Source organism: Ranitomeya imitator, chromosome 6 (assembly GCF_032444005.1).
Source record: "Ranitomeya imitator isolate aRanImi1 chromosome 6, aRanImi1.pri, whole genome shotgun sequence".
Classification (NCBI taxonomy): domain Eukaryota; kingdom Metazoa; phylum Chordata; class Amphibia; order Anura; family Dendrobatidae; genus Ranitomeya; species Ranitomeya imitator.
Genome location: NC_091287.1, coordinates 498,162,239 through 498,234,327, shown reverse-complemented (window position 1 = coordinate 498,234,327; position 72,089 = coordinate 498,162,239).

Genomic DNA, 72,089 nt, shown 5'->3' with positions numbered 1-72,089 from the left:
CTTTAGCATGAACTTATAATGGATGAAATCTTCGGGTAGATTAGATTTTCCCCACAGACGTTCTGCGCACCTGGAGCACCGCTGCAGGAAACGTGTGGAAAGTGGGGGTGACCTGAGCGGGATGGCAGTTTTTGATAGAGAATGAAAGAAGGTTGTGGTCAGAGAGTGGGAGAGGGGAGTTTGTGAAATCATCCACTGAGCAAAGCCGGGAGAAGACCAAATCAAGGGAGTTTCCATCTTCATGTGTTGGAGAGTTAGTATGCTGCGAGAGGCCGAAAGAGGAGGATAGAGATAAAAGGTGAGAAGCAGATGGGGAGAGGGGAGAGGCAAAGGGGATGTTGAAATCACCCATGATAAGGGTGGGGGTGTCACAGGAGAGAAAGTGTGGAAGCCAGGTGGCTTCCACACTTCCATCCAGGAACAGATGAGAGGGACCGGGAGGACGATACACCACCGCCACTCGCATGGAGAAGGGGACGTAGAGTCTGACCACATGGACCTCAAAAGAAGGGAAGACAAGTGAGGGTACTTGGGGGATAACTTGGAAAGTACATTTGGGTGAAAGGAGCAGACCAACGCCTCCACCTGCTCTGTTGTCTGATCTTGGGGTATGAGAAAAGTGTAGTCCGCCATATGAAAGAGCAGCAGCAGCGGTGGTGTCTGACTGCTGGATCCAGGTTTCAGTAAGAGCCAGGAGATTAAGGGAATTAGAAAGGAAGAAGTCATGAATGAAGGAGAGTTTATTACACACAGAGCGAGAATTCCAAAGGGCACAATTCAAAGAGACAGAAGACATGCAGGGAATATTAATAAGTCTAGAGGGGTTTCTGAGTGTAGCAGTTGGGAGGTTTGACTGGCTATAATATGGGGGGCCGGGGTTTGGAGAGATGTCTCCAGCGACTAGGAGAAGGAGGATCGAAAGAGTGAGCAGATGGTTAAGTGATTTGTGAGAGCGTCTCTTGTGTTGGATGGTGGGACTGAATTGACATAGGGTATACGTGATTTCCGTGACCTGGAAAAATTACCCCAACCCCCTTAAACAGGCCTCTTAACAATCTAAAGAATAAACTTCTAACGTACTCAAAACAGCAGACGGAGACATATGTTGGATTTAATTGGCCACAGCAGCCATTTTATTAAATAAAAAATAACAGAACTTTTATGACAACCCAGAATAGGAGGGGCGGTCCTCGAAGCCCCAAAGTTATAAAACTCAGTATCCCAAAAACTCCACAATGTTCAGCCCAGGATGAGTCTTACCCCCAGCCGTAAAGCACCAGCTCAGGGATAGATAACAACCAATCCTGGTCCACCGAACCCACCCCCATGCCAGGGGCCCATAAATCCACCTCACGCGGGATAACCGTACCGCGCCTTGTTAAATTCTCTCATGGGGTGTCCAGGACCTCTCAAGATCCCCACCCCATTGAACCACGATTTACCATTTCCACCGACTTCGAGGACCTCCACCCCCGCCACGAACACGAATGGCCTGACACCTTAGCCATTCATGTCCCTCCACACCTTCAAGCTTAATTCAATGCCACTATGGATAGCCAAACACCACATATCATTTCCCACCGCGTTCAGGTGCACGCCATCAGCTCTCCAGTAAGCTCCTTGACCCGATTCCAAGTCCACATGTCTCACGGCCAACGCGCCATTCCTCACCATAAACCGAGATATGGCCCTGTTTATTTTGATCCGGGCCCTGTTCACCCCCTCGTGTGATCTAGCACCTCTCCATCTTTTACGGGGAATGATGTCGGACCACACCAACAACACTTTTGGAAACATGACCCAGAACCTCAAGACATCGAATTTAATATCCTTAATTAGCTCCCTACAAGACCGTTTAGCCAAATCATTCCCCCCTAAATGTATCACCACGATCTCCGGCACTCTATCCAGTCTAACAAAACGATGAAATTCAGGTAACCATTCCTTCCACACCATCCCCCTTTTACCGATCCATCGTAAAGTCACTGTCTCTCGAGAAAGACCCAACTGACGACCGTCCGGACGAACCGCAGCACGCAACGCAGCCCATACAACATACGAATGCCCCATGATCCAGACGAGCATCGGATCAGGCCCTGCAACACAGAAAGAAAGGCAACAAACAATTAACTTAACACAGCTTCTAACTCACAATAGGTTTGGGCGAACATACGACTGGAATCTTGAAGATTCCCACCTCCCAATTCTCCGAACCACATCCTCACCAAGGCCCCACCTAGCGGCCTCAGTCGCTGCCCCGATCCTGAAGGAGTGACCACTATATTGTGTTGCAGGTAAGCCCGCTGCCGCCAAACATTTCCTAAAAACAGAAATAAACTGAAAACGGGACAAGAGAGACCCATTTTCGTGCACCAGGAATGGCTCGTCCAACACCCCGCCCTGTGCCATGTACTTCTTCACGGATGCCACCGGGCACACCGGGGATCCTTCAACATTGAACACCACTTTGCACCCTTTCCCATAAACGTCCATTTTTGAAGCCTTAATAAACACCACCACCTTATTCCCTTCGACATCCACGTTTTCTCTTAACAAAATACCTTTTTTACTAACGGACAGGCTAACCAACTCACCTAACCGAAATGCCCCAAAGAAGGCCAAAGAAAAGGCTGCACGGAACAGAACCACTTCCCATTCGGAAAAACACACCTCTTGCAACTTCCGCTCAATGGCTGAGAGCACCTCATAAGATACGGGTCGCCGACCGTCCGAAGCCTTCCAGCCTTTCTTCCAACCCCGAACGACTTGCCGAACCAAGAAGGATTTCGTTATATCCTTACCCCCCCTCCATTTAAGGTTGAAGGCTAGCCCCGCCAGAAACTTATTCAAACGTGTCACAGACCAACCTGCCTCCCAATGATGACCTAAGAACCACAACAAACCATACTCCTCCTCCATATCCTGGTCCATACTTGACATCCAGGATTCCCACAAGCTCCAAGCCTGATTATAATGAGACCAAGATGAATCCGCGAGCGATTTGGTAAATAACTCTGTTACGGCCCTCGCGGCAGGTTCCACAACTCCACTGGACAATCCCGGCCCGTGCTCTCCGCCTGTGGTGCCAAATCCCGGAAAAGCTGCCACTGAAATTGAGAAAGAGCAACAACTATTGGATCAGGCGCTGACAAGCTAACTTCAGATACAATCCATAAGTTAAACTTAAGACCCAGGAAAACCAAGTGCTGCAGGACCTTCACTATTGCAGGCGTAGCCGCTGACAACAAGTTTACCGCCGTCACCGTTCCAACATGCTCACAATGAAAAGAAATCTTCAAATTCCTCAATTTGTCACCCCACAGGGCCAACGCAACTACCCTGGGGAACAAATGCAACAGTAGCCGTTTGTTTGTTAACCCCTCCTCCTTCCATTCTTCTGGCCAAGCCGCTGCTGACCAGCTACCATGAAAGAAAAGACCAAAGCCACTCATTTCAACGACATGCACCAAAATGCCCAAGGAGGTAGCATCTGCCACCGGCTGAATCCACAGAGATCTGCCATTGTACTCGTCAAGAAAATCCGCCCACATCTTCAAATCGTCCCGAAACTCTTTCTTTATCCTGATGAAATGCAAAGGGGACTTTACCCCTACTGTTGCCAAGGATAGGCGGCGGCAAGAACGCTCGACCCATCGGCATGATCCTACATGCAAAGTTCAATTTCCCTAACAACGATTGCAAACTGCGCAAATTTATCTTCTTCAAACCAATCATATTAACCACATCTTGGCGCAACGCGGTAACCTTGTCTGCAGGTAGCCTACATTCCATTGCTACCGTGTCGATTTCAATACCTAGGAAGCTCAACACTGTCACCGGACCAACTGTTTTATCCTCCGCCAAAGGCACCCCGAAGTTTTTTGTCACACTCTCCATTGTATGCAACAAAATCGAACAATCTGCTGATTCCGCTGGCCCTATAAACAGAAAGTCATCCAGATAGTGCGAACATGAGCGTATCCCAGACACATCTTTCACCACCCATTCTAGGAACGTGCTGAAGGCCTCAAAGTAAGCACATGAAATCGAGCAACCCATGGGAAGACAACGATCAACAAAGAAGCCGCCATCCCAAAAACAACCCAATAAATGCAAACTGTCAGGATGAACTGGCAACAAACGAAAGGCCGCTTCGATGTCGGTTTTTGCCAACTTAGCCCCCTTTCCACATGCTCGAACCCACTCCATCGCTGAATCGAATGATAAGTATGACACCGAACTCAACTCGGGATCAATACCATCATTAACCGAAGATCCCTTCGGAAACGACAGGTGATGGATTAACCTAAATTTATTAGGTTCTTTCTTAGGGACCACGCCAAGAGGTGACACCCTCAGATTTGCAATCGGAGGGGCGACAAACGGACCTGCCATTCTTCCCAGAGCAACTTCCTTATTCAACTTCTCCGACACAACCTCCGGGAATTGTAACGCCGATTTCAAATTTTTTTTTTTTAAAACTAACATCCTGCTCAACAAAAGGGATTTTGAAACCCTCCTTAAAACCGTCGCGCAATAAAACTGCAGCTGACCTATCAGGGTATCTACTTAGAAAGGCCTCCATCACGACCCACTGCACCGGAGTCACCCCTTTTGTCAGCTGAATCTCCAACTTTTTGCCTGTTACCCCTGAAACATTTTGAAGCGCTATGCACCCCCCCGCAGGTTGAACACTCGTGCCTATATTTACACTTGCTCCCGAATCTGCATACGCCATCATTGAAGGCGAAACACAGTCCCTTCTGCAAAGCCGCCGAGTGTCCTGACTGCCCTGAACTCCCGGCGCCCCCGTGAAAAGGCTGGCTGGTCTGACCTAAACGGGACGGGACCATAACTCTCATCCACAACGCTATGTCCTTGTGATCCCACCTGATACTTGGCCTAAAAGCCTTACGCTGATGAAACTGTTCGTCATAGCGTAACCAACCCTGTCCCCCGTAGGTCCTGTAAGCCTCCCCTATGGCATCTAAGTAACAGAATAACGCCGAGCAATTTTCCGGGGCCTTCTCCCCGATTACGCTAGCCATAATAGCGAAAGCTTGCAGCCAATTTGAAAATGATCTGGAAATCAGCCTATATCTCCATTTCTCCTCATCTTCTTTTTTAGAGTCCTCCCTTCTAGGTCTATCCAAGTTAAATCTCTCTAGGGGTAAAAGAGAAAATATTTCTATGTACTCCCCTTTCCAGATTTTTTCCCTAACCTCCTGTTTTAAATGTGCCCCTAACGGGCCCTCGAAGCAGACATAGACCTCCCCCCTAGCCGCATCGTCTAGTTGCGGTACATCCTCCTTTTCCTTATCCTGCAAAGCTCCTTCACCTGATGCATCAATTCCTGACCCAGGCCCTATGGATAGCGCTGGTGCTGTTCCGTCCTTCTCCCTTGATGAGCTCCCCGTGTCTGCCGCAGGACCCGCACTGCTGGATGTACCCGTAACTTCAGACAACTGTCTAGACCCCTCAAACGACCCCGTATTTCCCAACCAAGCAGCTGACGGCAAAGACCCCCTGCTAAGACCGGACCCCCACAAGCCCGCTAGCTCCCCTAAACCTCTAAGGATTAAACCCATACCCCCGCTAGCAACTCCCGAAGTAATGTCACTATTCCTAGCTTCAGGGGAAACTATGCCTGGCATATTAAAGATAGGGAAAATGTTCTCACCTAGCTGCCTGGGTGCTGTGAGCCCAGCAGCCGAAGATCCAGCTCCCAGCCGAAGGTGTCCTGCATCCCGACCGGCTTGATCCGCGATGTAGCCCGCCAAACTCCTGGCGGCCGTATCCGTGTCCTGGCGACCCGGTGATGCCGTCGACTGCCCTGGTGCTGCGGAAGGGGAAAAGGCCGAGCCAGCATCCTGCCGCCCGATCGAAGATGTGCGGCTCCTTGCCACGGATACGTCCCCGGCACTGTGTCCCGAAGCGACGGAATGTCGCCTGCCGGAATCCGGAAAATTTCCGCCACCACCAGCAGAGGACGCAGATCCAGGAAAGTTACGGCCATCACCAGCAGAGGGCCCAGATCCAGGAAAATCCCGGCCATCACCAGCAGAGGGCGCTGCTGCAGGAAAATCCCGGCCAACACCAGCAGAGGGCGCTGAAGCTGTAATATCCAGGCCACCACCAGCAGAGGGCGCAGAACTTGCAATATCCAGGCCACCACCAGCAGAGGGCGCTGCTGCGTTGAAGACTCCGGAGCTGTGCGCTGCAGAAGGTCGCACGCTGATGCCAGGGCCAGCCGACTGCCGCCCGCATGATCCCCGGCGCTGAGGGGCCAACGCACCTGACCCCCGTCTCCTCGGCTGTCGCTGCCTCCCACGCTGAGCGGCGCCAGCGGGAATGCTGGCGGCCGCCGTACCGGCTCCTGCTCCTGCCGCCCCACGTCGCCCGGACACTGAAGGAGGGGAGGAAGGATCCGCCCCCCGTTGTAGGCCCCGCCGCACTGGAGGATTCCTCCCGGCACCGCGCTGTGAGGAGGAGGGAACAGCGCTGCTTACCGGAGGGTCCGCAGAGGGGCTCCTATTTCGGCGCCGGGCCCTGGGGATGATGTCCGGGCTTAGGCGCGCCGGAGGCCTAGTCCTCTGCGGCCGGCGCCCGTCCTGCTGTGCCTGCGATGGTGCTCCCGTTGTCCCCTGGAGAAGGCTGTTAACGGATGCATTCAGCCAATCTGTCCCCTGGGAGCTGGTTGCCGTCCGGAGACGCTGGAGGATCGCTTCAACGTCCATTCTGGTAAGTGTGACAGAGATTCCTCACTTGTCACGCAGGCACCTAAAATGGATGCCTGCGTGAGGAGCGTGCCCCTTTTTATGTGCCCCCTCCCCGTAGTTCCCTAGTTCCACCCCTTATTTTCAAAAAATGCCCGTAAAGCCACCCCTCGAGTTCCCAGTTAACCCCTTACAACCGTATCCCTTCTAACTGCTCCAGCTCCCCAGGTCCCACGTAACCCCGTCATGGCGGCCTCCCCTTAAGTGCCGTGGGCCCCCAGTACGGCCTTTCTGGATCTGTGCTGTTAAGCAATGTGAATAGAGCATGAGTGCTATACATAGGAGAGGAGAGGACAGAGGGGCCGATATGGATGGAGTATAGAGAGTTAATGCAAGGGCGGTGAATGTGAGTGAATGCAGCAGCCAGGATATAGATTATACAAATAAATATGGTGATTATTTGTGCTATTTCAAGTGAATATGGATTAGATTTAGATTGTCTTACCTGTCTCCTGCCCTGTCTAACTGCCGAGTACTTAGAAAAAAAAGTACTTTGAATAAAAAATACACGAATACTAGTGCACGAATGCATCCCTGCACGAATGCATCCCCAAGCTAAGTCTACATTTATAGAAGGCTAGCCCTTAGATCTCACTTTTTTTTTTTTTTTTGTGTTAAAGCTCGTTAGCAATCAATCTGACTCACTCAACTCAGTTGAGACAACAGGACACAATAAATGTAGTGACCAGATAAACAAATGTCCAGGTCTACATGGATCATAAACCGCTTTGAAACAGTTATGTGATCTCCATTATTATATCTATATCTATATATTATATCTATTATCTCTATTATTACAACGCATCCGCTGCCCCATTGTGAGTTGCGGGGAGGAGGGGGCGGAGTTCTGGCCGCGCATGTGCGGTCAGAAATGGCGGACACGCAGCACCAAAAAATGTTACAAGCAACGTTTTTTGGTGCCGACGGTCCGACGCAACACGACGCAACCGTCGCACGACGGTTGCGACGTGTGGCAATGCGTCGCAATGCATCGCTAATACAAGCCTATGGAGAAAAAACGCATCCTGTGGACAACTTTGCAGGATGCGTTTTTTCTGCAAAACGACGCATTGCGACGGAGGCCAAATGACGCTAGTGTGAAAGTAGCCTTAGGAAGAGAGAGGCAGCGGGGGATGCATTCCGTGGCCCCTCAGCTTCTGGAGGAGAGCCAGATTATGACTGCGCCAACATTGAGCTCACCTGTTATCCACGGGCAACAGTCGGCTGGCCCTGCCCCCACCACGCATGTACTCCCATTGAGCCCTCCTCCTGTGTCGGGGGCTCTGCTAGAGCTGAAGAGGATTCTTCATCTAGAACTGGCGATGGACAGCAGCTGCGGAGTTCCGACAAGCAGCTGCTGGGAGCACCGCACCCAGGCAGACAGATGAGACATCAATTTTCTCATTATAGACCTTGGCTACATACCCCTGAAAATATTGGGCTGGTGGGTTTTCCCTTCGGCGACGGCGTTGGCATGTTATTACAGGTGTTATGGGACTTAGCGGTGGTGTTGAGGTCCGGGGGTACGCAGGCTGGGGTATCCCCTACTACTGCATTGATGAGAGATTTGAGTTCTGGTTTGGGGGTTGTATGGTGCAGTAATATCACTGGTGAAGAGGGGTTCCAACAGTTAGTAATTCAAGATTGAGGTCAGGGGTTCCGATGTCCGCAGTTTCGCGTGTTGGCGGGTCAGTACAGTTTCAAAATGTGGAAGGGGAAAAAAGAAAAGAAAAGGAGGAGTCTGTGAGACTGGACGATTCAGCAAGAGGAAAGGTGTATGTGTGTTTTGAGGGGCTGCTGGGTGCTCATTTGAAGCATTTAAAGCCGGAAGTAAGGGAAAAATATGTAAAAATGAATACGTTCAGATTTTTTTATTGTTACCTTTAGAGCATTTTAATCTGGACAGGTTAAAGAAAGATAAATAAAAAAAGGATGAGAAAAAGAGGACGTACCGCCTAATTCCAAGTACTCTTTATAATTAGCTGCAAGCGTTTGACATTAGTAAAGGAGAAGGCTCCAGAAAATTGTTCCCCCTTTTTTGCTACATGGATGCAACTGGGGAAACCTGCATGGTGTATGGGGGTCAGGGTTGGGTGCGCTATGACAAATAATTTTTTCAGCGAAAGACGGTGTGGTCTAACATTCGTTGAGATGATAAGGATATCGCCTTATGGATGAGGGTGGCGGCTTTTAATAGGAGAGGGCAAGGTCGACAGTCCTTTACAGGGAGCACCGGAATCCCGGCCAGTAGAAACACCCAGTGGTAATGCAAAAAGAGCTGTGCTTTTTATTTAACGCAGGGGCTTGTATGTTTGAGGCAAAATACAAATTTAAGGATGCTTGCTCCTCTTATGGGAGCAGTCAAAGTGCAGCAAAATGAGATGTAACATTTTCTAAGTAGATACCCAGACAGAATTGCAGCAGTTTTATTGGAAATGGGTTGGTAAATGACTGTATTGATCCGAATTTATGTACCGTGGTTTATACGTTGTTTGACACGGCAATCCAATGGGTTAGGTTTTTTGGAAAAGGATCTGTATTAGCAAAAAATGATATTGAAGTGGCCTTCAGACTGTTACCTGTGCATCCATACAGTACGCACCTGTTGGGTTGTTTTTGGGGCAGGGTTTCTTTAATGGATTGTTGTATTTTTATGGGTTGCTCACTATCTTGCACTTAGTTTGAAACCTTTAGCACATTTTAAGAGCGGACAATAAAGGATGTTTCTGGCTTGAAATATGCATCCACTTCTTGGATGATTTTTTGTTTATAAGAGCTGGAAAGTCAGCCATTGACTAATTAAACTTGCATTGTCTCTCATCAAAGGAAACCAGTCGAATTATACTAATCGCACTCTGATCAAACTCTGATCAGAGTATGATCATAGTGTGATCCAATTTTCTTGGGTGAAAAGAGATGGGAAAAAATTCTCCATCTTCTCCATTCAGTACGCCCATGAAAATTAGATTTTTTTCTATGGAGTCATTGTCTTGCATGGCCAAATGTGATCCCATTTATGAATTCTCAGCCCGAGGAAAAAAAATCGGACATGTGTACAACCCCATAGAATAACACTGGACCAAGTGCGATCCGATGTTTCGTCTGCACAAGCCCTGAGGCAGGGCCGGCTCCAGGTTTTTGAGGGCCCCAGACGAAAGAGTCTCAGTGGGCCCCCCTTTAACACATACCACTATTCATGATCGCATATAAACACAGCCATATAGTATATAACACAGCTACGTAGCATATAACAGCCCATATAGTATATAGCACAGCCACATATTATATAACACAGCCCACGTAGTATATTGAACAGCCATGTAGTATAAAGCACAGCCCACGTAGCATATAACAGCCCATATGGTATATAGCACAGCCACATATTATATAACACAGCCCACGTAGTATATAGAACAGCCATGTAGTATAAAGCACAGCCCACGTAGCATATAACAGCCCATATAGTATATAGCACAGCCACATATTATATAACACAGCCCACGTAGTATATAGAACAGCCATGTAGTATATAGCACAGCCCACGTAGTATATAACAGCCCACGTAGTATAACACGGCCCACGTAGTATATAGAACAGCCATGTATGTTATGACCTGGTGGTAAGGACAATAATGGACCTAGTGGGTAAGAGCACACGAAATGACCTGATAGTTACTAATAATACAGGACGAGCTCTGAGACGTGGGAACTCTGCTGACCGCAATCCCTAATCCTATCACACACACTAGAAATAGCCGTGGATTGCTCCTAACGCTCCCTATGCAACTCGACACAGCCTAAGAAACTAGCTAGCCCTAGAGATAGAAAAATAAAGCCTACCTTGCCTCAGAGAAATTCCCCAAAGGAAAAGGCAGCCCCCCACATATAATGACTGTGAGTAAAGATGAAAATTACAAACACAGAGATGAAATAGATTTAGCACAGTGAGGCCCGACTTACTGAACAGACAGAGGATAGGAAAGGTAAATTTGCGGTCAGCACAAAAACCTACAAAAAGACCACGCAGAGGGCGCAAAAAGACCCTCCGCACCGACTCACGGTGCGGAGGCACTCCCTCTGCGTCTCAGAGCTTCCAGCAAGCAAGAAAAAATCAAAATAGCAAGCTGGACAGAAAAATAGCAAACCAGAGAAAAACAAGCGGTAACTTAGCTTCAGCTGGGAAGACAGGTCACAAGAACGATCCAGGAGAGAGCTAGACCAATACTGGAACATTGACAGGTGGACTGGAGCAAAGATCTAAGTGGAGTTAAATAGAGCAGCCAGCTAACGAATTAACCTTGTCACCTGTAGAAGGAAACTCAGAAGCCGCAGCTCCACTCACAACCACCAGAGGAAGCCCATGGACAGAACCAGCCGAAGTACCATTCATGACCACAGGAGGGAGCTTGACAACAGAATTCACAACACATGTAGTATATAGCAGAGCCCACATAGCATATAACAGCCCATATAGTATATAGCACAGCCACATAGTATATAACATGGCCCACATAGTTTATAGAACAGCCATGTAGTATATAGCACAGCCCACGTAGCATATAACACAGCCCACGTAGTATATAGAACAGCCATGTAGTATATACAGTCATGGCCAAAAGTATTAACACCCCTGCAATTCTGTCAGATAATACTCATTTTCTTCCTGAAAATGATTGCAAACACAAATTATTTGGTATTATTATCTTCATTTAATTTGTCTTAAATGAAAAAACACAAAAAGTATTGTCCTAAAGCCAAATTGGATATAATTCCACACCAAACATAAAAAAGGGGGTGGACAAAAGTATTGGCACTGTTTGAAAAATCATGTGATGCTTCTTTAATTTGTGTAATTAACAGCACCTGTAACTTACCTGTGGCACCTAACAGGTGTCAGCAATAAGTAAATCACACTTGCAGCCAGTTGACATGGATTAAAGTTGACTCAACCTCTGTCCTGTGTCCTTGTGTGTACCACATTGAGCATGGAGAAAAGAAAAAAGACCAAAGAACTGTCTGAGGACTTGAGAAACCAAACTGTGAAGAAGCATGAGCAATCTCAAGGCTACAAGTCCATCTCCAAAGATCTGAATGTTCCTGTGTCTACCGTGCGCAGTGTCATTAAGAAGTTTAAAGCCCATGGCACTGTGGCTAACCTCCCTAGATGTGGACGGAAAAGAAAAATTGACAAGAGATTTCAACGCAAGATTGTGCTGATGTTGGATAAAGAACCTCGACTAACATCCAAACAAGTTCAAGCTGCCCTGCAGTCCGAGGGTACAACAGTGTCAACCCGTACTATCCATCGGCATCTGAATGAAAAGGGACTGTATGGTAGGAGACCCAGGAAGACCCCACTTCTTACCCCGAGACATAAAAAAGCCAGGCTGGAGTTTGCCAAAACTTACCTGAAAAAGCCTAAAACGTTTTGGAAGAATGTTCTCTGGTCAGATGAGACAACAGTAGAGCTTTTTGGGCAAAGGCATCAACATAGAGTTTACAGAAGATAAAAAGAGGCATTCAAAGAAAAGAACACGGTCCCTACACTCAAACATGGCAGAGGTTCCCTGATGTTTTGGGGTTGTTTTGCTGCTTCTGGCACTGGACTGCTTGACCGTGTGCATGGCATTATTAAGTCTTAAGACTACCAACAAATTTTGCAGCATAATGTAGGGCCCAGTGTGAGAAAGCTGGGTCTCCCTCAGAGGTCATGGATCTTCCAGCAGGACAATGACCCAAAACACACTTCAAAAAGCACTAGAAAATGGTTTGAGAGAAAGCACTGGAGACTTCAAAGGTGGCCAGCAATGAGTCCAGACCTGAATCCCATAGAACACCTGTGGAGAGATCTAAAAATGGCAGTTTGGAGAAGGCACTCTTCAAATATCAGGGACCTGGAGCAGTTTGCCAAGGAAGAATGGTCTAAAATTCTAGCAAAGCATTGTAAGAAACTCATTGATGGTTACCGGAAGCGGTTGGTCGCAGTTATTTTGGCTAAAGATTGTGCAACCAAGTATTAGGCTGAGGGTGCCAATACTTTTGTCTGGCCCTTTTTTGGAGTTTTGTAAGAAATGATCAATGTTTTGCTTTTTGCTTCATTCTATTTTGGGTTTTTTCATTTAAGACAAATTAAATGAAGATAATAATACCAAATAATTTGTGTTTGCAATCATTTTCCGGAAGAAAATTAGTATTATCTGACAGAATTGCAGGGGTGTCAATACTTTTGGCCATGACTGTAGCACAGCCCAAGTAGCAACCCACATAGTATATAACACGGCCCACGTAGTTTATAGAACAGCCATGTAGTATATAGCACAGCCCACGTAGCATATAACAGCCCACGTAGTATATAGAACAGCCATGTAGTATATATAGAACAGCCATGTAGTATATAGCACAGACATGCAGTATATAGCACAGACATGTAGTATACATCACAGCCCCCCTCCCCCCAAGAATGGCCCCATAGTCCAGTACTCACTGTTAGTTACAAAAAAAAACACTCCTCACCTCTCAACGTTCCCGCGCCGCGCTGCTCCCTCCCTGCTCCGGTCTCGGCGGCTGCCGCTGCACTTCCTGACACACAGCGAGTGCGCGATGACGTCATCGCGAACCCGCAGCGGCAGTGTCAGAGGCAGAGTGGGGAATGATGGGAGAGGGAGCGTCAGGTGACGCGCTCTCCTCCATCATTTGCTTTGAACTTTACCGGCAGACGCCGGTAAAGTTCAAAGCGGCGGCGGAGGAGTTGGCGCTTGCGACAGGCGGCCCCCCCTGAGTCACAGGGGCCCCATAGCAGCTGCGTGATGTGCCGCTAGCTGAGGGCCCCTGGAGGAGCAGGGGCCCTAGGCACTGGCAGCTGCCTGCCCCTAACGCCGGCCCTGAATGGGCCCCCCTGTCTCGCCAGGGCGCCAGCCCTGTCCTGAGGCACAGAGCAATCCCATTTTGTTTTTTGTTTTTTTTGTGCTATAGGGCCTCAAAATTGAAGAGGAGCCTAGAATTGTTGACAGAAGCTACAGTACAAAGAATCGATGGTGGCAGGCAAATAAATGAATTACTGACTAATAGGTCTCATACTGATGACAAAAGCAGATGAAAGTAAAGATCTGTCAGATGACCTTATGCCACCAGTACTATAATGATCTCCTTTTCTTATGTATTACTATGATAATTTCATGTTTTGCAGCATTTGATTTAAAGCCATGGCATCAAAATCCTCTCCAGGCTTTTTATCTCTTGTATATATTGTGTATGACAAAATCAATACACATTGGTTTTTAAAAAAAAGGAGCAGAAGGTTTTTTTAATGAAGCAATGAACATTAACAGAATAAAAATGTGGATTAAAAAAGTCCTGAGGGGAGCAAGAGGGCAACGCGTTTCATGTGCCGTCAAAGCCTATGCTTCCCTATACTCTTCAGTTTGTTCTTTCTGCCGGGTATACATTACAGTGGCTGCAATGGCAATAGTTGCCGTATAACATAATAATGACATGTTTCACAGTCAATGTTGAACTGTCATGATCCCTGGTATAGTGTAATATTATCCATAAATTGCCTCCATAGGGATGGGGAAATTACCAGCTCTAGAAAAAGTTGTCCCCCAACAATTATCTCAAGTTGCTTAAAAGCAGGGCAAGGAGAGGTGAACCTTATTATAGCGGCGGCAAGAAAACTGCGAGGTCTAAATAGAAGGAATATATATATATATATATATATCTAATATATAAAGCTGAATGTGTGTGTGTGTGTGTGTGTGTGTATGTCCGGGATTGGCATCTGCACCGTCGCAGGTACAGCCACAAAATTTTGCACAGCCACACGTCTGGACCCCGAGAGCGTCATAGGCTATGTTGTGAGGCGAAATTTTAACCCCGCGCTTTCCAATTCACCAAACAATTTTGCCCCTATCTACATAATGGGGAAAAAGTGAAATGAAAAGTGTTGGAGGCGTCGCAGCTACAGCCACAAAATTTTGCACAGTCACACGTCTGGACCCCGAGAGCATCATAGGCTATGTTGTGAGGTGAAATTTTAACTCCGCGCTTTCCAATTCACCAAACTATTTTTCCCCTATCTACATAATGGGGAAAAGTGAAAGGAAAAGTGTTGGAGGCAAATTGACAGCTGCCAGATGTGAACAAGGGGGACTTAAAGAATGAGAGCGATGGCGCCAAAGAGTATATACCGTACAGTTGCTAAGGTGGGGCCTCGACATAGGATACTCACCACACACGGGGATATGAACACACACACAAAATGCGCCACACACTACCACGTGCTTGAACACATATTACCCTCAGCACACATTTCACCACACATACACCAATCTCACCACATAAAAGTCGAAACACAAAAGTCGCCGCTCAAAACTCGCCACGCGCAAAACTCGCCACATGCAAAAACTAGGCTCACGCAAAACTCGCCACAAGTGCAAAACTCACCTCATGGAAAACTCGCCACACGCAAAACTTGCACACGCGGAAAAATTGCCACATGCACAAAATTTGCAACACATGCAAAAGTTGCCTCACACAAAACTTGCACATACTCAAAAGGCACCACACATAAAACTCGCCATGTGCAAAACTCGCCATGCGCAAAACTTGCTGCACACAACTTGCTACACTAACCTGTCACATGCAACTCGACACACAAAAAGTTGCTACACGCATGTCGCCACACAAAACTCATCTCACAAAAGTCGCTACATGCATGTCGCCACACGCAACTCAACACACACAACTTGACACACGAAACTCGCCCTAGAGCACACACAAGTCTGGTATTATCCTTCAAAAATAAAAATCTGATTAATAAGCAGACAAACTACAAGAGCAACAAATGTACCATATAGGAAATCCGGCAGCTGTCAGTCACATGACCTGTCTATTATGTGTATGTGTGAGCTAATATATACTGCCAGGGGGAGGGCTTCCTGTTGGCTGGGGATTTATCAGGCTGCCAATTTAGCTTACAAATACTGAGGTAAAAATACTGAGCAAATAACGTGTGAACGAGGTCTAATACAGGAGGAGATGACACACAGGTATATACTATATACAGGGGAGATGACACACAGATATATACTATATACAGGAGAGATGACACACAGGTATATACTATATAGAGGAGGAGATGACATACAGGTACATACTATATACAGAAGGAGATGACATACAGGTATATACTATATACAGGAGGAGATGACACACAGGTATATACTATATACAGGAGCAGATTACCTACAGGTATATACTATATACAGGAGGAGATGACATACAGGTATATGCTATATATAGAAGATGACATACAGGTATATACTATATACAGGAGGAGATGACACACAGATATATACTATATACAGGGGAGATGACACACAGGTATATACTATATACAGGAGGAGATGACATACAGGTATATACTATATATAGAAGGAGATGACATTCAGGTATATACTATATATAGGGGAGATGACACACAGCAGGTATATACTATATACAGGGGAGATAACATACAGGTATATGCTATATACAGGAGATGACATACAGATGTATACTATATATAAGGGAGATGACAAACATGTATATACTGAGGTGATGAGGTAAAAATGAGAGGTGTGAGGTGAAAATGAAAAGGTGTGAGTGCAAAATGAGAGGAGTGAGGAAAAATAGTGGAGTGATCAGAAAATGACAGATGTGAGGTTGAAATGACAAGTGTTAGGGGGGAATGAGAGGAGTGAGGGAGAAAATGAGAGGTGTGAGGGAGAAAATGAGAGATGTGAGGGGGAAAATGAAAGATGTGATTGGGAAAATGAGAGGTGTGATGGGAAAATAAGAGAAGTGAGGTGCTACAACTAACCACAGATATTTACTATGCCCAGGCAACGCCGGGCTCTTCACAATCACATCTTTTATTTTCTCCCTCACACCTCTCATTTTTTCCCTCACTCCTCTCATTCCCCCCTAACACTTGTCATTTCAACCTCACATCTGTCATTTTCTGATCACTCCACTATTTTTCCTCACTCCTTTCATTTTGCACTCACACCTTTTCATTTTCACCTCACACCTCTCATTTTCACCTCATCACCTCAGTATATACATGTTTGTCATCTCCCTTATATATAGTATACATCTGTATGTCATCTCCTGTATATAGTATATACCTGTATGTCATCTCCCCTGTATATAGTATATACCTGCTGTGTGTCATCTCCCCTATATATAGTATATACCTGAATGTCATCTCCTTCTATATATAGTATATACTTGTATGTCATCTCCTCCTGTATATAGTATATACCTGTGTGTCATCTCCCCTGTATATCGTATATATCTGTGTGTCATCTCCTCCTGTATATAGTATATACCTGCATGTCATCTTCTATATATAGCATATACCTGTATGTCATCTCCTCCTGTATATAGTATATACCTGTAGGTCATCTGCTCCTGTATATAGTATATACCTGTGTGTCATCTCCTCCTGTATATAGTATATACCTGTATGTCATCTCCTCCTGTATATATATGTACCTGTATGTCATCTCCTCCTCTATATAGTATATACCTGTGTGTCATCTCTCCTGTATATAGTATATATCTGTGTGTCATCTCCCCTGTATATAGTATATACCTGTGTGTCATCTCCTCCTGTATTAGACCTTGTTCACACGTTATTTGCTCAGTATTTTTACCTCAGTATTTGTAAGCTAAATTGGCAGCCTGATAAATCCCCAGCCAACAGGAAGCCCTCCCCTGGCAGTAAATATTAGCTCACACATGCACATAATAGACAGGTCATGTGACTGACAGCTGCCGGATTTCCTATATGGTACATTTGTTGTAGTTTGTCTGCTCATTAATCAGATTTTTATTTTTGAAGGATAATACCAGACTTGTGTGTGTTTTAGGGCGAGTTTCGTTTGTCAAGTTGTGTGTGTTGAGTTGCGTGTGGCGACATGCATGTAGCGACTTTTGTGAGATGAGTTTTGTGTGGCACCATGTGTGTAGCAACTTTTTGTGTGTCGAGTTGCATGTGACAGGTTAGTGTAGCAAGTTGTGTGCAGCAAGTTTTGCGCATGGCGAGTTTTGCACGTGGCGAGTTTTATGTGTGGTGCCTTTTGAGTATGTGCAAGTTTTGTGTGAGGCAACTTTTGCATGTGTTGCAACTTTTGTGCATGTGGCAATTTTTCCGCGTGTGCAAGTTTTGCGTGTGGCGAGTTTTCCATGAGGTGAGTTTTGCACTTGTGGCGAGTTTTGCAAGAGCCTAGTTTTTGCATGTGGCGAGTTCTGCGCATGGCGAGTTTTGAGCGGCGACTTTTGTGTTTCGACTTTTATGTGGCGAGGTTGGTGTATTTGTGGTGAAATGTGTGCTGAGAGTAATATGTGTTCAAGCACGTGGTCGTGTGTGGCGCATTTTGTGTGTGTTCATATCCCCGTGTGTGGTGAGTATCCCATGTCGGGGCCCCACCTTAGCAACTGTACGGTATATACTCTTTGGCGCCATTGCTCTCATTCTTTAAGTCCCCCTTGTTCACATCTGGCAGCTGTCAATTTGCCTCCTACACTTTTCCTTTCATTTTTTCCCATTATGTAGATAGGGGCAAAATTGTTTGGTGAATTGGAAAGCGCGGGGTTAAAATTTCATCTCACAACGTAGCCTATGACGCTCTCGGGGTCCAGACGTGTGACTGTGCAAAATTTTGTGGCTGTAGCTGCGACGGTGCAGATGCCAATCCCGGACATACATACACACACACACACACACACATACACACACATTCAGCTTTATATATTAGATATATATATATATATTAGGAAGAATGAGATTTTATTAACTTATTCCGGCTGCAGCCAATTTACAAATTTAGCATTTTTGATTTTTCCTCACATTTTTCCAATAGTTTTTAATTTTTTTTAAATCACGTCCGTGCTATAAGGACTTGCTTTATTTGTTTTATTTTGAGGCACAAGTTGTACTTTTCAATGACACAATGCATTTTACCATACAGTGTGCTGAAAAACAAAAACAAAAAAATCCAAATATGATCAAAGAATAAGAAAAGCATTTCTGACATAGTTCTTTTGGTTTTCTTTTTACAGCGTCCATTGTATGGTACAAAGGACTTGGCACCAGAATTCTTCAGGTCAGTATGATTACAAGGATACTAAACTAGTACAGGTTTTATTTCTATATTTTAGTGGTGAAAAAAATTCAGAACTTTGATTAAAAAAAAATGTGTTTTATGTTACAATCTTCTGAGACACATCACTTTTTTTTCTAAATTCTGTCAATTTAGCTGGGCGAGAGCTTGTATCACCTGACCTAATTGGCTCAAGCCAGGAGACCCGCCGGTTGAGCCAGATCTTACGATTGAAGCATGGTCTCTATTTCATGGATGTGTGAAGGAAGCTGTCCTGGCTTTCTATTCTTTGCACCAACACTGGATCCAAAATGGAAAAAAAAAGTGTAATGACTTTCAGTAAGAGCTGGAGCACATGACCGTATAAATTGGATGAGTCTTGTCTGTGGTTTTGTAGGACAGCATCCGTCCCCATGTTATTCTATGGGGCTGTGCACATATCCGATTGTTTCCTTGGACCGAGTTGTCCCAGGGAAATAAAATGCAGGATGAATGAGAATCGGATGGCAGTTGCCCGTTCATGTCAATCGGTCCATGAAAAAAATCAGACTGCACTCGGATGGCATCCGAGTACAGTCCAATTTTCATTTTCACAGACTGACATAATAGAGAATGTCAGTTGCTGCTGCAGGGAAGATATGAATCGCCGATTCAGCACGATGCTTGGGACAGTGCTAAACTTTAGCGCTGTCTCCTGCACGGTGCGTGTGGTACCCAGTGGGCACATGGGCGGCACACGTGTGCCGCACGTGTGCCACACTGATGTGCCACGTGTGCGCACGGACACACGGACACGGATAACTCCAGTACCGTTTTTGTACGGTACTGGAATTATCTGGACGTGTGAAACTGGCCTAAATCACTGTACAGGAACTCTGACTCCGGCATATTCATCTTTGTTCTTTCATATACAGGTATGGTCCTATTTATCCCCTAACTGGTCTGTAGATGGTGAGATACTGGGCGCCGAAATGGTAATTATAGAGTATGTGTAGGGCTCGAGTATTATCGCATCCATATTCAGAAAGGAGGAAAGGTGGCGTGTAAATGCAAAGACTTTCGGGCAGTATATCATTATGTGAGTACTTTCCTGTGACGTATAATTAGAGAAGAGTCGTTATAGCATTGACACTTTTCAGCCGGGTTACCTCTATCCTTTCAATATACTTATGATGAAGCTGGCAGAGACAGGGGGTGTGCAGGTAGACTCAAAGGTCGCTCACTCCATGCGATCTAGCGGAGGAAGTTGGAGGTAAATCATAACTTATATCAAAGTAACAACAATTACAGTTAATTGAAGCTGCTGAAAAATACATGAGAAACACACAGGAGGCAGAAGTAGCGTTGCTTGTCTGTATTTTTAGCATTGTGTGGGGCAATGTTATTGTAGAAAATAGATTAATTTTGCAAAGGCTAGGACACAGTAAATCAGAAAAACAATGTTCCGGTCAAATAACATTTTCCTGCCTAATTTGTGGGGTGACTCAGTATTAGGACTGGCTCAGACGAGCGTATTATATGTGTGTATTAGCACACATTTCGTCTGTTCATGATTCACATTTTATGGGTCCAATTCATCAAGACTTGGAATTTGTATGTCGGTCTTGGTGTAGAGTTGGCTGAAGTAAGATGGGCCAAATTCATTAAAAGGCGTTTGCCAGCGTAATACTCGTACCCCAGTTATGGACGCAGTAGATTTCTGTAGTAATTTACGCCACTTTTGCAGTGTAACTTGTGATGAGTTCTTCGGTTGCACTTGCCCACGTTTCCTCCTTGTCAAGCCTAAGCCACTTTCCAAAATGCCAAGTCTCAAAATTTTGTGCAACTATGTTTTGCTCAAGAATTTCTCAACATGTGAAACCTTTTTATGCCAAATTTCTTTGAGCCACGGAAACATCTGTGCAAACATTGTTTTCTGTTTGTTCTATACTCAGAGAGGGCAATAAATTGCCAAATAGGACAGAGGTTGCCCCATTTCTCTAGATAGTTGAGGGTCTCAGAGATAGGTACTAAGCCCTATACAAGATTTCAATGTTTTTTGTACTTTCAGACAAATTGATTTAATTTGATAGTGTGATAAAAAGACAATCTGCCAATCATTTTATTTAAAAATTGTTTCTCACCCCCAAAAATTACTTCAGAGTGATGGCCGCTAGTTGTCTCCCTTCCATCTAACTTGCTGCCTTTTGCCTGTTGTCAAGTGTAATCTGTCTCTAGCTGCAAATACACCGAGATGGATCGCATTAAGGTAAAGCGTTTACTCTCTGTTCCCTCTCCCCATTGTGCTAAATTGCATGCAGATATAACAGATGCATAACTGTGAGGTAGACTTTCAGTTCAGGGCAGGCAAGCCACAACGCATGCTTGGAAGTGACGGGAAGAATGTTCTTGCACCTATAGTTCTTTCAGAATGCTGATGAAGAAGAATTGCCTACTCAAAAGACCAGATGTTAAGAAGCTTTAGAATCAGAATAGTTCTTGGATATAGACGGGTGCTTGTCCCAAAAGCAGCTTTAGCTTGTTCTGAGCTCAGGGAAGCAGGACCATGTTTTGTTACAGCTCTTGTGTGAAAAGGCATGTATGCTTTAACCCCTTCATGACCATGGGATTTTTCATTTTTCCGTGTTCGTTTTTCACTCCCCTCCTTCCCAGAGCCATAACTTTTTTATTTTTCCGTCAATTTGGCCACGGGAGGGCTTATTTTTTGCGGGACGAGTTGTACTTTTGAACGACATCATTGGTTTTAGCATGTCGTGTACTAGAAAACGGGAAAAAAATTCCAAGTGCGGTGAAATTGCAAAAAAAGTGCAATCCCACACTTGTTTTTTGTTTGGCTTTTTTGCTAGCTTCACTAAATGCTAAAACTGACTTGACATTATGATTCTCCAGGTCAGTACGAGTTCGTAGACACCTAACATGACTAGGTTATTTTTTAACTAAGTGGTGAAAAAAAATTCCAAACTTTGCTAAAAAAAAAAAAAAAAATTGCGCCATTTTCCGATACTCGTAGCGTCTCTATTTTTCGTGATCTGGGGTCGGTTGAGGGCTTATTTTTTGCGTGCCGAGATGACGTTTTTATTGATAGCATTTCGGTGCAGATACGTTTTTTTGATCGCCCGTTATTGCATTTTAATGCAATGTTGCGGCGACCAAAAAAACGTAATTCTGGTGTTTCGAATTTTTTTCCCGCTACGCTGTTTAGTGATCAGGTTAATGCTTTTTTTAATTGATAGATCGGGCGATTCTGAGCGCGGCGATACCAAATATGTGTAGATTTGATATTTTTTTTTATTGATTTATTTTGATTGGGGCGAAAGGGGGGTGATTTAAACTTTTATATTTTTTTTATTTTTTTAACATTTTTTTCAACTTTTTTTTTTTACTTTTGCCATGCTTCAATAGCCTCCATGGGAGGCTAGAAGCAGACACAACGCGATCGGCTCTGCTACATGGCAGCGATCTGCTGATCGCTGCTATGTAGCAGAAATGGAGGTGTGCTGTGAGCGCCGACCACAGGGTGGCGCTCACAGCCACCGGTCATCAGTAACCATAGAGGTCTCTAGGACCTCTATGGTTACCATCCAGACGCATCGCCGACCCCCGATCATGTGAAGGGGGTCGGCGATGACGTCATTTCCGGCCGCCCGGCCGGAAGCCGTAGTTAAATGCCGCTGTCTGCGTTTGACAGCGGCATTTAACTAGTTAATAGGTGCGGGCAGATCGCGATTCTGCCCGCGCCTATTATGGGCACATGTCAGCTGTTCAAAACAGCTGACATGTCCCGGCTTTGGTGCGGGCTCACCGCGGAGCCCTGCATCAAAGCAGGGGATCTGACCTCGGACGTACTATCCCGTCCAATGTCAGATAGGGGTTAAAGAGAGCCTATTACTTCTGTGTAAGATCTCACCTATGTATATAGTTGTGTAAGGGGGTTACCGGGACTGTGTGATGTTCCGCCCCTCTCTCTCTCTCTCTCTCATGTATTTACATATGCTGTGGATATATAATTTCTCTTATATGTTTGCTCTGTCATTTATACAGTATTTTTAGGGAAAGTGTAGTGCTTCAGCTTTGTCACTAGATGGGGCATTATAGTGTACATAATATGGGATAGGAATACTATATAGTAAACAGTTAATGTAGGAGGGGCTACTGTGGGATAAGAATGAGGGAGCTTCTTATTTTCAAGTGAGTGTAGCCTGGGAGCTGAATGGCTCAGGAGGGCCTGAGTGCCCTGACAGTCCAGATGGGCTTAATGCCCAGGACAACACTGTTAAAAATGGTTATTTCGCACATTTATTTAATCAAGACTTAACCAGGTGCGTTATTCTTAAAAGAAAAATGTCATGATATTCTGATGAAAAGTATAGTGGTTTATTGAATTATCCACCATTGCAGCAAAAACATAAAAGTAGATGAAATAGTTACGAACAGATTGTCCATGTGTAGATATCAGCGCTTGTCTTGTTACTCATCTTTCCCAAGGTCCTGAATGGTAAAACCGTCTGTCTGTAACATAACATAGTAACATAGTTAGTAAGGCCGAAAAAAGACATTTGTCCATCCAGTTCAGCCTATATTCCATCATAATAAATACCCAGATCTACGTCCTTCTACAGAACCTAATAATTGTATGATACAATATTGTTCTGCTCCAGGAAGACATCCAGGCCTCTCTTGAACCCCTCGACTGAGTTCGCCATCACCACCTCCTCAGGCAAGCAATTCCAGATTCTCACTGCCCTAACAGTAAAGAATCCTCTTCTATGTTGGTGGAAAAACCTTCTCTCCTCCAGACGCAAAGAATGCCCCCTTGTGCCCGTCACCTTCCTTGGTATAAACAGATCCTCAGCGAGATATTTGTATTGTCCCCTTATATACTTATACATGGTTATTAGATCGCCCCTCAGTCGTCTTTTTTCTAGACTAAATAATCCTAATTTCGCTAATCTATCTGGGTATTGTAGTTCTCCCATCCCCTTTATTAATTTTGTTGCCCTCCTTTGTACTCTCTCTAGTTCCATTATATCCTTCCTGAGCACCGGTGCCCAAAACTGGACACAGTACTCCATGTGCGGTCTAACTAGGGATTTGTACAGAGGCAGTATAATGCTCTCATCATGTGTATCCAGACCTCTTTTAATGCACCCCATGATCCTGTTTGCCTTGGCAACTGCTGCCTGGCACTGGCTGCTCCAGGTAAGTTTATCATTAACTAGGATCCCCAAGTCCTTCTCCCTGTCAGATTTACCCAGTGGTTTCCCGTTCAGTGTGTAATGGTGATATTGATTCCCTCTTCCCATGTGTATAACCTTACATTTATCATTGTTAAACCTCATCTGCCACCTTTCAGCCCAAGTTTCCAACTTATCCAGATCCATCTGTAGCAGAATACTATCTTCTCTTGTATTAACTGCTTTACATAGTTTTGTATCATCTGCAAATATCGATATTTTACTGTGTAAACCTTCTACCAGATCATTAATGAATATGTTGAAGAGAAGTGAAGTCTGAAATCATCATGGCTATCAGCTGTTGTTCCTTCTTTGTCCGACGTCCATGGTGAAGGCAGGGGTGACAGTCCCACGTGACAAAAGGCCCCCACACCCTCCTAAGAGACGTTTAAATACGTTTCCTACAGACCACGTGTTCTCTGTATATGGTGTTAACTTATACTTTGAGCTACATACACAGAAATAGCTTTTGATAGTGTCAGCAAGAAGCAATGTGCACAGTACAGAATTGAGAATAATTCAATTACGGTAATAATTAATATTTAACAAACACAGTGGTCACATAACGTTAAGGGAGAAGCCCAGCCATCCAGGGCCAGCAGACCAGACCAGCAGCAGGCCAGACCAACAGCAGAACAGCAGCACTGACAGTGTTTAGTGAGAATTGGAGCTGCAAAAGTCACAGCGGTAATGAAGGGCAGGTCGCTCACCATGTGGCAGATCATCGCATGGGCTGATGCCCTCAGATCTGGAGAGAAAAGGCTGAGGGAATGCCTAAGCGCAGAGAGTCTGAACAGGGAGGACGCTGAGGAACTGTATGATACAGTCAGTCCTGGGCACGTGCTGCGTGACATAGAAGAGATAAAAGAGGTGTTTCGCCAGCTTAGGGAAACGATTACATATACTAAACTTACCTATAACCCAATGTTTTCTTTTTCATCTCAGTTACAAGCAATACTCACTAGAGCTTTGGAAGAGGATATAATTGACAAAAAGGTGTGGGAGGGACTGACGGTCAGGTACCCCAAGACACCCACTTTTTATCTTCTACCAAAGATCCACAAGGACCCCGTCAACCCCCCGGGACGTCCAATCGTGTCAGGCATCGACAGTCTCTGTGACCCTATATGTAAATTCATAGATTTTTATCTTAAACCTTTGGTTGAGGTCCTACCGTCATATGTCAAGGACACGACGGAAGTTCCTACTAGGGTGGATGGAGTCCTTGTGGACCCTGACGTTCTCCTGGTCACTGCAGATATTCAAACGCTGTACACCTGTATAGACCACGAGCATAGAAGCGGTTCGCCTTTTCCTGGGAACCTCCGACCTGGGCGGCCCACTGTGCAACTTTATCCTCGAGCTGCTGCGCTTTGTCCTCACCCACAATTTTTTTGTGTTTAAAGATTCTTACTATTTGCAGAGGCGCGGCACAGCCATGGGTGCGGCCTGCCCGCCCTCGTACGCTAATCTCTTCCTAGGATATTGGGAGAGATTCCTTTTTGGCGACGGGGGGGGATCTTCTCTACACAACAGGAGATAAAGCCAAAACTAGGTTAAAGGATGAGAAGATTAGGTTTATAACAACTTATAACCACGAATGGTCTCATATGCGAGACATCCTTACCAGATATTGGTCAATTTTGTCAACAGAGCCATCCCTGGGTCCTGTCTTGGGTGATTTTTCCTCTATGACAGCTCGTAGGTCCCCAAATCTGAATAACATGCTCGTTTGGAGCCATTACGTTCCTCCTGCCAGTAACCCTTTCGGCACCAGGGGTCCCCTACTCGGATGCTTCCAGTGCGGTCATTGTGTGGCTTGTGCCAATATTTTACGGACAACTTCCTTTTCATCATCTGATGGATCTAGGACATTTTCCATCAGACATCATATATCATGTGGCACCAGAAACGTAATCTACTATGCCACATGTGGATGCTCTTTAATCTATGTCGGCCTCACATCTAGGGAGCTTCGTATCCGCACTAGGGAACATGCACGGGACATCCGGGCAGCGAGGACCGCAGTCTATGCCTCTGACTTAAAAACGATACCCCGTCACTTCAAGTTATATCATGACTGTGACGCGGGGTCGCTGTGGGTCAGGGGCATCGACTGTGTACACTTGGGCACACGAGGGGGTAACTATAAGAAGGTACTGGCACAACGTGAGGCCAGCTGGATCGTCCGACCTAACACTGTTGCGGCCAACGGTTTGAATGAATCGCTTAGCTTCTCCTCATTCCTGTAATTTGTGTCGCTCAGGGAATTAATAACTTGTTGCAATGGCTTGCTTCTCCTTTTTTTCTCCTGTTTCCCAATCCAGTTCTCTTCCTGTAGGAACAGGTTTCCATTTACTGGTCCCTGTTTTATTATGGTTTTTAATTTTTTATCCATTGTTAATGTTGTCCAGTATGTCTTACTTCCTTTTTTCTTTTTATAGTTTCTTTTCCCTTTTTGTCATGCCTGGGAGGACGTATATTATAACCCTTTCCATTGGAGAATGTGTCATCAAGCCCAGGGAGGATTGAGATCGTATATCCCACTAGAAGCCAACAAATACGCTATACCTGCTGAAATGATTGATCTTACTGTGGGATTATGTTATTATTTTATGTATGCTCATGGTGGACTTCATGTTATCTTGGGGCTTTTTGTCCCTTTGGATCTGTTTTGCCTCCATCTGTGGTTGGGTATTTTTAGTATATATGTCTTCATTTGCCTGCACCTATCATATGGAGCGATCTGTCTCCTTTTACCTGTGGCAGTGCGCATCCGTTGGTCTGATCTGCGGTCTCCTGATCCGGAGCGGTGTCTTCTCCACCTCCCACATGTGACCGGGGCTTTTCCCCGCCTACATGCCTACATGCTGGGACGCTTGACGCCGGACTCTGGTGCAGGACCTGCTGATTGACCTTGAGAAAGCAGTAATACCAAAGCGAAACGCGCGTCGGGGGTCTCCAGTTTTATCCTGGGTCCAGTCCGGTGTGCCATATTGCCCTGTACTATAGCGGTAAGCTTTGCACAATGAATGTATTTGACTAGTGAATTACTAATTACGGTGGCGACTTGCAGCTTTGTTACCACCAGTGAGCTGACTCTGTCAGACTGGTTAACTTTTTGGGCACAGCGTACCGATGGACACCTGTTTCCTCAAATCACCCTTATGCACTTGTATTTAATCCTTGTAAAATATGTGTAGTGTATTTTTTTTATACTGTTTATGATCTTCTTGGATATTTAAATAAATTTATATTGTTATACCCATGATACTCCTTTTCCTCCTCATTTCTCTTGTAGTATGGAGTGGGTTGCCTTGTTTCTAGGCTTTGGGTCTCTTACCACTATTTAGTGCTAACAGCCCCGTTTCTCTTCAAAACATGTGGTCTGGTTTTGTTGTAGTGACATAGAAGGGAGTACAGGGAAAGAGGAAGAAATGCATGATGTGAAATCTGATGTTGATGCTGCAACAAAAAGGGATGTGCTGCAAAAGTATGAAAATAAAGTTTTGCATTTGAAGTTTGAAACAGACTGTATGTCTTTATGTGGAACAACGGCAGCAGTGGATATTCAGCCAGCCCGATGGAATTCTGACGGTGCAGAAGGCGAAGCAAAAGGTATGCTGCAGTGGGGACACTATATTCATGTGGCGTGATACCAGGGCATGTTAACCCCTTTCTGCCATTAGACGTACAATTCCGTCCTTGTGACCCGGGCCCTACTTCCCATGGGCGGAATAGTACGTCATAGGCGATCGGCCGCGCTCACTGGGAGAGCGCGGCCGATCGCCGCCGGGTTTCAGCTAATTATTACAGCTGATATCCGGCACTATGTGCCAGGAGCAGTCACGGACTGCTCCCGGCACATTAACCCCTGGAACACTGTGATCAAACATGATCGCAGCGTTCCGGCGGCATAGGGAAGTATCGCACAGGGAGGGGGCTCCCTGCGTGCTTCCCTGAGACCCTCGGAACAACGCGATGTGATCGCGTTGTTCAGAGGGTCTCCTACCGCCTCCTCCCTGCAGGCCCTGGATCCAAAATGGCCGCGGGGCTCCTTCCGGGCCCTGCAGGGAGAAGCCTACTTGCAGTGCCTGTCAGATCGCTGATCTGACACAGTGCATTGCAAAGTGTCAGATCAGCGATCTGACACTATAGTATGATGTCTCCCCCTGGGGCAATGTTACAAAGTAAAAAAAAAAAATATTAACATGTGTAAAAAAATAAATTCCTAAATAAAGAAAAAAAAAATATTGTTCCAATAAATACTTTTCTTTATCTAAATAAAAAAAACAATAAAAATACACATATTTAGTATCGCCACATCCGTAACGACCCGACCTATAAAATTGTCCCACTAGTTAACCTCTTCAGTGAACACCGTCAAAAAAAAAAAGAGGCAAAAAACAACGCTTTATTATCATACTGCGGAACAAAAAGTGGAATAACACGCAATCAAAAAGACAGATATAAATAACCATGGTACCGCTGAAAACGAGCCACCATACAGCATCATCAGCGAAAAAATAAAAAAGTTATAGTCCTCAGAATAAAGCGATGCAAAAATAATTATTTTTTATATAAAATAGTTTTTACCGTATAAAAGCGCCAAAACATAAAAAAATGATATAAATGAGGCATCTCTGTAATCATACTGACCCATGAATAAAACTGCTTTATCAATTTTACCAAACGTGGAATGGTATAAACGCGCCCCCCCCCCCCCCCCCCCCGCCAAAAGAAATTCATGAATAGCTGGTTTTTGGTCATTCTGCCTCACAAATATCAGAATAAAAAGCGATCAAAAAATGTCACATGCCCGATATTGGTACCAATAAAAACGTCAACTCGTCCCACAAAAAAAGCAAGACCTCACATGACTCTGTAGACCAAAATATGGAAAAATTATAGCTCTCAAAATATGGAGACGCAAAAATTATTTTTTGCAATAAAAAGCGTCTTTAAGTGTGTGACGGCTGGCAATCATAAAAATCAGCTAAAAAACCCTCTATAAAAGTAAATCAAACCCCCCTTCATCTCCCCCTTAGTTAGAGAAAAATAATACAATTATTTTTTTTTTATTTATTTCCATTTTCCCATTAGGGTTAGGCTTAGGGTTGGGGCTAAAGTTAGGGTTAAGGTTGGGGCTAACGTTAGGGTTAGGGCTACAGTCAGGGTTGGGGCTACAGTCAGGGTTGGGGCTACAGTTAGGGTTGGGGCTACAGTTAGTTTTAGGGTTGGAGCTAAAGTTAGTGTTAGGGTTGGGGCTAAAGTTGGGTTAGGGCTACAGTTAGGGTTGGGGCTAAAGTTAGGGTTAGGGTTGGGGCTAAAGTTAGGGTTTGGATTACATTTACGGTAGGAATTAGGGTTGGTATTGGGGTTAGGGGTGTGGTTAGGGTTATGGTTGGGATTAGGGTTAGGGGTGTTTTGGGGTTAGGGGTGTGTTGGAGTTAGGGGTGTGGTTGGGATTAGGGCTAGGGGCACACACACACGCAGACACAGACACACACACATCACCTCTCACCTGTCCGCACGCTCTCCAGCTGCTGAAGCATCACTGTCGGCAGCATCCTCTCTGGCACAGCCAGCCGCTGAATAACTTCGTCCAGCAGCGCTGCTGTCTGTGTGAGAGAGAGAAAGCACGGGTAGGAAGCAGGACAGATAGCTGAATATGCGGTATGTCCACCCATGTCCCTGGGAGTCGGCACGCTGCAGCTTCTCTGTGTCGGCTGTCAGCTTGACAATTGGCATAGAGAACAGCCGACTCTCTGTCCGGGGGACTGACTGAACCCCCCTGTCGACTGGGCCCGGGGCACATGCCCTGGCTAAAGAGAGCATTATGTGCCCCATATAGTCATCCATATGTTATAATGCACCACCATAGTACTCCATATAGTATTATACTGCTGAATTAGGGGGTGACATTGGAGTTGTAGTTTACTGCGGTCAGGAATGGCGGATTCCTATGTTGTATTTTAGCACATAGAGCAGTAGGTAATATAGATAAAATAAAAGGGTCCCTCTAAATGTGTGTTTTATTAGAAAATGAGGTAAGGGTTTTGTCTTTTTATTAAATTAATTTTGTGTTGATGTTGTTATCTGGAACCATAAAAAAGCAGTGACAGTTGTGATGACATCACAGGTCCTGTGACATCATTGACATTCCATGACATCACAATATAAATAGAAAGCACAAATGTCTAAACCGGAATCATTTTGTGCCTTTAGACCCACCCAGCTTGAAAGAGGAACAGTCCAGGTAAGCAACTCTTCACACAATCTTGGGGGCCTATTCACACCATGTAGCTGGAGGTGTTTGTGGTGACGGTCAGAACTGCACCATTTACCGCCCAAAAAATCTGAGCCAACACCTCTGTGCAATGTATTCATTAGTGTGATTGTCAAGGTGATGCCTTTAAAGAAACACACTTCTAAAAAATGAAAGGTCTCATTCAGATGTCCAGATTTGTTTTTTGCATCCAAGAAAAAAATTGTACCGTACTGAGTCTGATTTTCAACCAATTTTGCTCCAAGTCTCAATTCGTACCATAAGAAAAACATAAATTGAACAACTAAGGTCCCAAATAATAGCACACTAACTTAAAAAGACCCTCCTATTATTTACACAACTTTTATTAAATATTCTTAATGGCGGGGAACTTATACTAATAGAGAACCACTGAGGGGGATACATGGAGCTGGCCCTATCAAGGCCTAATAAGCTCCACTACCTTGCTGGAGAGGTTGGCACCCCAGTATTGGGATATGGTACCTCCCGTTCCTCGTCTACTCAACCTCACTGACCTCATTACACCCTAGACTTAAACACCAAAAGAAGTGACAAATAATAGTGTTTGTGAAAGCAAAGAGAAATGCCCCAAAACACGCCCCTATATATAGCGGTATACGGTATATATACACCATATATATAAAGCCTTAATGGCGAAGGACCTTATAGAGTTTGGCACCATTCCCAAAAATGTCTGATCATGATTATACATATCAGTACATATCACAATATATCAGGTCCATATATAATAATACACCCGTCCTGCCTTTGAGCTAGAATCCTGTAATTTAGATCCAAAGGAAGAAGAAGGCAGCAACACTTCCGTTATGTGACGAAGAAACCTTAGTCCCTTATTTCCAATATAAATTCATGGACAAGGTAATAACAGCAGGGACAGTGCAAGTAAAAGGACGACAGCCGTTTCGCGTTATACACCCTTCCACGGGTCCAGATAAATCCTGTAATTTAGGACTAGCCAGTGAAATCAGACTTATAGAGTTATATTAATCATAGAGAAACACTGAGGGTGAACGGAGGGGCTGGCCCTATAAAGACATAGTAAATTTCCCCTACCTTGCAGCGGAGGTTGGCACCGTAATATTGCAATATGGCGCCCCCGCTCCTCGTAGACTCACCTATTTTGCCCTATAAACATCAAAAGGAAAATGTTGGAATTTGTGAAGGCAAGAATAAGTGCCTAAAGGAAAAATAGTATATATACATGTATGGAAAGCCTCACAAGGCAAAGGCCCTTATAAAAAATTGAGCAGCAATCAAAAATATCTGATCCCTGCTGTATATCTCAGTGTATACCAAAAATACCAGACCTAATGAGATTATATATATATATATATATATATATATATATATATATATATATATATATATATATATATATATAACCAATTCTATAGAGCACTATGCAGGGAAATCAGACAGGGTCCCTCTAAATGTGTTTTTTATTAGAAAATGAGGTAAGGGTTTTGTCTTTTTATTAAAAAATTTTTTTGTTGATGTTGTTATCTGGAACCATAAAAAAAGCAGTGACAGTTGTGATGACATCACAGGTCCCGTGACATCATTGACATTCCATGACATCACAATAGGAATAGAATGCACAAATTTCTAAATCGGAATCATTTTGTGCCTTTAGACCCTGACAGCTTGAAAGAGGAACAGTCCAGGTAAGAATCTCTTCACACAATCTTGGGGGCCTATTCACACCATGTAGCTGGAGGTGTTTGTGGTGACGGTCAGAACTGCACTAGTTACTGCCCAAAAAATCTTAGCCAACACCTCTATGCAATGTATTCATTACAGTGATTGTCAAGGTGATGCCTTTAAAGAAACACACTTCTAAGAAATGAAAGGTCTCATTCAGATGTCCAGATTTGTTTTTTGCATCCAAGAAAAAAATCGGACCGTACTGAGTCCGATTTTCAACCAATTGTGGTCCAAGTCTGTATTCGTACCATAAGGAAAACATAAATTGATCAACTAAGGTCCCAAGTAATAGCACACTAACTTAAAAAGACCCTCCTATTATTTACACCACTTTTATGAAATATTCTTAATGGCGGGGAACTTATACTAATAGAGAACCACTGAGGGGGATACATGGAGCTGGCCCTATCATGGCCTAATTAGCTCCACTACCTTGCTGGAGAGGTTGGCACCTTAGTATTGGGATATGGTACCTCCCGTTCCTCGTCTACTCAACCTCACTGACCCTGTTACACCCTAGATTTAAACACCAAAAATAAGTGATAAATAATAGTGTTTGTAAAAGCAAAGAGAAATGCCCCAAAATACGCGCCTATATATAGCGGTATACAGTATATATATACCGTATATATAAAGTCTCAATGGCGAAGGACCTTATAGAGTTTGGCACCATTCCAAAAAATGTCTGGTCATGATTATATATATCTGTCACGCCCTACCGAAGGATCAATCGGGTAGACCCACTGGACCACAAATACTGCGGTTGCTGATACCAGGAAGGGAGAGCCAGACCAGGGAAGCAGGTTAAAAAGCTTTATTGTAAGAAATACAAATATACTAGGAGAGACACCCCAAAGGAAGGCCACAGGACCAAAACACCAGGGTACCTCTAAAGAGTCCAAGGCTGGGAGTGACCCCTATACAGGGATTTCCCCTTGACCTCCAAAAGAGGGTCCGATGAGACAGAAACCTGTGTTAAACCGACCTAGGAGGTTGAGAAGAAATGAACGGACAAATACGGGGAAAAATGTGGAACTTGGAAGCAGGCTGAAGACTGCAGGGAACCGCACTGGATACAGGACACAGGATGCTGAGAAGACCAGACACGATCCTAGGGAAAAAGGTAAAGAGAGTAAGACAGGCAAATTGGACTGGTAAACCTAGCTAGACCAGACCTGGAGGAGAGACTTCAGGATAATAGAAGTTGCCCAGGCGGCGTCCAGGAGTGACTGAGATCCTTATATACCTCCAGCCTCCAGGTGATAGGCTGGGAGGAGGGGCAGTGAGTAGGGAGGAGCTGACCCTTTAAGAAGCCAGAGAGCTCGCCTGCCCGCCCCCTATGCACTCCCTAGGAGAGGGAGAGAAAGGAGGAAGTGCAGCAGACATGGGAGCAAGGACCCGGGCAGCATGTCTGCAGGGACGGACCCCGGAGCGCCGGCGGACGACCGGAGCGTGACCCTGCTGGCTAAGGACAGGACCAGAAGAGGTAAGAGCAGGCGGGGAAGAGAAAGAAGGCGCCCTGGACTGCGAGGTGGTGACAGTACCCCCCCTCCAGGCCCCCCCGGGCGACGACTGGCAAAGAACCGCCGTAGGAGACGAGGAGCATGGACGTTGCCCTCCGGCTCCCAGGACCTCTCCTCAGGACCAAACCCCTTCCAGTCGACCAGGTACCATGTGGCACGCCCTCTCTTCTTCACGTCCAGGATGGCACTGACCTCATACTCGTCATTGGCCAAAATCGGAGGAGGACGCTCTCCCGGATCCTGGGAGAAGCGGTTGAGGATCACAGGTTTGAGGAGGGAACGGTGGAAAGAATTATGTATTCGCAGAGAAGGAGGCAGTAGTAGCCGATGGCACACATCGTTGAGTCTCCGGGACACCTCGAACGGTCCGATGTACCGAGGTCCGAGCTTGAAGGAGGGCACCTTCAGGCGGACGTACTTGGCTGATAACCATACCTCGTCTCCCGGTTGAAACATCTGGGCATCAAGTCTTCTCTTGTCGGCATGGTCCTTCATGCGCTGGGATGCTTTCACAAGAGCCTCACGAGTCTTGTTCCAGATGTTGGGGAAGTCGCGAGCCACGGCCTCTGCTGCAGGATTGGGAGTCGTGATGTCCAAGGGAGTCGGGATCCTCAGGTGCTGCCCATATACAATAAAAAATGGAGTGTTACGAGAGGACTCACCAACATGATTATTGTACGAGAACTCCGCCCAAGGCAGTAGGGATGTCCAGTTGTCGTGGTGTGCGTTGACAAAGTGTCGTAGAAAACCTGCCAACACCTGGTTTACCCCTTCCACCTGTCCGTTAGACTGTGGATGATAAGCCGAAGAGAAGTCCAAGGCAATATCGAGTTTCCTGCAGAGAGACCGCCAGAATCGGGACACGAATTGTACTCCCCTATCGGAAACAATGTTGGAGGGTAACCCATGCAACCGGAGGATATGTTGAACAAAGAACTCGGCCAGCTTGGGTGCCGAAGGAAGACCAGGCAGAGAAACGAAGTGACTCATCTTGGAAAATCTGTCCACCACGACCCAGATGACAGTATTCCCGGAGGATGCAGGGAGATCCGTGATGAAGTCCATCGCAATGTGTTGCCATGGTTTTGATGGTATAGGCAAGGGCAAGAGTTGACCGGTGGGAAGCCGTTTGGGGGTCTTGTTGCGGGCACAGGAAGAACAGGCTGAGACGTAGTCTGACACCTCTTGACGCATCCCAGGCCACCAGTAGTATGCCGACCGATCAACTGTAGAGTCTTTGTTAGACCCGCTGTTCTGAAAGGCAATTCAGTATCCCAATGGACATGGAGGTCAGAGCACATACAGTGATCTGACAATAACCCAAAATAATAGAACGAGCTCTGAGACGTGGGAACTCTGCAGACCGCAATCCCTGATCCTCTCCAAACACAACTAGAGGCAGCCGTGGATTGCGCCTAACGCTACCTATGCAACTCGGCACAGCCTGAGAAACTAACTAGCCTGAAGATAGAAAAAATAAGCCTACCTTGCCTCAGAGAAATACCCCAAAGGAAAAGGCAGCCCCCCACATATAATGACTGTGAGTAAGATGAAAAGACAAATGTAGGGATGAAATAGATTCAGCAAAGTGAGGCCCGATATTCTAGACAGAACGAGGATAGGAAAGATAACTTTGCGGTCTACACAAAACCCTAAAGAAAACCACGCAAAGGGGCAAAAAGACCCTCCGTACCGAACTAACGGCACGGAGGTACACCCTTTGCGTCCCAGAGCTTCCAGCAAAACAAATAGACAAGCTGGACAGAAAAAAACAGCAACAAATAGCAAAGAAGCACTTAGCTATGCAGAGCAGCAGGCCACAGGAATGATCCAGAGAAACACAAGTCCAACACTGGAACATTGACAGGAAGCATGAATCAAAGCATTAGGTGGGGTTAAGTAGAGAAGCACCTAACGACCTCACCAGATCACCTGAGGGAGGAAACTCAGAAGCAGCAGTACCAGTTTCCTCCACAAACGGAAGCTCCCAGAGAGAATCAGCCGAAGTACCACTTGTGACTACAGGAGGGAGCTCTGCCACAGAATTCACAACAGTACCCCCTTGAGGAGGGGTCACCGAACCCTCACCAGAGCCCCCAGGCCGACCAGGATGAGCCACATGAAAGGCACGAACAAGATCGGGAGCATGGACATCAGAGGCAAAAACCCAGGAATTATCCTCCTGAGCATAACCCTTCCATTTAACCAGATACTGGAGTTTCCGTCTTGAAACACGAGAATCCAAAATCTTCTCCACAATATACTCCAATTCCCCCTCCACCAAAACCGGGGCAGGAGGGTCAACAGATGGAACCATAGGTGCCACGTATCTCCGCAACAATGACCTATGGAAGACGTTATGTATGAAAAAAGAATCTGGGAGGGTCAGACGAAAAGACACAGGATTAATAACCTCAGAAATCCTATAAGGACCAATGAAACGAGGTTTAAACTTCGGAGAGGAAACCTTCATAGGAATATGACGAGAAGATAACCAAACCAGATCCCCAACATGAAGTCGGGGACCCACACGGCGTCTGCGATTAGCGAAACGTTGAGCCTTCTCCTGGGACAAGGTCAAATTGTCCACTACATGAGTCCAAATCTGCTGCAACCTGTCCACCACAGTATCCACACCAGGACAGTCCGAAGACTCAACCTGTCCTGAAGAGAAACGAGGATGGAACCCAGAATTGCAGAAAAATGGCGAAACCAAGGTAGCCGAGCTGGCCCGATTATTAAGGGCGAACTCAGCCAAAGGCAAAAAGGACACCCAGTCATCCTGATCAGCAGAAACAAAGCATCTCAGATAGGTTTCCAAGGTCTGATTGGTTCGTTCGGTCTGGCCATTAGTCTGAGGATGAAAAGCCGAGGAAAAAGACAAGTCAATGCCCATCCTACCACAAAAGGCTCGCCAAAACCTCGAAACAAACTGGGAACCTCTGTCAGAAACGATATTCTCTGGAATGCCATGCAAACGAACCACATGCTGGAAGAACAATGGCATCAAATCAGAGGAGGAAGGCAACTTGGACAAGGGTACCAGATGGACCATCTTAGAAAAGCGATCACAGACCACCCAAATGACTGACATCTTTTGAGAGACGGGAAGATCTGAAATAAAATCCATAGACATATGTGTCCAAGGTCTCTTCGGGACCGGCAAGGGCAAAAGCAACCCACTGGCACGAGAACAGCAGGGCTTAGCCCGAGCACAAATCCCACAGGACTGCACAAAAGAACGCACATCCCGCGACAGAGACGGCCACCAAAAGGATCTAGCCACTAACTCTCTGGTACCAAAGATTCCAGGATGACCAGCCAACACCGAACAATGAACCTCAGAGATCACTTTATTTGTCCACCTATCCGGGACAAACAGTTTCTCCGCTGGACAACGATCAGGTTTATTAGCCTGAAATTTTTGCAGCACCCGCCGCAAATCAGGGGAGATGGCAGACACAATTACTCCTTCCTTGAGGATACCCGCCGGCTCAGATAAACCCGGAGAGTCGGGCACAAAACTCCTAGACAGAGCATCCGCCTTCACATTTTTAGAGCCCGGAAGGTACGAAATCACAAAGTCAAAACGGGCGAAAAACAGCGACCAACGAGCCTGTCTAGGATTCAAACGCTTAGCAGACTCGAGATAAGTCAGGTTCTTATGATCAGTCAATACCACCACGCGATGCTTAGCTCCTTCAAGCCAATGACGCCACTCCTCGAATGCCCACTTCATGGCCAGCAACTCTCGGTTGCCCACATCATAATTCCGCTCAGCAGGCGAAAACTTCCTGGAAAAAAAAGCGCATGGTTTCATCACTGAACAATCAGAACCTCTCTGCGACAAAACAGCCCCTGCTCCAATCTCAGAAGCATCAACCTCGACCTGGAACGGAAGAGAAACATCAGGTTGACACAACACAGGGGCAGAAGAAAAACGACGCTTCAACTTGTGAAAAGCTTCCACAGCAGCAGAAGACCAATTGACCAAATCAGCACCCTTCTTGGTCAAATCGGTCAATGGTTTGGCAATACTAGAAAAATTGCAGATGAAGCGACGATAAAAATTAGCAAAGCCCAGGAACTTTTGCAGACTTTTCAGAGATGTCGGCTGAGTCCAATCATGGATGGCTTGGACCTTAACAGGATCCATCTCGATAGTAAAAGGGGAAAAGATGAACCCCAAAAATGAAACCTTCTGCACACCAAAGAGACACTTTGATCCCTTCACAAACAAAGAGTTAGCACGCAGGACCTGAAAAACCGTTCTGACCTGTTTCACATTAGACTCCCAATCATCCGAGAAGATCAAAATGTCATCCAAGTACACAATCAGGAATTTATCCAGGTACTCTCGGAAGATGTCATGCATAAAGGACTGAAACACTGATGGAGCATTGGCAAGTCCGAATGGCATCACTAGATACTCAAAATGACCCTCGGGCGTATTAAATGCAGTTTTCCATTCATCGCCTTGCCTGATTCGCACCAGATTATACGCACCACGAAGATCAATCTTGGTGAACCAACTAGCCCCCTTAATCCGAGCAAACAAATCAGATAACAAAGGCAATGGGTACTGAAATTTAACAGTGATCTTATTAAGAAGGCGATAATGTATACAAGGTCTCAGCGAACCATCCTTTTTGGCTACAAAAAAGAACCCTGCTCCTAATGGCGACGATGACGGGCGAATATGCCCCTTCTCCAGGGATTCCTTCACATAACTGCGCATAGCGGTGTGCTCAGGCACGGATAAATTAAACAGTCGACCTTTTGGGAATTTACCACCAGGAATCAAATTGATAGCACAATCACAATCCCTATGCGGAGGTAGGGCATCGGACTTGGGCTCATCAAATACATCCCGGTAATCAGACAAGAACTCTGGAACCTCAGAAGGGGTGGATGACGAAATTGACAAAAATGGAACATCACCATGTACCCCCTGACAACCCCAGCTGGACACCGACATGGATTTCCAATCCAATACTGGATTATGGGCTTGTAGCCATGGCAACCCCAACACGACCACATCATGCAGATTATGCAACACCAGAAAGCGAATATCCTCCTGATGTGCAGGAGCCATGCACATGGTCAGCTGGGTCCAGTATTGAGGCTTATTCTTGGCCAAAGGCGTAGCATCAATACCTCTCAATGGAATAGGACACTGCAAGGGCTCCAAGAAAAACCCACAACGCTTAGCATATTCCAAGTCCATCAAATTCAGAGCAGCGCCTGAATCCACAAACGCCATGACAGAATATGATGACAAAGAGCAGATCAAGGTAACGGACAGAAGAAATTTTGACTGTACCGTACCAATGGTGGCAGACCTAGCGAACCACTTAGTGCGCTTAGGACAATCAGAGATAGCATGAGTGGAATCACCACAGTAGAAACACAGCCCATTCAGACGTCTGTGTTCTTGCCGTTCAACTCTGGTCAATGTCCTATCGCACTGCATAGGCTCAGGTTTAAGCTCAGGTAATACCGCCAAATGGTGCACAGATTTACGCTCACGCAAGCGTCGACCGATCTGAATAGCCAAAGACATAGACTCATTCAAACCAGCAGGCATAGGAAATCCCACCATGACATCCTTAAGGGCTTCAGAGAGACCCTTTCTGAACATAGCTGCCAGCGCAGATTCATTCCATTGAGTGAGCACTGACCATTTTCTAAATTTCTGGCAATATACCTCTATCTCATCCTGACCCTGACAAAGAGCCAGCAAATTCTTTTCTGCCTGATCCACTGAATTAGGCTCATCGTACAGCAATCCGAGCGCCAGGAAAAACGCATCGATATTACTCAATGCAGGATCTCCTGGCGCAAGAGAAAATGCCCAGTCCTGAAGGTCGCCGCGCAAAGAAGAAATAATAATCAAAACCTGTTGAACTGGATCACCAGAGGAACGAGGTTTCAAGGCCAGAAATAACTTACAATTATTTTTGAAACTCAGAAACTTAGTTCTATCTCCAAAAAACAAATCAGGAATAGGAATTCTTGGTTCTAACATAGATTTCTGATCAATAGTGTCTTGAATCTTTTGTACTCTTGCCGAGAGCTGATCCACAAATGAAGACAGACTTCTAATGTCCATCGCTACACCTGTGTACTGAACCACCCAAATGTCTAGGGGAAAAAAAAAGACAAAACACAAAGGCAAGAAAAAAAAATGGTCTCAGAACTTCTTTTTTCCCTCTATTGAGAATCATTAGTACTTTTGGCTTCCTGTACTGTTATGAAAGGCAATTCAGTATCACAATGGACATGGAGGTCAGAGCACATACAGTGATCTGACAATAACCCAAAATAATAGAACGAGCTCTGAGACGTGGGAACTCTGCAGACCGCAATCCCTGATCCTCTCCAAACACAACTAGAGGCAGCCGTGGATTGCGCCTAACGCTACCTATGCAACTCGGCACAGCCTGAGAAACTAACTAGCCTGAAGATAGAAAAAATAAGCCTACCTTGCCTCAGAGAAATACCCCAAAGGAAAAGGCAGCCCCCCACATATAATGACTGTGAGTAAGATGAAAAGACAAACGTAGGGATGAAATAGATTCAGCAAAGTGAGGCCCGATATTCTAGACAGAACGAGGATAGGAAAGATAACTTTGCGGTCTACACAAAACCCTAAAGAAAACCACGCAAAGGGGCAAAAAGACCCTCCGTACCGAACTAACGGCACGGAGGTACACCCTTTGCGTCCCAGAGCTTCCAGCAAAACAAGTAGACAAGCTGGACAGAAAAAATAGCAACAAATAGCAAAGAAGCACTTAGCTATGCAGAGCAGCAGGCCACAGGAATGATCCAGAGAAACACAAGTCCAACACTGGAACATTAACAGGAAGCATGAATCAAAGCATTAGGTGGGGTTAAGTAGAGAAGCACCTAACGACCTCACCAGATCACCTGAGGGAGGAAACTCAGAAGCAGCAGTACCAGTTTCCTCCACAAACGGAAGCTCCCAGAGAGAATCAGCCGAACTACCACTTGTGACCACAGGAGGGAGCTCTGCCACAGAATTCACAACAACCCGCGTGGCCGGCTAGTAAGGAGGAATGTCCCCAGCGAAGGATGCGTTCTCGACTCAGCTCGGGCACCAGCGTCTTACCTGGAGGTACCTGCGACAGTCGAAGCGGTGCAACCATGATCACCTTGTATGGATCGATGATGGGACGAGGTTCCTCCTCCTGATCGTTGGTAAGAAAAGACCGGGAGAGGGCGTCAGCCTTAATATTCTTATCTGCGGGACGAAAATGAAGACGGTAGTCAAACCGAGCAAAGAATAAAGACCAACGGGCCTGACGAGGATTGAGCCTCTGGGCAGACTGGAGATAGGCCAAGTTCTTGTGGTCGGTGTAGATCACCACCGGGTGCACCGCTCCCTTTAGGAGGTAACGCCACTCCTCCAAGGCCATCTTGATGGCAAGCAACTCACGGTCACCAATGGAGTAATTCCGCTCACAGGGGGTAAAGGCCTTCGAAAAGAAGCCGCAAGAGACCATGCGTCCGGAGGCGGCTTTCTGCGTGAGGACGGCCCCGGCACCTGTGGAGGATGCGTCCATCTCCAGAAAGAACTGCTTCTCAGCGACGGGCCTGTGCAGGGCTGGTGCAGAGGAGAAGGCCCGTTTGAGTGCCTGGAAGGAACACTCGGCCTCTGGAGTCCATCCATTAGCAGGTATTCCCTTGCGTGTGAGTGCTGTGAGAGGCTTGACCAGATCCGAGAAGTGCTGGATAAACTGCGGGTAGTAGTTGGCGAATCCTACGAACCGCTGGATGGCTTTGATCCCGACCGGCCGAGGCCAGTTCATGATGGCCGACACCTTGTTAGGATCCATCTCCAGCCCAGAGTCAGAAACGATGTATCCAAGGAACGGCAGAGAAGACCGCTCGAAGAGGCATTTCTCATACTTGGCATACAAGCGGTTCTCCCGTAATCGAAGGAGAACTCGTCGGACGTCTCTTCTGTGTGTGGGTAGGTCTGGGGAGAAAACCAAGATGTTATCCAGGTATACCACTACACATACGTACAGCATGTCACGGAAGACGTCGTTCACGAACTCCTGGAAAACGGCTGGTGCGTTGCACAGTCCGAAGGGCATCACCCGGTACTCGAAGTGACCATCACGGTTGTTGAAGGCAGTTTTCCACTCATCACCGGCCCGGATGCGGACAAGGTTGTAAGCCCCTCGTAGGTCCAGCTTAGTGAAGATCCGGGCTCCCCGGAGCCGATCGAAGAGTTCTGGAATAAGAGGCAGTGGGTACTTATTCTTTACCGTGATAGCGTTTAATCCGCGGTAGTCAATGCAAGGACGCAAGGACCCGTCCTTCTTTTTCACGAAGAACAACCCGGCTCCCACAGGGGATGTGGACCTCTGGATGAATCCCCGGGCCAAGCTGTCTGTGACGTATTCTGACATCGCCTGAGTCTCAGCAGGGGACAGAGGGTAGATTCGTCCTGTAGGAAAAGAAGCACCTGGAACCAAATCGATGGGACAATCGTAAGGCCTGTGCGGGGGCAAGACCTCTGCTTCTCGTTTATCGAAGACATCCGCAAATGCCCAGTAGGCTTCCGGAAGTCCGGGCAAGGACGTAGGTGAGGGAGGCAAACGGATAGGCCGGACGGACAGCAGGCAACGGCTATGGCAGGCCGAACCCCAACGCTGGACCTCCCCACTTCGCCAGTCTATGACTGGCTCATACGTACGCAGCCATGGCAGACCGAGCATGAAAGGCGGAGAGAGAGTGGGTAGCACGTAAAAGGCAATCCTCTCAGCATGGAGAGCTCCGATCTGAAGCTCCACCTCACTGGTAATGCCCTCAACGGAATCTAGTAGGGGTCTCCCGTCTATGGTGGTGATGATGCAGGGATGCTGCAGGGGGTGTATAGGAATGCCGAGGCGGAGAGCCATGTCTCGCTGAATAAAGTTACCTGCAGATCCCGAGTCCAAATACGCCAACTCTGAGAATCGCCTGTCACCGACTTTCACCTGTATGGAAACAGTTAACGGTAGAGAGGTATCACTCTCACCTAGGATGGCCTCTCTTACCTGTCCTAGGTGGAGGAGTTTTCCGGTCTTCTGGGACATTGCCGGCGGAAATGGTTGGAGCCACCACAATAGAGACACAAACTCCGGGCGACTCTCTCCTCACGCTCCCGGGGACTCAGCCGGAGACGATCCACCTCCATGGGTTCGGGTGCTTCAGCAGAAGAAGCGTTACCTGGTAACAGGGGCCTCTGAAAAGAGGGTGCCAATTGAGGTGGTCTTCTCTCCTGGGTTCTCTCCTTGGTGCGTTCTTGTAGGCGGCGATCTATCCGGACGGCAAGGGAGATGTATTCATCCAGGGTACTGGGAAGATCTCGTACGGCGAGCTCGTCCTTAAGGCGACTGGATAACCCTCTCCGGAAGACACCGATCAGGGGCTCGTCAGACCAGCGAAGCTCAGAAGCCAAAGTGCGAAACTGTATGGCGTATTGGCCAACCGACAGAGTACCTTGCTGTAAGTTGAACAACTCCTCCGTGGCAGAAGCCACCCGACCTGGCTCATCAAAGATCTTCCGGAAGGTGTCCAAGAAGGCCCGCAAATCAGATACAATGGGGTCCTCTCTCTCCAGTAGTGGGTTGAACCAGGCCAAGGCCTCGCTCTCTAGGCGTGATGCCAGAAAGGCCACTTTCGCCACATCCGTAGGGTATTGATGAGGGAGAAGCCTGAAATGCAGCTGGCATTGGTTGATGAAACCCCTGCACATTTTTGGATCCCCAGAGTATCTGGTGGGTTTGCAGAGACGAGGGGAAGAGAAGACGCCTCCTACGGCACTGGGACTCAACACGGATGCTGCAACTGGGGCAGAAGGAGACCGCTGCAGATTAGAGAGCCGCTCGTCCACAGACGTCATGTAATCCAGCATCTGGGTCTGCATCCGTCCTTGTTGATCCAGCTCCTGATGGAGATCTGCAAGATGAGAGGAGTAAGATGCATCCACCCCCAGAGGGGAAGCTAGACGGGCCTCAAGGGTCCGCATGAACGCAACAACCTGTTCCTGGCTCTGGCGAAGACTAGCGAGCTCCCTCTGAGCATCGAACCTGGCATCAGCGGGGTCCATGGTCTGGGCAAAATCTGTCACGCCCTACCGAAGGATCAATCGGGTAGACCCACTGGACCACAAATACTGCGGTTGCTGATACCAGGAAGGGAGAGCCAGACCAGGGAAGCAGGTTAAAAAGCTTTATTGTAAGAAATACAAATATACTAGGAGAGACACCCCAAAGGAAGGCCACAGGACCAAAACACCAGGGTACCTCTAAGGAGTCCAAGGCTGGGAGTGACCCCTATACAGGGATTTCCCCTTGACCTCCAAAAGAGGGTCAGATGAGACAGAAACCTGTGTTAAACCGACCTAGGAGGTTGAGAAGAAATGAACGGACAAATACGGGGAAGAATGTGGAACTTGGAAGCAGGCTGAAGACTGCAGGGAACCGCACTGGATACAGGACTCAGGATGCTGAGAAGACCAGACACGATCCTAGGGAAAAAGGTAAAGAGAGTAAGACAGGCAAATTGGACTGGTAAACCTAGCTAGACCAGACCTGGAGCTGAGACTTCAGGATAATAGAAGTTGCCCAGGCGGCGTCCAGGAGTGACTGAGATCCTTATATACCTCCAGCCTCCAGGTGATAGGCTGGGAGGAGGGGCAGTGAGTAGGGAGGAGCTGACCCTTTAAGAAGCCAGAGAGCTCGCCTGCCCGCCCCCTATGCACTCCCTAGGAGAGGGAGAGAAAGGAGGAAGTGCAGCAGACATGGGAGCAAGGACCCGGGCAGCATGTCTGCAGGGACGGACCCCGGAGCGTGACCCTGCTGGCTAAGGACAGGACCAGAAGAGGTAAGAGCAGGCGGGGAAGAGAAAGAAGGCGCCCCGGACTGCGAGGTCGTGACAATATCAGAACATATCACAATATGTCATGTCCATATATAATAATACACCGGTCCTGCCTTTGAGCTAGAATCCTGTAATTTAGGACTAGCCAGTGAAATCAGACTTATAGAGTTATATTAATCATAGAGAAACACTGAGGGTGAACGGAGGGGCTGGCCCTATAAAGACATAGTAAATTTCCCCTACTTTGCAGCGGAGGTTGACACCGTAATATTGCAATATGGCGCCTCCGCTCCTCGTAGACTCACCTATTGTGCCCTATAAACATCAAAAGGAAAATATTGGAATTTGTGAAGGCAAGAATAAGTGCTCAAAGGAAAAATAGTATATATACATGTATGGAAAGCCTCACAAGGCAAGGGCCCTTATAAAAATCGAGCAGCAATCAAAAATATCTGATCACTGCTGTATATCTCAGTGTATTCCAAAACTACCAGACCTATTGAATGTATGTATGTATGTGTGTATATATATATATATATATATATATATATATATATACATATATATAGAACACCATTTCTATATATTACTAACCAGGGAAGTCAGACAGATCGTTATTACAAGATTAAAGACTACCTGGAATATCCCAAATCCATACTATTTATATGTACCCATAGTTAAATCTATCAGATGTTTCCTAATCCCATACATTTCCACTGGTATCAGTATAAAGACTTGTAGGCAGAATATTTCTTAAACATAAACAGTATACATGTCGAATGCCCAGAAAATAACCAGTTGTCAATATATACAGGGACTTTTATAGATAGACAAAGTCCACATATAGATCTATTAAACATCGTGCATCTGTATTCTTCCTGATACAGAAACCCCATTTTCCAACGAGTTTCTGTAATGACCAGAGGTCCGAATAAGATCCAGTGAGTCACAAACCAAGACCAAGGCAGAAATCTCCAACGGTATTTACTCAAAGGCAAATTAATCAAGGTAATATGGAGAATATTAAGGCAGATGCACCCCAAAGATACACTAATTCAGCAGCAGCTGAAATCACTGTGCCACTCAAAGGTCTCCTGAGAACTGTGTACTACAACAGACTAGTAAGAAATTTACCTAACAGACAACTAAAAACAGGAACAAGTGTAAATTGAATGTAGTGTTATTAAGGGAGCCCCTGGAATGGCACATTGAGTATAACTTACACAACTCTAATATAAGATACACCTCTAAAGTAACAACTTAACACTCTGAGCAGAGATACCCGGGTATCTATAACTATGGTACCGTATCCTGAGATAGATTTCCTCTCAGGCAGGAATCCGCACAGGCTGTAGCCAGTCCATATCTTCAGCGCCAATAAGTTACAGCAAGCTCCTCTTGTCTTGTCGGCCGATGCCGAGCCCAAACGCCGGGGACTTAGTTAGTGGTCTCACGATGTAGACTCTGCTTCTGTAGCTCCTAGGAATGCTTCCACGACAATCCGTCCGTCTCTGTATCAGCAGTCTGTCCAGACTTGTTTCTCCACTCAATGCACAGGGAATCCACAGACTTCCAAATTCGTACTGGGTTCTTAGCAAAGTCTCCGTCTTTTCTTAGATAAAGGGTTAGCTCCTCTCCAGGAAACGTTAGCAACACAAGTCTCTCACAGAGTTAAACAAAAGGTTAGCTCTTCTCCAGGGGAACGTTAGCAACAAAAAGTCTCTCAAAAGCTTCTTTTCCTCCAAAAACACTTGCAGTAAATCCACACAGTCTCTTTTTAAGATCTCACAGCAGCCTCTCCTTTTCTTCCCGCCTTTTCTCTCTCAGCTCTCACTTTCTACTTTCACTTTACACTCGAGACACTAGACCCCACCCCGCAGCACACATTGTCTCCGGGAGGTCTGTCCTCTGCTGCAACAGGCAAAAACCACAGGGTCCTAGTGCCCTCTCAGTGGGACTACAGTTCACCCTCTTACATGCCACCCCACTAGAGGTTGGCGTCCTCGACATACCTTCCTACTCAAATTCATCTTGAGCATATCGCTGAGGCGGTATTCCTGCCGTAGATCGTGTAGTTCTCCTGAGTCCTACATCAACAGGTGCGACCTTAGAGGGAGCTAGAGTCTCTTCCGTGGTCGTGTTAGTGGGCGTAAGTGGAGTTGTCTCCTCCTGCGGCTCGATGTCCTGTGATACAGCGTCAGGACCAAGCAGTTGACCTGATGCACTCTCCTCAACAACATCCTCCATATCCCCAACATTCTCATCACCCGAGGCCAGATCGGTCACAGGGGGCAAATAAGCAGGTGCAGGAGTAAGCACACCATCAAACTCAAGATCATTCAGAGCTTCCGCCCCTTGGAACATGGCCTCTGGCTCTAGGGGGGCAGGCGCCGAATCTTCAAACCAGCACCGTTGTAACATGTTACGATGCAAATTACGGGTTGGCCCTCCTGTCCCCACCGGTTCGACCTCGTACACTGGAATCTCAGGGTTCACCTGTTTTTTTATCAGATACGGTATCGCCTCCCATCGGTCACTCAGCTTTCCTGACCGTCGTTTTGTCCTCACCAACACTCTGTCCCCCGGAGAGAACAGCTCTGTTTGTACAGGTCGCGTGTCCTTATGGACCACCTGTCGAAGGCGGTCGCCCACCACCTGATGCACCACCCTCAACCGCCGCCGATGCTCTCGTACCCACTCGGATGCAGTCCGAAGGGGGGCGGTGGAGGGATCTGGCATGTTAAAATCCTCAATGTCTCGGCCAGGTCTACCAAACATCAACATGTGTGGTGAGTAACCAGTAGTACTGTGCACCCTGTTATTGTAAGCCCACATCAATTCGGGGAGATACTCAGGCCAGCATGTCTGTTGCTGACTCTCTAAGGACCTCAACATTTGCAACAGGGTCCGATTAAAACGCTCACATGCTCCGTTACCCTGAGGGTGGTAAGGCGTTGTTCTCGACTGCTCGATACCATAGAGCTGGTGCAACTCTTTCATCAGCGTCCCCTGAAAGCAGGCCCCTTGATCTGAATGTATTCTCTGCGGACACCCGAACACTTGGAAGAAATGTCGGCACACTGCCTCAGCCGCCGACTTGGCCGTCTGATCTCTTGTCGGCACCGCTACAGCATACTTGGTAAAGTGATCTGTCATCACCAGGCAATAGGAGTACCCTGACGTAGAGTACCCTATCAACACGTAGTCAATCATGAGTAGCTCCAGTGGAGCTGAAGTCTTAATAGACTGTGTGGGAGCCCGCTGCTCAGGGCTTTTGTTGAGCCCACAAATTCGGCACTGCCGACACGCGTCGGCCACCATCCCTCCCAACTCAGGGCAGTAGAGGACTCGCTGCAACCACTGAAGTGTCTTTTCACTTCCAAAATGGGCCCCCTTCTCATGCGCCTCACGAGCGACCACTGGCCCCATCCCCACAGGAATTATCAGTTGGTACCAATGCTGCAGCTCCGATGGCAGGTACACCTTACGATACAAAAGACCTTGCTCCACACACAATTTATCCCATTGTCGAAGGAGTTTCATTCCTTCCATGGACAACTGAGCCTTGTCCTCTGCACTGGGCCAGGCCTTGTTTTGTACCCAACGGCGCACAAGTGCAATGTCCGGACACTCATCCTGGACTCTTGTCCAATCTGAGGGTGTTTTACCCAGGACACAGGGCATCCCGGTGGCCACCCCACTTGAGTGTACCACACTTTGGAAGATAGGTATCTGCCCCAAAGCTGGAGTTTCAGTATCCTCAAGTTGTTCGTCAACATCTTCCCCGGATGACCCAAGGGGCACCCTTGACAATGCATCTGCATTGCCGTTCTCTCGACCAGAGCGAAATTTAATGCGGTAATTGAACTTGGCCAGTCTGGCGACCCACCGCTGCTCCAACGCCCCCAGTTTTGCATTCTCTAAGTGAGCTAGCGGGTTGTTATCTGTCATGACTAGCACCTCAGCTCCTGTTAGATACTCGGCGAAGCGTTCTGTCATTGCCCACACCAGGGCCAGCAATTCCAGCCGGAATGAGCTGTAGTTAGCCGGATTTCGCTTGGAGTCTCTTAAAGATCTGCTGCCATAAGAAATCACTCGTTCTCGGCCGTCCTGCACCTGTGCTAGTACTGCCCCCAACCCATGAAGACTACCATCGGTATACAACAAAAAAGGGGTGTCAAACCGGGCGTAGGCCAGCAATGGGGCACTCGTTAGGGCGGTTTTCACTCCATCAAATGCCTTTTTCTGTAGAGGCCCCCATGGAATGGGGCGATTTCGAGGACCCAGCGCTGTCCCTCTCAAAAGTTCATTCAAGGGACTCACCACTTGTGAGAATTTAGGCACAAACCGCCGATAGTATCCTGCTAGGCCCAGGAAGGCCCGCACTTCTCCCAGGTCACAAGGAGGTGGCCACTCTTGTACCGCCTTAATCTTACTGGCTAAAGGTAGTACCCCGTCCGGGGTCACCAGATGCCCCAAATATTCAATCTGGTTTCGTAACAGTTGACATTTTTTTGGCTTTATTTTCAGGCCGTAGCTCTTGAGCCGCCGGAGAACTTGACGCAGCTTCTCCAGATGATCTTCAAATGAGGTTCCGAACACCACAATGTCGTCTAGATATATCAGGACTGATTCAAAATTTAGATCGCCCAAGCAATGTTCCATCAGATGTTGGAAGGTTCCTGGGGCGGTAGCGAGGCCAAAGGGCATCCGGTTGAACTCAAAGAGCCCCATTGGCAAGACAAACGCCGTCTTGGCCCGATCTTTTTCAGCCATTGGGACCTGCCAGTACCCGCTTGCCAAATCCAACGTTGAGAAATACTTGGCCCGACCCAGGGCCGACAGGGATTCTTCAATACGGGGTAAAGGATATGCGTCCCGTACGGTGTGGGCATTCAATTTCCGATAGTCCACACAAAATCGGAGTGTCCCATCCTTCTTGCGGACCAAGACTACAGGGGCCGCCCAGGGACTCCGGCTCTCTCGGATCACTTGGTTGTCCAGCATACTGGCCACCATGCTCTTCACCTCTTGATAGAGCGCCGGAGGAATTTGACGATATCTTTCTCTAATGGGTGGAGTATCCCCCGTTGGAATCTCATGCTCAATCGTCTGGGTACACCCGAAGTCCTCTCCATGTCGGGAAAATGTCTCTTGATGTTCCCACAAAACTCTCTCCAACTGCTCCAACTGCACGGGGGTCAGCTTCTCCCGATCCACTCCCATCTGCTCCATGATCACATGAACATTCCATTCCTCCGTAGGAGGTTCAGTCCGGCCTACCTCGACCGCGAATGTCCAGGATGACTGTTGGTCTGGTCGCAATTCGAACCCTGCATTTTCCGGCACCTTCTCTGCCGGCACGAACAGTTCAGCCAGTATGGTCCCAGCGGGAATTGCAACAGCTTCATCTAAAACATTGATGCATCGGACCGGCACTCGTCCAATCTTCACAATCGCCAAAGACCGGGCCACATGTACCTTGGCAAATGAGGAACCCTCTCGGGCGGGCTCAAGTAGCACTTCAAGCCCATTCAATCTCTGTGCAGCTCCCACAGGCAGCATTAAGAGTTCCTCTTGTCTGGGTCCCAGCAGGATCGGGGCCCTCGAAGTCACTCGGACCCGGCCCACCCGGCCACCTGGGACCGCACTTTTCAGCAAGTCGCAACTCAGCACTAGACGGTGTAGAATTCTCTGTGTGGGTCGGTGTCTTGTCGCACGGGCCCAGTATCGGGGTCCTTCACTGGCATACATCTGGTGATTCAAATCTTGCAGCACGTTCATTCCGAGCGTCACTTCCATCCCTCTTCTAGGGGGGTGATCCACCAGTACTACCCCTTTCTGCCCCAGCTCTTGACCAAACATTTTTAGTTGCATCCACACGATCCCTTTGACTGACAATTGACCATTATTTGCGGCGGTCAGTCGTATCACTCGGCCATCCTCTGGAATCACTAGTCGACTGAAGTATCTCTCATATACTTCTAGAGGCATTATAGTACATTCGGATCCCGTGTCAACCAAGCACCTCATCTTCCGCCCTTCAAACTCTGCTTCTATCACTGGACTACATGCAAACAAATCTTGTTCATTCCGTCGAGGGCTTTGTGTGGGTGGGGCCGCTGCTGCTTGCCCTCTCATGGCAGCGGCCGGAAGTTTAAAGCCGGCGACGGGGTTTCTGGGGCTGTAAGCGCCCGGCAGTAGCGCGAGATGTGTCCCTGGCGGCCACACTTCCAGCAGGTGATTGTTCCTCGTGGGCGAGGGCTTGACTCATTCTGATAGGACGACCTGGCCATTTGCGGGGTCACCGTTCCAGGGGGTGGGGCAGGAGGTTCCCGTGAGGGGATAGAGGCGGGATCAACTGTCAGTTGAGACAATTTCAGCTTCAACTCCTTCACCTCAGCACGCAAAGCTTGTACCACGCTTACAAGCCCCTCTCCCCCCGACCCTGATGACACAGCTTCCTCCAGCTGGGCACTGTTCACTGACCCCTCGGTAACATAGGCTGATTTCTCTTCCCTTTCCACTGCAGCTCGGTAAATCTGCCAGAAAGATAACTCTGGTGCAACCGGGGCCATTTCCAACAGCTTGTCCCGGAGAAGTCTATGGGCTAAACCGGTGATGAATTGGTCCCGGAGCAAGCGGTCTACCTCCCGGAACGCCCCCATGGCCCCCGGGTCTAGTCGCTGCATCTCATTCAACATCTCTTGTAAAATATTAGAGTACTGCATCAGGGACTCACACTCTCTCTGGGGACGATTAAAGAATAGGGACCGAAGCTGGGCCACACGCGCTCGGCCCCCCAAACTCCCCTCTAACAGTTCCAAAATCTTTTCTAATGTATCCCTCTCTGATTCTGGGCGCACCATCACCATACGCCTAATATCACCCTCCAGTGCATTTAATGCCAGCTCAGCGCGTAACGCGGGGGTCAAATTACACATGCGCAGAATACTCCGGATTCTTTCAGCCCAATCTTGCAAGGCCATATTGCGCCCATCGTATTTCGGCATGTGCTGAAGTAAAGCTCCTACAGGCACATACCCTCCCGGAGTCGCAGCGGCTGCCAGGGGAACCCCAACCCCCGAGGAGGATGCGGATACAGCAGGGTCATTTCCACCCTCGCCCTCGTCCATGACAAACACTGGATCCTGCCGACTACGCCAAAAATGTAATGACCAGAGGTCCGAATAAGATCCAGTGAGTCACAAACCAAGACCAAGGCAGAAATCTCCAACGGTATTTACTCAAAGGCAAATTAATCAAGGTAATATGGAGAATGTTAAGGCAGATGCACCCCAAAGATACACTAATTCAGCAGCAGCTGAAATCACTGTGCCACTCAAAGGTCTCCTGAGAACTGTGTACTACAACAGACTAGTAAGAAATTTACCTAACAGACAACTAAAAACAGGAACAAGTGTAAATTGAATGTAGTGTTATTAAGGGAGCCCCTGGAATGGCACATTGAGTATAACTTACACAACTCTAATATAAGATACACCTCTAAAGTAACAACTTAACACTCTGAGCAGAGATACCCGGGTATCTATAACTATGGTACCGTATCCTGAGATAGATTTCCTCTCAGGCAGGAATCCGCACAGGCTGTAGCCAGTCCATATCTTCAGCGCCAATAAGTTACAGCAAGCTCCTCTTGTCTTGTCGGCCGATGCCGAGCCCAAACGCCGGGGACTTAGTTAGTGGTCTCACGATGTAGACTCTGCTTCTGTAGCTCCTAGGAATGCTTCCACGACAATCCGTCCGTCTCTGTATCAGCAGTCTGTCCAGACTTGTTTCTCCACTCAATGCACAGGGAATCCACAGACTTCCAAATTCGTACTGGGTTCTTAGCAAAGTCTCCGTCTTTTCTTAGATAAAGGGTTAGCTCCTCTCCAGGAAACGTTAGCAACACAAGTCTCTCACAGAGTTAAACAAAAGGTTAGCTCTTCTCCAGGGGAACGTTAGCAACAAAAAGTCTCTCAAAAGCTTCTTTTCCTCCAAAAACACTTGCAGTAAATCCACACAGTCTCTTTTTAAGATCTCACAGCAGCCTCTCCTTTTCTTCCCGCCTTTTCTCTCTCAGCTCTCACTTTCTACTTTCACTTTACACTCGAGACACTAGACCCCACCCCGCAGCACACATTGTCTCCGGGAGGTCTGTCCTCTGCTGCAACAGGCAAAAACCACAGGGTCCTAGTGCCCTCTCAGTGGGACTACAGTTCACCCTCTTACATTTCCCCCTTCTTGTTTTAGGAGATCATCAGGGGACAGGTTTGACAGCAGTATATGAGAAAGCCCATAAGACCTAGATAGCACTGGATACTGCTAATTCAGCATTCTTTAAATACAAAGAAACCAGGGGTCAGCTTGGAGCCCACTTACAAAAGGTCAAGTACAAGTACTTAGACTTACAAAAGAGAGGGGTCACTCACTACAAACCTGCCTATCAGATAAAAATCCCTTTAAAATGTAAATTTTAATATAACATATTTAAAAATTATGATATTCCCCCCCAAAAATAAAAATTATAAAAACACCTTCAAAATAAAAAAGGGGAGGATATACAGATAATGTTCTAGTGATAGAGATAGTACATTTTAAAGAGGAATCCCCTCAATTGGCGGTACAATACATCCTCTAAGATATTCTATGTACTATTACCACAACATCAAATCTTGAGTATTGTGCCCAAAGAGATAAAACAATGTATCAAGTGCCTATCTCACCCTGATGTAACTCTATAAAATGCCCCTACCTTGCTGCGGAGGCTGGCACCCTAGCTTGGATGCAAATTGGCATCCCCGCTCACCAATGTCTGACCCTAATAGGTCCTATTAATTGCTATCTTATTTGCAAACTATGTAAATCAGAACAATGGGTCTGGATGACCAATCAATACATACAATGCTGTGAGGACAAACGTCAACAAATATACTATAACCACGAAAGGTATTATACTCCCTATTCCAGGAGGCTTAGTCGTAATTGTATCAGGTAGGGATAGAAAATTGGAAGGGTAACGGGATGATCATAAATGGAAAGTGTATCCTATACCATATACAGTTTAAGGACAACACACAAGGCCAGATCCTAGGTGGACCTCCCAACACACGAGGCACAGGTCCAGACCCGAGGCAGGTTGGCCAACACATGAGACAAAGGGCAAGTCCTGAGCAGGCATTGCAACACACGAGGCCAGACACAAGCCGGGCCACCCAACACACGAGACACAGGGCCAGACCCGAGGCAGACTGGCCAACACGAGACAAAGGGCAAGGCCCGAGCAAGGAACCCAACATATGAAGGCAGACCCGAGGCTGGCTGGCAAACACACGAGACAAAGGCAAGGCCTCAGCAGGCAGTCCAAAACACTAGGCCAAACCCGAGGCTGGCCACCCAACACACGAGACACAGTGCCCACAGTGGACTGGCCAACACATGAGACAAAGGGCAAGGGCCAAGGCGAGCAGCCCTACATACAAGGCCTAACCCGAGGCGGGTAACCCAGCACACCAGACATAGGGCCAGACCTAAGGTGGGCTGTCCAACACACGATACAAAGGGCGAAGCCTGAGCAGACAGCCCAACACATAAGGTTAGACCCTTGGCGAGTTGCCAAATACACGAAACACAGGGCCAGTGCAGAGGTGGAAGACCCAACAAACGTGAAATGGGGCCAGAACCGAGGTAAGCTAGCCAACACATGAGGCAAAGGGCAAGGCCTGAGCATGCAACCCAACACATGAGGCCAGACTCGAGGTGGGCTGCCCAACACACGAGACATGGGGCGAGAACCAAGGCAGGATGGCCAACACGAGATAAAGGGCAAGGCCTGAGCAAGAAACCCAACACGCGAGGCCAGACTTGAGGCGGGCCGCCCAACACATAAGACACAGGGCCAGACCCGAGGCAGGATGGCCAACACACAAGACAAATGGCGAGGCCCAAGGCAAGCAGCCCTACACACAAGGCCAGACCCAAGGCGGACCTCCCAAAACACCAGACATGGGGCCATACTGGATACGGAAAGGTCAACACACGAGACACAATACACGAGATCAGATCCAAGGTGGGCAGCCCAACACACCAGGCTGGACCCAAGGCAGCAAAAGACAGGAGGCCAGACCTGAAGCAGGCCACCCATCACACGAGACACAGGGCCCATCCCAAGGCGGGCTGGCCAACACACGAGTCAAAGGACGAGGTCTGAGCAGGCAACACAAGGCCAGACCCCTGGCGAACCTCCCAACACACAAGGCACAGGGCCAGTGCAGAGGTGTAGGACTCAACACACGAGACATTGGGTCAGACCCGAGGCAGGCTGGCCAACACACGAGACAAAGGGCAAGGCCTGAACAGGCAAAACAACAAAAGAGGCTAGACCTGCGGTGGGCCACCCAACAAACGAGATGCCGGCCAGACCAAAGGCAGGCTTGTCAATACGAGACAAAGGGCAAGGCCTGAGAAAGGAACCCAACACATGAGGCCAGACCCGAGGCTGGCTGGCAAAAACACGAAATAAAGGCAAGGCCTCAGCAGGCAGTCCAAAACACTAGGCCAGATGCAAGACGGGCCATGCAACACATGAAACACAGTGCCCACGGTGGACGGGCAAACCCACGAGACAAAGGGCAAGGCCCGAGGCAGGCAGCCTTACACACAAGGCCTAACCCGAGGAGGGTCACCCAGCACACCAGACACAGGGCCTGACCTGAGGGGGGGTGTCCAAAACACAATACAAAGGGCGAGGCCTGAGCAGGCAGCCCAACACATATAGCTAGACCCTTGGCGAGCCGCCCACCACATAAGGCACAGGGCCAGTGAAGAGTTGGAAGACACAACAAACGAGACATGGGGCCAGACCCAAGGTAGGCTAGCCAACACATGAGACAAAGGGCAAGGCCTGAGCAGGCAACCCAACACATGAGGCCAGACTCGAGGTAGGCTGCCCAACACACGAGACACAGGCCCAAACCCGAGGCTGGCTGGCCAACACAAGAGACAAATGGCGAGGCCCGAGACGAGCAGCCCTACACAAAAGGCCAGACCAGACTCAGTCCTCCCAACACACTAGGCATGGGGCCATACCAGATGCCACGATGTCAGACCCAAGGCGGGCGGCCCAACACATGAGGCCAGACCTGAGGTAGATGGTCAGACCCATGGATGGCTGGGCATCACAAAAGAAAGAGGGTGAGGTCCAAGGTGGGCAGCCCAACACACCAGACACAGGGCCAGACCTGAGGCAAGCTGACCAACACACAAGACAAAGGGCAAGGCCTCATCAGGCAGTCCAACACACAAGTCCAGACCCGAGGCAGGCCACCCAACACACGAGACACAGTGCCAGACCCAATGCAGGCTGGCCAACACACGAGACAAAGGGCAATGGCAGAGGCGGGTAGCCCTAAAAACAAAGTCAGACCCGAGTTGGGTCACCCAACACACTAGACACTGGGCCAGAGCCAAGGTGGGCTGCCCAACACACGATATAAATAGCGAGGCCTGAGCAGGAAGCCCAACACGCGAGACATGGGGCCAGACCCGAGGCAGGCTGGCCAACAAAGGAGACAAAGTACAAGGCCTGAGCAAGAAACCCAACACACGAGGCCAGACTTGAGGCGGGCCGCCCAACACATAAGATACAGAGCCAGACCCGAGGCAGGATGGCCAACAGATGAGACAAATGGCAAGGCCCAAGGGGAGCAGCCCTACACACCAGACATGGAGCCACATTGGATATGGAAAGGTCAACACACGAGACACAAGACTCGAGATCAGATCCAAGGTGGGCAGCACAACACACGAGGCTGGACCCAAGGCAGCCAAAGACATGAGGCTAGACCTGAGGCAGGCAACCCAACACAAGAGACAAAGAGCAAGGCCCGGGTGGGCAGCCATACACACAAGGCTAGACCCGAGGCAGGCCACCCAACACACCAGACACAGGGTCAGACCTGAGGTGGTCTAGACCCATGGCAGCCAAAGACATGAGGCCAGACCTGAGGCATGCTCCCACCACACCAGAAAGAGGGCCAGACCCGAGGCTGGCAGGCCAACACACAAGAAAAAGGGCTTGGCCCAAGGCAGACAGTCCAACACACCAGACACAGGGCCAGAACCAAGGCAGGCTGGCCAACACACGAGAGAAAGGGCAAGGCCTCAGCAGGTAGTCCAACACACGAGGCCAAACTCGAGGCAGGCCACCGAACACACGATACAAAGGGCGAGGCCTGAGCAGGCAGCCCAACACACAAGGCCAGACCCTTGACGAGCCGCCCAACAAACAAGGCACAGGGCCAGAGTGGAGGTGTAGGACCCAACACACGAGACATGGGGTCAGACCCGAGGCAGGCTGGCCAACACACGAGACAAAGGGCAAAGCTTAAGCAGGCAACCCAACATACGAGGTGTAGACCTGAGGTGGGCCACCCAACAAATGATACGCAGGGCCAGACCCGAGGCAGGCTGGCCAACACGAGACAAAGCGCAAGGTCTTAGCAGTGAACTCAACACATGAGGCCAGACCCGAAGAGGGCTGCGCAATATACGAGACACAAGACGAGACCCGAGGCGCGCTAAACAAAACACTAGACAAATGGTGAGGAGCGAGGCGAGCAGCCCTACACACAAGGCCAGACCCGAGGCAGATCTCCCAACACACCAGGCACGGTGTCATACCAGATGCGGAAAGGCCAACATGCGAGACAAGACACAAGGCCAGACCCAAGGTGGGCGGCCCAACACGCGTGGCTAGACCCAAGGCAGCCCAACACATGAGGTCAGAACTAAGGCAGGCCCCCAACACACCAGACAGAGTCAGTCCCGTGGCTGGCCATCACATAAGAAAGAGGGCGAGGCCCAAGGCTGGCTGCCCAACACACCAGGCAAAGGGCCAGACCTGAGGCAGGCTGGTCAACACATGAGACAAAAGGCAAGGCCTCAGCAGGCAGTCTAAAACATGAGGCCAGACTCGAGGCGGGCCACCCAACACAAGAGACACAGTGCCTGACCCAATGCAGGCTGGCCAACACACGAGACAAAGGGCAAGGGCTGAGGAAGCCAGCCCGACACACAAGGTCAGACCCGAGGTGGGCCACCCAACAAACGAGACACAGGGCCAGACCTGAAGCGGGCTGGCGAACAAACGATACAAAGGGTGGAGCCTGAGCAGGCAGCCCAACACATGAGGCCAGACACTTGGCGAGCCACCCATCACACGAGACACAGGGCCAGTGAGGAAGCAAAAGACCCAACATATGATACACGGGGCCAGATCCGAGGCAGACTGGCCATCACATGAGACAAAGGGCAAGGCCTAAGAAGGCAACCCAACACACGAGGCCAGACCTGATGCATGGCCGCTCAACACATGAAACACAGGGCCAGACCTGTCATGATCCCAATGGCAGGGGATCACAAAAGGACAAGCACACAAAAAACAGAACAAGCTCTAGGGTGATGGAAACTGAGCTGACCGCGATCCTGAACCTAATTCACAACACTAGCAGTAGCCGGGGAATGTGCCTACGATGATTCTAGACGTCTCGCGCCAGCCGAAGGACTAGCTTCCCTTATTAGAAGAAACAAAGACCTCTCTTGCCTCCAGAGAAACACCCCACAGAAATAGCAGCCTCCCACATGTAATGACGGTGAAATGAAAGGAAAGCACATACGTAGTAATGAAAACAGATTCAGCAAAATGAGGCCCGCTAAAACTAGATAGCAGAGGATACAAAAGTAAACTGCGCGGTCAGTGAAAAACCCTACAAAAAACCATCCTGAAATTACCTGAACTCATGTGCCAACTCATGGAACATGAGGAGTAATATCAGCCCACTAGAGCAACCAGCAACAAGGAATCACATAACTGCAAGCTGGACTAAAACAAAAATAAAGCAAAACGTGGAACAGGAAAATCAAAAACTTAGCTTGTCCTGATGATTACAGAAGCGGAAAGCAGAGGTAACAAGACACACTGATTACATTGATCGCCGGCGAGGAAATGACAAGAAAGCCAGGTTAAATAGGAAACTCCCATATCCTGATAGAACAGGTGGACACCAGAGACCGCAGAGAACACAAGTCACCCAGTACCATCTGTAACCACCAGAGGGAGCCCAAAAACAGAATCCACAACAGTACCCCCCCTTGAGGAGGGGTCACCGAACCCTCACGAGAACCACCAGGGCGACCAGGATGAGCCCTATGAAATGCACGGACCAAATCAGCAGCATGAACATCAGAGGCAACCACCCAAGAATTATCCTCCTGACCATAACCCTTCCACTTGACCAAATACTGAAGTTTCCGTCTGGAAACACGAGAATCCAAGATCTTCTCCACAACATACTCCAATTCTCCCTCCACCAGCACCGGAGCAGGAGGCTCAAGCGAAGGAACAACAGGTACCTCATACCTCCGCAACAACGACCGATGGAACACATTATGAATAGCAAACGATGCCGGGAGATCCAAACGAAACGACACAGGGTTAAGAATTTCCAAGATCCTATAGGGACCGATAAACCGAGGTTTGAACTTAGGAGAAGAGACCTTCATAGGAACAAAACGAGAAGACAACCACACCAAGTCCCCAACACGAAGTCGAGGACCCACGCGGCGACGGCGATTAGCAAACTGCTGAGCCCTCTCCTGGGACAACTTCAAATTGTCCACCACATGACTCCAAATCTGATGCAACCTATCCACCACCATGTCCACTCCAGGACAATCAGAAGGCTCCACCTGACCAGAGGAAAAACGAGGATGAAACCCCGAATTACAAAAGAAAGGAGAAACCAAGGTAGCAGAACTAGCCCGATTATTAAGGGCAAATTCGGCAAGCGGCAAAAAGGTAACCCAGTCATCTTGATCAGCAGAAACAAAACACCTTAAATAAGTTTCCAAGGTCTGATTAGTTCGTTCCGTCTGGCCATTCGTCTGAGGATGGAATGCAGACGAAAAGGACAAATCAATGCCCATCTTAGCACAGAACGTCCGCCAAAATCTAGACACAAACTGGGATCCCCTGTCAGAAACAATGTTCTCCGGAATCCCATGCAAACGAACCATGTTCTGAAAAAACAGAGGGACCAACTCAGAGGAGGAAAGTAACTTAGGCAAGGGGACCAGATGAACCATCTTAGAAAAGCGGTCACACACAACCCAGATGGCGGACATTTTTTGAGAGACAGGGAGATCCGAAATAAAGTCCATGGAAATGTGCGTCCAAGGCCTCTTCGGGATAGGCAAAGGTGACAACAATCCACTGGCCCGAGAACAGCAAGGCTTAGCCCGAGCGCAAACTTCACAAGCCTGCACAAAAGAACGCACATCCCTCGACAAGGAAGGCCACCAAAAAGACCTGGCCACCAAGTCTCTAGTACCAAATATTCCAGGATGACCTGCCAACGCAGAAGAATGGACCTCGGAGATGACTCTACTGGTCCAATTATCCGGAACAAACAGTCTTTCAGGCGGACAACGATCAGGTTTATCCGCCTGAAACTCCTGCAAAGCACGTCGCAAGTCTGGGGAGACAGCCGACAAAATCACCCCATCCCTAAGGATACCAGTGGGCTCAGAATTTCCAGGGGAATCAGGCACAAAACTCCTAGAAAGAGCATCCGCCTTCACATTCTTTGAACCTGGCAGATATGAAACCACAAAATCGAAACGGGAGAAAAACAGTGACCAACGAGCATGTCTAGGATTCAGACGCTTGGCAGACTCAAGGTAAATCAGATTTTTGTGATCAGTCAAGACCACCACACGATGTCTAGCACCCTCAAGCCAATGACGCCACTCCTCAAATGCCCACTTCATGGCCAAAAGCTCCCGATTACCAACATCATAATTCCGCTCAGTGGGCGAAAGCTTTCTAGAAAAGAACGCACATGGCTTCATCACCGAGCAATCGGAGCTTCTCTGTGACAAAACCGCCCCCGCTCCAATCTCAAAAGCATCAACCTCAACCTGAAAAGGAAGCGAAACATCTGGCTGACGCAACACAGGAGCAGAAGAAAACCGGCGCTTAAGTTCCTGAAAGGCCTCCACAGCCGCAGGAGACCAATCAGCAACATCAGCACCCTTCTTAGTCAGATCCGTCAAAGGCTTAACAACACTAGAAAGATTAGTTATGAAACGACGATAAAAATTAGCAAAGCCCAAGAACTTCTGTAGACTCTTAAGAGATGTAGGCTGCGTCCAGTCACAAATAGCTTGAACCTTGACGGGATCCATCTCAATAGTAGAAGGGGAAAAAATATACCCCAAAAAAGAAATCTTCTGGACTCCAAAGAGACACTCTGAACCTTTTACAAACAAAGAATTGGCCCGCAGGACCTGAAACACCTTCCTGACCTGCTGAACATGGGACTCCCAGTCATCAGAAAAAACCAAAACATCATCCAAATACACAATCATAAATTTATCCAGATATTCACGGAAAATATCGTGCATAAAGGACTGGAAGACAGAAGGAGCATTAGAAAGTCCAAAAGGCATCACCAAATACTCAAAATGGCCCTCAGGCGTATTAAATGCGGTTTTCCACTCATCACCCTGCTTAATCCGCACAAGATTATACGCACCCCGAAGATCAATCTTAGTGAACCATTTAGCCCCCTTAATGCGAGCGAACAAATCAGTCAACAATGGCAAAGGATACTGATATTTGACCGTAATTTTATTCAAAAGACAAGGCCTCAAGGAACCATCTTTTTTGGCCACGAAAAAAAAACCTGCTCCCAAAGGAGATGAAGATGGATGGATATGTCCCTTTTCCAAGGACTCCTTAACGTAATCCCCATAGCAGTATGCTCTGGCACTGACAGATTGAACAAACGACCTTTAGGAAATTTACTGCCAGGAATCAAATCTATAGCACAATCGCAATCCCTGTGAGGAGGAAGCGAATTGAGCTTAGGCTCCTCAAAAACATCCCGATAATCAGACAAAAATACAGGAACCTCAGAAGGAGTAGATGAAGCGATAGAAATCGGAGGTGCATCATCATGAACCCCCTGACATCCCCAGCTTAACACAGACATCGTTTTCCAGTCCAAGACTGGGTTATGAGTTTGTAACCATGGCAGACCAAGCACTAAGACATCATGTAAATTATACAGTACCAGGAAGCGAATCACCTCCTGATGAACGGGAGTCATACGCATGGTCACGTGTGTCCAGTACTGAGGTTTATTCATAGCCAAAGGTGTAGAGTCAATTCCTTTCAAAGGAATAGGGACTTCCAGAGGCTCCAGACTAAACCCACAGCGGTTGGCAAATGACCAATCCATAAGACTCAGGGCAGCGCCTGAATCCACATAGGCATCGACGGAAATGGCTGATAATGAACAAATCAGAGTCACAGACAGAATGAACTTAGACTGTAAAGTACTAATGGCAACAGACTTATCAACCTTTTTTGTGCGTTTAGAGCATGCTGATATAACATGAGCTGAATCACCACAATAAAAACACAACCCATTTTTCCGCCTATAGTTTTGCCGTTCACTTCTGGACTGAATTCTATCACATCAGGTGCCTGTTCAGAAGACACCGCCAAATGGTGCACAGGTTTGCGCTCCCGTAAACGCCGATCAATCTGAATAGCCATAGTCATAGACTCATTCAGACCTGTAGGCGCCGGGAACCCCACCATAACATCTTTAATGGCCTCAGAAAGGCCATCTCTGAATCTTGCAGCCAGAGCGCACTCATTCCACTGAGTAAGCACCGACCATTTCCGAAATTTCTGACAATATATTTCTGCTTCATCTTGCCCCTGAGATAGAGCCAATAAAGCTTTTTCAGCCTGAATCTCTAGGTTAGGTTCCTCATAGAGCAAACCCAATGCCAGAAAAAACGTATCCACATTGAGCAACGCAGGATCCCCTGGTGCCAATGCAAATGCCCAATTCTGAGGGTCACCCCGCAGGAAAGATATTACAATTTTGACTTGCTGAGCAGGGTCTCCAGAGGAGCGAGATTTCAAAGAAAGAAACAACTTGCAATTGTTCCTAAAATTCAGAAAACTAGATCTATCTCCAGAAAAAAACTCTGGGATAGGAATTCTAGGTTCAGACATAGGAGCATGTACAACAAAATCTTGTATATTTTGAACCTTAGCAGCAAGATTATTCAGGCTGGAAGCCAAACTCTGGACGTCCATGATAAACAGCTGAGGTCAGAGCCATTCAAGGATTAAGAGGAGGTAAGACGCAGTCAGGCTGCAATTAAGGCTAGGCAGCAAACTCTGAGGGAAGGGAAAAAAAAAAAAAAAACTTCCTCAGACTACTTTTCCTCCTACTTCAGCCAATACGATTACCACTTTTCGGGCCGGCGATACTGTCATGATCCCAATGGCAGGGGATCACAAAAGGACAAGCACACAAAAAACAGAACAAGCTCTAGGGTGATGGAAACTGAGCTGACCGCGATCCTGAACCTAATTCACAACACTAGCAGTAGCCGGGGAACGTGCCTACGATGATTCTAGACGTCTCGCGCCAGCCGAAGGACTAGCTTCCCTTATTAGAAGAAACAAAGACCTCTCTAGCCTCCAGAGAAACACCCCACAGAAATAGCAGCCCCCCACATGTAATGACGGTGAAATGAGAGGAAAGCACATACGTAGTAATGAAAACAGATTCAGCAAAATGAGGCCCGCTAAAACTATATAGCAGAGGATACAAAAGTGAACTGCGCGGTCAGCGAAAAACCCTACAAAAAACCATCCTGAAATTACCTGAACTCATGTGCCAACTCATGGAACATGAGGAGTAATATCAGCCCACTAGAGCAACCAGCAACAAGGAATCACATAACTGCAAGCTGGACTAAAACAAAAATAAAGCAAAACGTGGAACAGGAAAATCAAAAACTTAGCTTGTCCTGATGATTACAGAAGCGGAAAGCAGAGGTAACAAGACACACTGATTACATTGATCGCCGGCGAGGAAATGACAAGAAAGCCAGGTTAAATAGGAAACTCCCATATCCTGATAGAACAGGTGGACACCAGAGACCGCAGAGAACACAAGTCACCCAGTACCATCTGTAACCACCAGAGGGAGCCCAAAAACAGAATCCACAACACAGACCCGAGGCTGGCTGGCCAACACACAACAAAAAGGGCGAGGCCCAAGGCGGGCAGTCCAACACACCAGACACCGGACCAGACCTGAGGCTAGCCACCCAACAAATGAGACAAAAGGTTAGGCAAAAGGCAACCCAACACATGAGGCCAGAACTGAGGAAAGCCCCCAACACACCAGACAGAGGGCCAGACCCGAAACACACCAGACAGAGGGCCAGACCCGAGGATGGCTGGCCAACACACAAGAAAAAGGTGAGGCCCAAGTCAGGCAGCCCAACACACCAGGTACAGGGCTAGACCCGAGGTAGGCTGGCCAACACATGACACAAGGCCTCAGCAGGTGGTCTAAGACACAAGGCCAGAACCAAGATGGGCCATCCAATATACGAGAGACAGTGCCAGACCCAAGATGGGCTGACCAACACATGAGACAAAGGGCAAGGCCAGAGGCAGGCAGCCCTACACACAAGACCAGACCCGAGGCGGGCCATCTAACACACCAGCTACAGGGCCAGACCCGAGGTGGGCTGCCCAACAAACGTTACAAGAGCGAGGCCAGAGCAGGCAGCCCAAAACACAAGGCCAGACCCTTGGCGAGCCGCCCAACACACGAGGCACAGGGCCAATGCGGAGGTAGAAGACTGTTTTGAATTCTGTTGTCGAACTCCCTCCTGTGGTCGTGAATGGTACTTCGGCGAGTTATGTCTATGGGCTCCCTCTGGTGGCTATGAGTGAAGCTGCTGCTTCTGAGGTTCCTTACACAGGTGACGTGGTTTATCCTTTGGTTGGCTGTTCTATTTAACTCCTCTCTGATCGTTACTCTATGCCAGCTGTCAATGTTTTTGCATTCGTTCAGTTCGCTCCTGGATCTCTCTGGTGACCTGCCTTCTCCTGCAGAAGCTAAGTTCCTTATTGTCTTATTTTGTTCTCTGTTTTCTTGTCCAGCTGGTTTTCATGATTTTGTCTTGCTAGCTGGAAGCTCTGGGATGCAGAGTGGTCCCTCCGCACCGTGAGTTGGTGCGGAGGTCTTTTTGCACACTCTGCGTGGTCTTTTGTAGGTTTTTGTGCTGATCGCAAAGTTACCTTTCCTATCCTCTGTCTATTTAGTAAGTCTGGCCTCCCTTTGCTGAAACCTGTTTCATTTCTGCGTTTGTGACTTTCATCTTTACTCACAGTCAATATATGTGGGGGGCTTCCTTTACCTTTGGGGAATTTCTCTGAGGCAAGGTAGGCTTTATTTTCTATCTCTAGGGCTAGATAGTTCTTAGACTGTGATGAGGCGCCTAGGTCTGGTCAGGAGCGCTCCACGGCTATTTCTAGTGTGTGTGATAGGATTAGGGCTTGCGGTCAGCAGAGCTCCCACATCCCAGAGCTCGTCCTGTATGAGGTTTAACTATCAGGTCATTCCGGGTGCTCCTAACCATCAGGTCATAACAGTACAGCTGGCCCAAAGTATTTATGCATCTCAATAGAGGGATAAGAGAACTTCTGAGACCATTTTTTTTTCTTTGCACTGTGTTTTGTCTTTCTTTTCCCCTAGACCTTTGGGTGGTTCAGGACACAGGTGTAGTTATGGACATTCAAGGTTTGTCCTCTTGTGTGGATCATCTCTCTGCAAGGGTACAAAACATTCAAGATTTTGTGGTTCAGAATCCTATGTCAGAGCCTAGAATTCCTATTCCTGACTTATTTTCTGGGGATAGATCTAGGTTCTTGAATTTCAAAAATAATTGTAAACTGTTTCTAGCTTTGAAACCCTGCTCCTCTGGTGACCCCGTTCAACAGGTAAAAATCATTATTTCTTTGTTACGTGGTGACCCTCAAGACTGGGCATTTTCCCTTGCGCCAGGAGATCCTGCATTGCGTGATGTTGATGCGTTTTTTCTGGCGCTTGGATTGCTTTATGATGAGCCAAATTCAGTGGATCAGGCAGAGAAAATCTTGCTGGCTTTGTGTCAGGGTCAGGATGAAGCGGAGGTGTACTGTCAGAAGTTTAGAAAGTGGTCTGTGCTTACTCAGTGGAATGAATGTGCCCTGGTGGCAATTTTCAGAAAGGGTCTTTCTGAAGCCCTTAAGGATGTCATGGTGGGATTTCCCACGCCTGCTGGTCTGAATGAGTCTATGTCTTTGGCCATTCAGATCGATCGGCGCATGCGTGAGCGCAAAGCTGTGCACCATATGGCGGTATTCTCTGAGCATAGGCCTGAGCCTATGCAGTGTGATAGGACTTTGACCAGAGCTGAAGGGCAAGAACACAGACGTCAGAATGGGCTGTGTTTTTACTGTGGTGAATCCACTCATGCTATTTCCGATTGTCCTAAGCGCACTAAGCGGTTCGCTAGCTCTGCCACCATTGATACGGTACAGTCTAAATTTCTTTTGTCCATTACTCTGATTTGCTCTCTGTCGTCCTATTCTGTAATGGCATTTGTGGATTCAGGCGCTGCCCTGAATTTGATGGACTTGGAGTTTGCCAGGCGCTGTGGTTTTTTCTTGGAGCCCTTGCAGTATCCTATTCCATTGAGAGGAATTGATGCTACGCCTTTGGTCAAGAATAAGCCTCAGTACTGGACTCAATTGACCATGGCCCCTTAAAAAATAGTGAGGAAAGAATGGTTGTAGATGACGAGGAAAAAGCTAACATATTAAACACCTTCTTCTCCACGGTATTCACGGTGGAAAATGAAATGCTAGGTGAAATCCCAAGAAACAATGAAAACCCTATATTAAGAGTCACCAATCTAACCCAAGAAGAGGTGCGAAACCGGCTAAATAAGATTAAAATAGATAAATCTCCGGGTCCGGATGGCATACACCCACGAGTACTAAGAGAACTAAGTAATGTAATAGATAAACCATTATTTCTTATTTTTAGTGACTCTATAGCGACAGGGTCTGTTCCGCAGGACTGGCGCATAGCAAATGTGGTGCCAATATTCAAAAAGGGCTCTAAAAGTGAACCTGGAAATTATAGGCCAGTAAGTCTAACCTCTATTGTTGGTAAAATATTTGAAGGGTTTCTGAGGGATGTTATTCTGGATTATCTCAATGAGAATAACTGTTTAACTCCATATCAGCATGGGTTTATGAGAAATCGCTCCTGTCAAACCAATCTAATCAGTTTTTATGAAGAGGTAAGCTATAGACTGGACCACGGTGAGTCATTGGACGTGGTATATCTCGATTTTTCCAAAGCGTTTGATACCGTGCCGCACAAGAGGTTGGTACACAAAATGAGAATGCTTGGTCTGGGGGAAAATGTGTGTAAATGGGTTAGTAACTGGCTTAGTGATAGAAAGCAGAGGGTGGTTATAAATGGTATAGTCTCTAACTGGGTCGCTGTGACCAGTGGGGTACCGCAGGGGTCAGTATTGGGACCTGTTCTCTTCAACATATTCATTAATGATCTGGTAGAAGGTTTACACAGTAAAATATCGATATTTGCAGATGATACAAAACTATGTAAAGCAGTTAATACAAGAGAAGATAGTATTCTGCTACAGATGGATCTGGATAAGTTGGAAACTTGGGCTGAAAGGTGGCAGATGAGGTTTAACAATGATAAATGTAAGGTTATACACATGGGAAGAGGGAATCAATATCACCATTACACACTGAACGGGAAACCACTGGGTAAATCTGACAGGGAGAAGGACTTGGGGATCCTAGTTAATGATAAACTTACCTGGAGCAGCCAGTGCCAGGCAGCAGCTGCCAAGGCAAACAGGATCATGGGGTGCATTAAAAGAGGTCTGGATACACATGATGAGAGCATTATACTGCCTCTGTACAAATCCCTAGTTAGACCGCACATGGAGTACTGTGTCCAGTTTTGGGCACCGGTGCTCAGGAAGGATATAATGGAACTAGAGAGAGTACAAAGGAGGGCAACAAAATTAATAAAGGGGATGGGAGAACTACAATACCCAGATAGATTAGCGAAATTAGGATTATTTAGTCTAGAAAAAAGACGACTGAGGGGCGATCTAATAACCATGTATAAGTATATAAGGGGACAATACAAATATCTCGCTGAGGATCTGTTTATACCAAGGAAGGTGACGGGCACAAGGGGGCATTCTTTGCGTCTGGAGGAGAGAAGGTTTTTCCACCAACATAGAAGAGGATTCTTTACTGTTAGGGCAGTGAGAATCTGGAATTGCTTGCCTGAGGAGGTGGTGATGGCGAACTCAGTCGAGGGGTTCAAGAGAGGCCTGGATGTCTTCCTGGAGCAGAACAATATTGTATCATACAATTATTAGGTTCTGTAGAAGGACGTAGATCTGGGGATTTATTATGATGGAATATAGGCTGAACTGGATGGACAAATGTCTTTTTTCGGCCTTACTAACTATGTTACTATGTTACTATGTTACTATGTGCATGGCTCCTGCACATCAGGAGGATATTCGCTTTTTGGTGTTGCATAATCTGCATGATGTGGTCGTTTTGGGGTTGCCATGGCTACAGGTCCATAATCCAGTGTTGGATTAGAAATCTATGTCTGTGTCCAGCTGGGGTTGTCAGGGGGTACATGGTGATGTTCCATTGCTGTCAATTTCGCCATCCACTCCTTCTGAAGTCCCTGAGTTTTTATCAGATTACCAGGATGTATTTGAAGAGCCAAATCTGGTGCCCTACCTCCTCATAGGAATTGCGACTGTGCTATTAATTTGATTCCTGGTAGTAAGTTTCCTAAGGGCCGTCTGTTTAATTTATCTGTGCCAGAGCATGTCGCTATGCGGAGTTATATAAAGGAATCCTTGGAGAAGGGTCATATTTGTCCGTCGTCGTAACCATTGGGAGCAGGGTTCTTTTTTGTGGTCAAGAAGGATGGTTCTTTGAGACCTTGTATTGATTACCGCCTTCTTAATAAGATCACAGTCAAATTTCAGTATCCTTTGTCGCTGCTGTCTGATTTATTTGCTCGGATTAAGGGGGCTAGTTGGTTCACCAAGATAGATCTTCGTGGTGCGTATAATCTTGTGCGAATTAAACAGGGTGATGAATGGAAAACGGCATTTAATACGCCCGAGGGCCATTTTGAGTATCTGGTTATGCCTTTCGGGCTTTCTAATGCTCCATCTGTGTTTCAGTCCTTTATGCATGACATCTTCCGAGAGTTCCTGGATAGATTCATGATTGTATATTTGGATGACATTTTGGTCTTTTCGGATGATTGGGAGTCTCATGTGAAGCAGGTCAGAATGGTGTTTCAGGTCCTTCGTGCAAATTCCTTGTTTGTGAAGGGGTCAAAGTGTCTCTTTGGAGTTCAGAAGGTTTCATTTTTGGGTTTAATTTATTCCCCTTCTACCATCGAGATGGACCCTGTTAAAGTTCAGGCCATTTACGATTGGACTCAGCCGACATCTGTGAAGAGCTTACAGAAGTTCCTGGGCTTTGCTAATTTTTATCGTCGCTTCATCGCTAATTTTTCCAGTATTGCTAAACCGTTGACTGATTTGACCAAGAAAGGTGCTAATGTGGTCAATTGGTCCTCGGCGGCTGTAGAGGCTTTTCAGGAGTTGAAGCGTCGTTTTGCTTCTGCCCCTGTGTTGTGCCAGCCAGATGTTTCGCTCCTTTTTCAGGTTGAGGTTGATGCTTCTGAAATTGGAGCAGGGGCTGTTTTGTCGCAAAGAAGTTCTGATGGCTCGGTGATGAAACCCTGTGCCTTCTTTTCTAGAAAATTCTCGCCTGCTGAGCGCAATTATGATGTGGGCAATCGGGAGTTGTTGGCCATGAAGTGGGCATTCGAGGAGTGGCGACATTGGCTTGAAGGAGCTAAACATCGTGTTGACGGATCACAAGAATTTGACTTATCTCGAGTCTGCCAAACGGTTGAATCCTAGACAGGCTCGATGGTCGCTCTTTTTCTCCCGTTTTGATTTTGTGGTTTCATACCTTCCGGGATCTAAGCATGTGAAGGCTGACGCCCTGTCAAGGAGTTTTGTGCCTGACTCTCCGGGTGTTCCGGAGCCGGCGGGTATTCTTAAAGAAGGGGTAATTTTGTCTGCCATTTCCCCTGATTTGCGGCGTGTGCTGCAAAAGTTTCAGGCTGATAGACCTGACCGTTGTCCTACGGAGAAACTGTTTGTCCCTGATAGATGGACTAGTAGAGTTATCTCTGAGATTCATTGTTCAGTGTTGGCTGGTCATCCTGGAATCTTTGGTACCAGAGATTTGGTGGCTAGATCCTTTTGGTGGCCGTCTTTGTCACGGGATGTGCGTTCTTTTGTGCAGTCCTGTGGGACTTGTGCTCGGGCTAAACCCTGCTGTTCTCGTGCCAGTGGGTTGCTTTTGCCCTTGCCGATTCCGAAGAGGCCCTGGACGCATATTTCCATGGATTTTATTTCTGATCTCCCTGTTTCTCAAAAGATGTCGGTCATTTGGGTGGTTTGTGATCGCTTCTCTAAGATGGTCCATTTGGTACCCTTGTCTAAATTGCCTTCCTCCCCTGAATTGGTGCCATTGTTTTTCCAGCATGTGGTTCGTTTGAATGGCATTCCAGAGAACATCGTCTCGGACAGAGGTTCCCAGTTCGTTTCGAGGTTTTGGCGGTCCTTTTGCGCTAAGATGGGCATTGATTTGTCTTTTTCTTTGGCTTTCCATCCTCAGACTAATGGCCAAACCGAACGAACTAATCAGACTTTGGAGACATATCTGAGATGCTTTGTTTCTGCTGATCAGGATGATTGGATGTCCTTCTTGCCTTTGGCTGAGTTCGCTCTTAATAATCGGGCCAGCTCAGCTACTTTAGTTTCTCCTTTTTTCTGTAATTCTGGTTTCCATCCTCGTTTCTCTTCAGGGCAGGTTGAGCCTTCGGACTGTCCTGGTGTGGATGCGGTGGTGGACAGGTTGCAGCAGATTTGGACTCATGTGGTGGACAATTTGACATTGTCCCAGGAGAAGGCTCAACGTTTCGCTAACCGCCGGCGTTGTGTTGTTCCCCGACTTCGTGTTGGGGATTTGGTTTGGTTGTCATCTCGTCCCGTTCCTATGAAGGTTTCCTCTCCTAAGTTTAAGCCTCGTTTCATTGGGCCATACAAGATTTCTGAAGTTCTTAATCCTGTGTCATTTCGTTTGGACCTTCCAGCTTCTTTTGCCATCCATAATGTGTTCCATAGGTCGTTGTTGCGGAGATACGTGGCGCCTGTGGTTCCCTCCGTTGATCCTCCTGCCCCGGTGTTGGTCGAGGGGGAGTTGGAGTATGTGGTGGAGAAGATTTTGGATTCTCGTGTTTCGAGATGGAAACTCCAGTACCTGGTCAAGTGGAAGGGTTATGGTCAGGAAGATAATTCCTGGGTTTTTGCCTCTGATGTTCATGCTGCCGATATGGTTCGTGCCTTTCATTTGGCTCATCCTGATCGGCCTGGGGGCTCTGGTGAGGGTTCGGTGACCCCTCCTCAAGAGGGGGTACTGTTGTGAATTCTGTTGTCGAACTCCCTCCTGTGGTCGTGAATGGTACTTCGGCGAGTTCTGTCTATGGGCTCCCTCTGGTGGCTATGAGTGAAGCTGCTGCTTCTGAGGTTCCTTAACAGGTGACGTGGTTTATCCTTTGGTTGGCTGTTCTATTTAACTCCTCTCTGATCGTTACTCCATGCCAGCTGTCAATGTTTTTGCATTCGTTCAGTTCGCTCCTGGATCTCTCTGGTGACCTGCCTTCTCCTGCAGAAGCTAAGTTCCTTATTGTCTTATTTTGTTCTCTGTTTTCTTATCCAGCTGGTTTTCATGATTTTGTCTTGCTAGCTGGAAGCTCTGGGATGCAGAGTGGTCCCTCCGCACCGTGAGTCGGTGCGGAGGTCTTTTTGCACACTCTGCGTGGTCTTTTGTAGGTTTTTGTGCTGATCGCAAAGTTACCTTTCCTATCCTCTGTCTATTTAGTAAGTCTGGCCTCCCTTTGCTGAAACCTGTTTCATTTCTGCGTTTGTGACTTTCATCTTTACTCACAGTCAATATATGTGGGGGGCTTCCTTTACCTTTGGGGAATTTCTCTGAGGCAAGGTAGGCTTTATTTTCTATCTCTAGGGCTAGATAGTTCTTAGGCTGTGACAAGGCGCCTAGGTCTGGTCAGGAGCGCTCCACGGCTATTTCTAGTGTGTGTGATAGGATTAGGGCTTGCGGTCAGCAGAGCTCCCACATCCCAGAGCTCGTCCTGTATGAGGTTTAACTATCAGGTCATTCCGGGTGCTCCTAACCATCAGGTCATAACAGTACAGCTGGCCCAAAGTATTTATGCATCTCAATAGAGGGATAAGAGAACTTCTGAGACCATTTTTTTTTCTTTGCACTGTGTTTTGTCTTTCTTTTCCCCTAGACCTTTGGGTGGTTCAGGACACAGGTGTAGTTATGGACATTCAAGGTTTGTCCTCTTGTGTGGATCATCTCTCTGC